The sequence below is a fragment of the Strongylocentrotus purpuratus genome, unplaced genomic scaffold, assembly GCF_000002235.5.
Source record: "Strongylocentrotus purpuratus isolate Spur 01 unplaced genomic scaffold, Spur_5.0 spur5_scaffold_18, whole genome shotgun sequence".
Taxonomy (NCBI): Eukaryota; Metazoa; Echinodermata; class Echinoidea; order Camarodonta; family Strongylocentrotidae; genus Strongylocentrotus; species Strongylocentrotus purpuratus.
In genome coordinates this window covers 20,119,387-20,191,246 of record NW_022145603.1, presented here as the reverse complement: position 1 = coordinate 20,191,246, position 71,860 = coordinate 20,119,387, and the positions used below count along the sequence as shown (strand labels likewise).

General features: G+C 39.4%; 5 protein-coding genes across 6 annotated transcripts in view; 2 read left to right on the top strand and 3 right to left on the bottom strand.

Annotated features, from left to right (window-relative positions):
• LOC576631 (mucin-16) overlaps window positions 1-16,757 on the bottom strand; it is a 17,668-nt gene extending 911 nt beyond the window's left edge. Inside the window, exons 1-2 of the mRNA XM_030988824.1 lie at window positions 16,736-16,757; window positions 1-15,775 (exon numbers count right to left, since the gene is read on the bottom strand). The exon at window positions 1-15,775 is cut by the window's left edge and continues 911 nt beyond it. Coding sequence (XP_030844684.1) covers window positions 1-15,605 — 15,605 coding nt within the window. The 5' untranslated portion in view covers window positions 15,606-15,775; window positions 16,736-16,757. The remainder of the gene's footprint in view (window positions 15,776-16,735) is intronic.
• Window positions 16,758-20,521: 3,764 nt separating this feature from the next.
• Window positions 20,522-24,441, top strand: LOC100890016 (myb-like protein X). The gene is made up of 2 exons (XM_011665679.2): window positions 20,522-20,597; window positions 21,129-24,441. Exon 2 carries the CDS (start codon window positions 21,205-21,207, stop codon window positions 24,439-24,441), a length of 3,237 nt encoding a protein of 1,078 aa, XP_011663981.2. The 5' UTR covers window positions 20,522-20,597; window positions 21,129-21,204.
• Window positions 24,442-25,665: 1,224 nt separating this feature from the next.
• LOC100889254 (protein SPT2 homolog) lies at window positions 25,666-34,787 on the top strand. Its single transcript, XM_003724713.3, has 6 exons — window positions 25,666-25,828; window positions 27,160-27,283; window positions 27,859-29,358; window positions 30,126-30,297; window positions 31,834-31,911; window positions 32,809-34,787. Exons 1-6 carry the CDS (start codon window positions 25,769-25,771, stop codon window positions 32,900-32,902), a joined length of 2,028 nt encoding a protein of 675 aa, XP_003724761.1. The 5' UTR covers window positions 25,666-25,768; the 3' UTR covers window positions 32,903-34,787.
• Window positions 34,788-38,579: 3,792 nt separating this feature from the next.
• Window positions 38,580-46,744, bottom strand: LOC100887925 (collagen alpha-1(X) chain). The gene is made up of 6 exons (XM_030989407.1): window positions 46,663-46,744; window positions 42,700-43,250; window positions 42,058-42,210; window positions 41,168-41,413; window positions 40,190-40,264; window positions 38,580-38,867 (listed from the first exon to the last, which is right to left on the bottom strand). The coding sequence occupies exons 2-6, from the start codon at window positions 43,229-43,231 to the stop codon at window positions 38,689-38,691; spliced, it is 1,185 nt and encodes a 394-aa protein (XP_030845267.1). The 5' UTR covers window positions 43,232-43,250; window positions 46,663-46,744; the 3' UTR covers window positions 38,580-38,688.
• Window positions 46,745-52,141: 5,397 nt separating this feature from the next.
• Window positions 52,142-60,722, bottom strand: LOC756469. 2 transcript variants are annotated; one of them, XM_030989405.1, is made up of 3 exons: window positions 60,313-60,722; window positions 54,879-54,948; window positions 52,142-54,100 (listed from the first exon to the last, which is right to left on the bottom strand). In XM_030989405.1, the coding sequence occupies exons 1-3, from the start codon at window positions 60,346-60,348 to the stop codon at window positions 53,721-53,723; spliced, it is 486 nt and encodes a 161-aa protein (XP_030845265.1). In that variant the 5' UTR covers window positions 60,349-60,722; the 3' UTR covers window positions 52,142-53,720. The 2 variants fall into 2 exon arrangements, with proteins under 2 accessions (XP_030845265.1, XP_030845264.1); XM_030989404.1 differs by lacking the exon at window positions 60,313-60,722 and adding an exon at window positions 57,364-57,637.
• Window positions 60,723-71,860: the final 11,138 nt, after the last annotated feature.

Sequence of the window (71,860 nt, the reverse complement as noted above, 5' to 3'; positions counted from 1 at the left end):
GAAATAGATATAGGTGATGCAAAATTTGTCTGGGTTTTCCCAGTAGAACCTCGGGAAGCGATGTCTGACTTTTGGCTTAACTGTAAATCAGATGGTGTCCTTTTCTGCAATGACGAGCCCTGGTCTTTTACCGGGGTTCTTGCAAAAGATGCTTGCGATTCGGTTTTGGCTTGAGACTTTACAGAACTTCTGGAAGTGACGTTTCGTCTTTTTGATGTTTGACTCAACTGTGAATTAGGATGTGTCTTCTCTGGCGATGGCGAGTCCTGGTCTTTAACTGGGGTCTCTGTAATATATGAGGGTGACTTGGTCTTTGTCCGTGATTTGATAGTGGACGTTCTCGAAGTGACGTCTTCTCTGTTTGATGTTTGACTCGGCTGTGAATTCATTGGTGTCTTTAGCAACGGGGAGACTTGGTCACCCACCGGAGTCTTCATCATAGATGCTGGTGATGCTTTCTTTACCTGAGATTTCACAGAAGACTTTCTGGAAGTAACGTCGTTTCTGTTCGATGTTCGACTTTGCTGTGACCCAGTTGGTGATATGTTTGGTAACGGAGAACCTTGATCTTGAACTGCTGTCTTTGAAATAGATATAGGTGATGCAGTAGGAATGGAATGCTGCTCAACACTTTGAGTAGAACTTCGGAAAGCGATGTCTGACTTTTGGCTTAACTGTAAATCAGGTGGTGTCATTTTCTGCAATGCCAAGTCCTGGTCTTTCGCTGGGGTTCTTGCAAAAGATGCTTGCGATTCGGTTTTGGCCTGAGACTGTACAGAACTTCTGGAAGTGACGTTTCGTCTTTTTGATGTTTGACTCAACTGTGAATTAAGATGTGTCTTCTCTGGCAATGGCGAGTCCTGGTTTTTAACTGGGGTCTCTGTAATATATGAGGGTGACTTGGTCTTTGTCCGTGATTTGATAGTGGACGTTCTCGAAGTGACGTCTTTTCTGTTTGATGTTTGACTCGGCTGTGAATTCATTGGTGTCTTTAGCAACGGGGAGACTTGGTCACCCACCGGAGTCTTCATCATAGATGCTGGTGATTCTTTCTTTACCTGAGATTTCACAGAAGACTTTCTGGAAGTAACGTCGTTTCTGTTTGATGTTCGACTATGTGGTGACCCACTTGGTGACATGTTCGGTAACGGAGAGCCTTGATCTTGAACTGCTGTCTTAGTAATGGATGTAGGTGATTCGTTCTTTGTCTGCGATTTAAAAGAATGAGGTGGAGTCTCCTTAAGCAATGGGGATCCTTGGCCTCCAACGGGTGTCCATGTCAGAACTGAAAGTGTTTCAGGCTTTGCTTTAGATTTCATTGAATTTCTGGAAGTAATGTCTTGTCTTTTTGATGACTGACTCAACTGCGAATCAGATGAAGGGTTGTTCGGCAATGTGAAACTGTGGTCTTCCATTGGAGACGGGATCAAGGTTGCTGGTGATATAACCTTGGTCTGAGATTTTAGTGAAGAACTTCTGGTAGCAACGTCTCGTATGTTTGATGTTTGATTCAGCTGCGACGCACTAAGCGTCTTCTCCCGAAGTGGAGAATCCTCTCCTTCCACTGGAGACCGTATCCCAGATGAAGGTGATTTAACTTTGGATCTCACAGAAGAACTTCTGGAAACGACTTCTAAATCGCTTGGAGCCTTATGTTGCAGTGAATCGTTTTGGTTGTCCAGGGAGGTCTCCTTCACAGATGAAGGTGATTCTGTCTTTGCCTGTGATTTCAAAGATCGTTTGGAAGTGATGTCTTGTCTGTTTGATGATCGACTCGGATGTGAACCACTTGGTGTCTCGTTAGGCGGCAGAGAACCTTGGTCTTGAGCTGTTGTTCTCGAAATAGATACGGGTAATTCAGTCTTTATCTGAGATTTAGCTATAGAATTTCTAGACACTACCTCATGTCTGGTTGATATTTGACTCAACTGTGATTCAGTTGGTGACTTCTTCGGCAATGGAGGATCTTGATCATGTTGTTCTCCCACTGGCGAACTTTGTAATAATGTAGGTGATTCAGGCTTTTCTTGAGACTTCATCGTAGAACTTCTGGTAACATCTTGTATGTTCGCTTTCTGACTCGACTGTGAACCGGATGGTGTATTCTTCAGGAATATAGGATCTTGGTCCCCAAATGGTGTCCTTGTCTTACCTGAAGGTGAATCGGTTGGTGTCTTCTTCGGCATTCGACTTTTGGCTGACGACGTGTGAGAAATAGTGCGTCGATCACTAGCAAGATTAAGACCAAGCGGGGATCTAGTTTGTTCATCAAGTAATGTTTTTGATTCATCGCCTTCATTCTGAGAACCATGTGAGTGATGCATGTCATCATTTTCTTCACCAGGCATACTCATATGGTCCAGCTGGTTAATGTCTTTCAGGTGCTCATAGTTTTTCCACATGTTTTCTAAATCATGGTATATCTGTCCATTTTGTTTGGGAGTTCCTCTTTCGCTTCCACTTCCAATTGTAACACTTTCATGTATGGAACCTACCGACTGCCTCGATCCACTAGTGATGCGTTCATATTGCAATGCACCAGTTGATGAAGATAAAGACTTCTTCCCTGCAGCGGGTATTGTTTTGCTGACCATTTTTGAAGATTCTCCAGCACTCTTTGTTTTACGTGATAAGTTTGATTTATTTGGATTTGTTTCTAATTTTTGTGAAGAACTCTGAAATTTATCAAGCTTCTTGGTCGGAGTAAAAATCTGTTTAGAACTTCCCCGCGGAATGCTATTGTCTTTAAGTGATTGAATAGGTGCTCCGACTATATTTTCTGTCACCTTTGAAGCTCTAGAACCTAAGTTTGACTTCGGGTTTATTATATTTTCCAGTATATCCTTTGAGCTTCCGTCTATTGAAGAGCCTAAAGAACGGGATACAAGGTCATGCCCATCGCTTGACTTGATGACTCTGGACGATCTTCTAACCGAAGAATGTTTTGGTCCAGTTGGTGGTCGAGGCGATTTGATGTCTAGAGCTGATGCCTGGCTGTAGATGGTAGGTACGGAATCTGTAGGAGTGCCCGATTGGTCACCACCTTCAACTTCTGAATGGTCCGGTTTGTTATAAGCTGAGTTTGGTCCTCTGGGACTACAACCATCTGGATCAGAAACAGCCCCTCTAAATGAAGGAGTAGGGCTACGATTGAGAATGTTCTGATAAACACTGGAGAGACTTGGGGAGGTTTGACCAAGGAGCTGTGCTTCTTCATGAACATGAGTACTATCACCATGTGACTCCGACCCCCTTGGTCTGACACCATCCTGATCGGAAACAGACCCTCTAAATGAAGGAGTAGGGCTACGAGCTGTGTTATGCAGTGAGATAGGCGATAAATTGCCTTCCGGTGTTTGCTGATCTGCTTCTGTCAAAGGATTATTGTGCTCCGTCTTGCTGTTAGTGCTACCCACCGGAGAGGTAGTCAAGTTTTGTTTTACATATACCTTAGGTGTTTCCTGGATAGAGCTTCTGTCTCTTTTATCGCCGTAAAAAGATCCTTCAACAGTAGTTGCGACTTCATTTGAAGATTTTACGCTATTCCTATCCTGTCTAATTGGTTGGTCTGGCTCTCGTTCAGATCCGCCCCTTGACGTAGGTTGTTTCCCTTCTGAATGCTTGGCAACATTGATACTTGCTGTAAAATCAGGTAGGCTCTGCGAAATATGTTTTCCTGGACTCGTTTTATTTCCCCCGACACTATTATCAATAGAGTACTCAATGGCAGTTGCAGATCGAACTGAAGACATGGGTACAAGAGTTTCTCTTTGACTGGGTGTAAGATGCTGTTTTGTGATATTGGAGGTCTCTCTAGACATCTTTGAAATAATATTCCCTGGTGTATCCTCTCGAATTTGTGTTGGCGCAACTCGATCACTTGTAACAAATTCTCTTGTGCTTTCACTCTCAACCGATGGTGCTTTCCGTTCAAAAGGAGGGCTAGTTCTTTCCGCTGGGGTTACTTTGGTAAACTCTTCTGCCTGTGGAGCTGCATCTTGTACGCCATGTGTCACACCAGAGTCAGCCGAACTTGTTACGGATCTGCGATCAACATCTCTCGACATCGTCTTACAATGTGAACTTCGTCGGTTAGAATCCTTCGTCGATTTTCGAGATTCTGGTAACTGAAGGGTTATATTCTCTTCTGATGTAGTACTACGAACTATAGGAGTGCGTTTGTCATCAGATAGTGATACGTCTTTACTTGCATTCGAAGTAGCGCTTTGCCGTGTATCCTTCTTTGACCAGCAGGCCACAGCATGATTTGTTGCACCTGTCACAGAACTTTCTTCCTTGCGCTCGCTTCCTGCTTCATTAACGACGGGAGTTTGACTGCTAGATATTTCTCCTGACCCAATCGATCTGATAGATTTATTGTGAGCCCTGGAAATTTTCCTTTCTGTAGATGAAGACTTGTTGGATGCCGCTCTTTCTTTCCTAAATGACGAGGCTAAAGACTCTGGTCGTTCAGTGGAACTTGATAGCTTAGATTCGGGCTCTTTTAAAACAGAAATTTGCTCTTCAAGATCAGACATCTGTTGGGGTGTATCACTTGTGGAAGTGACACTTGATGACTTCTCTCGTGTAACAGGGGCGCTAATAGGTTCCGCTCGACTAGACCCTTTTCTTAATTCTTCTTGGCCGCTTGACCTTGTCTGAACATTACCAGCCCCTTGCTTATTTACAGATCCTCTTGAAGGCGATTTTATCGAAGTTGCACTTCTAGACGATGAAGGTGTTTTAAGCTCAGTCGCAAGAACTGCAGGTTGTCCGGCAATCTGACTTACTTCCGATTTTGCTGATTTGCCTGAAGTTTTTCGAGCCCTGTCACTCGAGACGACACTGCGCTTCGATTCAGCTGTAAGAGGTATTGCATTCCTTGCAGCAGAAGAATGTTGGTCTGGAAAGGTTGATGACTGTTTACTAGCTACTTGCTGTCCAGGTGGAGCACTGGCTCTATCTCCATCGAATGTATCACTTTTATGAGTCCCTATTCTCGAAACAATTTGTGGCGTTTGGGACTTTACGTGAGACTTGTCTACGTCGCTAATTGTTGTTGCTCCGAGATACCCTTCCTCTGGCGTCTTTCTAGAGGATTTCGTGGACATTGATGACTTTCCATGGTTTGAATCTTTTTCGTCATTTTCAGATCTACTGGGAGGTTTCATGGCATCTTCATCTTTATCTTCTAGTCTGACTGATGTTTCTTCCTGGTCTGATCTATCTCGGAGTTCATCAGTGTTGTTTTCATTTCTATGAAAATTTCCCTTATCATCTGGGGATACTGCATCTAACTCTGAACCTCTACTGTCAGGTCTCTGGAGTTTATTTTGATTCTGAAGGTTTCCGTATTTCTTCCACATATTCTCCAAGTCTTTATAGATTCTTCCAGTGTTTTGGGGCGTCTGTGAAGAGCTACCGCTGTGGCTTGATGGGAGGTCATTGTTGTCTTCAGTCGAATCTTTTTCCTTCTGTTTTACAGATTTCTTTGATGATACTTGGCTTGCGGATGGTATAGTTGCTGTAGTGTCAGCTGTACTTGATCGTGCCATCTTTTTATGATCCGGTGGTATTGGTTTCATCCTGCTGTCGCTTATCATAACCCCACTCTTTACTGTTGCTGGTGTATGAGGGCTCGTTCTTTGGCCATGTTTGATTGATGAATTCTTGGAAAATATTGATTTCTGACTGCCAGCACTTTCTTCTCGCTGGGAATCATTCACAGATGCAGCACCACTTCTCTTCTCTAAATTGCTGTGTATGATCCTGTCAGTCGATTGAACAGATTGCTTTTGATTCGAAACAGCGTTATTGTTACTGGCGTCCATGGTTTTTTCTTGCATTCCGTTTTCATCATCATCTACATCAATAATGACGCCTCTCTTTTCTTTTAAAGGCGTAGTTGATGTTTCATGAGACTGTCTGGAATCATTTGTCTGTTTTGAAGGATCCCTTTCAGATATGGGTGTTACCCGACCAAATTCAGTTGACTCCTTTCTTTTACCTTTCTGGGATTCGGTAGACTTGAGCCTGGCTGTGACTGTAGTATTGGTAGCTCGGAGGATGGATGATTTGTGTGATTTAAGTGTTGATTTTTCCATTAGAGTGTCCGTATACGAATACTCTGAATACGTAGAATGGTCTCCAAACCCTGCGGTAGAGCCATCGTTTTCGCTTTCTCCGTCACTGGCGATTTTGATTGAGATATCCACCGTCGATGCAAAATAGGACTTGTTATCAAAAAATGTTCCAGTTAAGGCTTTTTGAGTTATTGTGGAGGCCTTCCCTTCAGTTTTCTTTGTACTTTGTTCACCGTCGTCTTCGCCACTGTCACTGTTGTTACCCTTTGACCAGGGGACAGAACCAGCGTAACTTTTGCCAATTAGCTTCCCTGATTTGTCAAAGCTTGTTGGAGGTTTTCCAGTAGGTGAAGCGGGTTTTACACCTTGTTTTTTCATATCCCGAAGTTGTTTCGATCTTTCTATGATTTTTGCTAGATTTTTCAAAAATTTCTTCGGCTTGGGAGGCAACTCTGAGACATCGTCGTTTTCATGGGTGATACTATCGTCCGGTATGTCTTCAATTTGACTTTCCGTATCCTTAAAAGAAGAGCTTGACTCACTTATCGGACCGAGCGATTCTGCTCCGGGGGAATCTCCTTTGGGACCGAAGCCAAGGTAACTGTTCACCTTTTCAAATGCAGTCGGCGTGACTCCAGGGCTAAACCAAGTCCAAGGTTTAAGAATCTTTGATTCATTTGACTCTGCCGACTCGATTGGGCTTTCAAACATAATTTCCTTGTGGTATACGGAAGACTCGGAAGATTCCGGCACAGATGACTCCATGTCAATATCTGTCGTGACTGTAAGATCTTGTTTCTCTAAGTTCTGGAGATGTTTGGACCTTTCTTTGATTTTGTCAAGATTCATCAACATCCCTAAGTTTTGAGGCACTGATTCGGTGCTGTCCGTTCTATCAGAAGTAGCCTCCGGTTGAAGGATTGATGCCTGTTCTTCCTCTTTCTTTTGTATTTTGATGCGAAAACTAGTAGACAAGCTGTCGGTTGCAGTTTCTTTCTTCTTTCTAAGTACAGCAATGCGGGATGGCTTTTCCTTTTTCTTCGGAGCTTCATCTTTTTGGGAAGGGATTTCCTCCTTTTCTTCCTCTTCCTTTGTTTTGCGATGATCATTTTCGAGTTTCTGCAGCTGTTTGGACCTTTGCATGATTTTCAATAAGTTCTTCTTGATACTTGTTATTTCTTTTGGCGTTTGTCCACTGCTGTCGCTTTGCCTGGATTGTTTCAGTTTTGACGAAGTCAGTGATTCGAGGGGTGTGTCTCCTACATCTTTTGAAGGATGGCTCAGCTGTAAGGAAGATTCTTTTGTGCCAGACTTATCACTTCTATCAGTTCTTTTCTTCTTACGGGCCTCTTTTCTACGTTTCTTCTTTTTAAGGACACTCTCACCAAGTACCTCCTTCTTTTGTATTTTTTCATCTTTGGTCACTTGTGAGGATGAATCTTTCGGCTGTTTTTCGTCATCGAATTTTGAACGAGTTGTGCTATTCTCTTTCTCCTTTTCGCTCAGTTTATCTTGTAGATGTACCTCCGTATCGGCCTTGTCGGAAACATTTAACTCTGAGCCATCTTCTTTTGACGGTGTAGTGTCCTTCTTAGAGGAAACCTCTGGCTGTATCAAGTCATCAGAACGCAATGGAGTTTGAACGTCCTTTTCCAGAGAAACGCCTTTACTTTCGGGGAGTTCCGTGGATATTCCTTTGTCCTTATCAACCACCTTTCCATCCGATTTTACTGAACTAGGTTTTTGCTCTGAAGAACGCAGTGACTTCGAATCTTCAATCTCACTTGTACGTCCTTGTCGCAAAGAGACTATGCTTCCTTTGTCAGAAGCAACCTTGACGGTGGAAGGTGGGAGATCATCTTTCATGCTTGTGCTCAATCGTTCGTCCGGGTGTACATCGGCATCAGGTTTTTTTGTCGATACTTTCTCTCCATTAGAACTTATTGATGTGGTTTTGCCGTCGTCCACCTGGCTTGAAATTTTCGTTTGCTCTGGATCTCGGGAACGTGCCGACGAACCTTTATGTGAAGACGAGACCCTAGTCTTTGCAGATGCGTCTTCAGGTTTGGGACTCACTGATTCTGATGAATGAACACGATGAACACTAGCATCAGCTTCAGGCATTCGATCACTTCCACTTTCCTTTGAGTCGGCTCTTCCTTTGATTTCTTTGCCATGTGTTTCGACATCCTTCTTCGACGCCTTGATTTCTTCACTTATTTCAGCACTTCCAATTTTCTGCGATTCTTTTCCTCCTTTGATTTCTTTCTCACCTGCTTCAATATTGCCTTCTGACGGCTTACTTTCCTCTCTCGTTTTAACACTTCGACTTTCCTGAGATTCTGTTCTTTCTTTGATGTCTTTGTCATCTGTTCCGATATCTCCCTTTGTAGTTTTGCCCTTTTCTGTTTCTGATACATTCTCTCTATCCGTCACCTTCTCTTCCACAACAGACACATCAGCTGAATGAGTGATTTTCTGACCTTCCTCTCCTTTAGGTTGTTTCTTTAATTCGCTTTCGTCCACTATTGCAGGAATGTCGCCTTCTCGAGGATGGTCGTCAACATTATCTGGCACTTGACCCCTCCCTCTTCCACGACCACGCCCTCTGCCACGCCCACGTGCTCTTCGTCCACGCCCCCTACCTCGCTGCTCAACCTGATCTCCTTCTTGCGGCTGAACTTCTTCCCCATCCTGTACCACGCCTCTACCTCGTCCTCTTCCTCGACCACGCCCTCTTCCACGCCCTCTTCCTCTTCCTCTTCCGCGCCCCCTTTCAGCTGTTAGCTGCTCCTTGCCTATAAGTGGGTTTTCTAGCAGGGCAATTTTGTCTCCACCTTTCTCTCTAGATTTTGCATCCGTATCGTCAGTGGGATTAATTTTCTGACTCACAAGAACCAAATCTGCAACCATCAAACCAGCATCAACGCCACCTTCTTCAGATTTAGAACGATCAGTTGCTGGTTCCCCTGGTTTTACTCTTGGGATCTTACCAATAGCCGCTGAACCTTCTGAAATGACATCCGTGGGCACTTTGGTGTCTCTTTGAGCCTCATCCAGTTTTGCACTTTGCGGAAGAGTTTTCTCACCCGGCAGGATTTTCACAGAATCCGCCTCTTTAGGATCAGGCAATCGGGTGTCAGTTGGTAATGTAACTTCATCGGCATCTGCAATTGTATTGGCTGATTTATCCCTAGAGCTAGGAATTTCTGACGAGACTTTGACTTCACTTTTCTCAGAAAGTTGACTTGTCGACCGCTTCTTGTCAGTATGATCCCCGGACGTTGTTCTTATCCCTGAATGTATCCTTTCTGATGATGTTCTTGATTTCGTTTTACGAGAGAGTTGACTTTGAGAAACAACGGTTTCTACGGTGTCAATTGGAGTCTTTCTGATTTTCGGAGAAGATGCTTCTGCTGCCTCTTTTGCAGGGGACCCAGTGGGGAGGACATTCACTACTGCAAGCTCATCACCTTTCGTGTCATCTTTTGCCTGACTCGGCAACGATTGTTTATCTTCGTTATCTTCCGTCTCAGGTTTGGGTGGTGACGTGTGCTCCTGTGGTTCTTTTGAATCGCGTGACTGGCCATCTACCTCTTCTTTTGGTTTAGTCGCCCTTGCAAACTCTGCTACAGATCTTGGCGTTTGTTCTCGGGATTTGGTTTCTGCACTTTTACTTGGAGATGCATCTTCTCTATCTTCCAGTACTATGGTATCCTTTTCAATTGGATACAGCCAAGGATAGTAAAAATCTTCAGTCATATTAATTAAAGTAGCTTCGGTCTCATCTTTTACACTACTCGGAGGTCTAGACGTTTCAATTTCTTCTTTTCCATCACTTAACTTAGTCAGTGATCTCGAGGTCTCTTTTATGCTCTGTGTATCTTCGACATCCTTCTGTTTTTCTTCTTTTCCATCATTTGATATACTTGAAGGCCTCGAATCCGACTTACTACTGACCAAATCCTTTTCATGTTCTACATCTCCATCACTTAACTTAGTCGGCAGTTTCGATGTTTCTCTTGTGCTGTCTCTATCTTTAATACCCTCTACTTCTTCTTTTCCCTCACTTGCCTTATTCGGTGGTACAGAAGACTCTTTTAAGCTGTCAGTATCTTTGGCATCCTTTAATTTCTCCTTTGCCCCATCACTCGATTTAGTTGGTGGCCTTAAGGTTTCTTTTCTGTTATCTCTATATCTTATATCCTTTTCTTTTTCTTCCTCGCCATCACTTAACTGAGTAGGCGCTGTCGAGGCTTCTGTTCTACTTTCTCTATCTTGGACGCTCTGTTTCTCTTCTTTGCCATCACTTAACTTAGTCGGTGGTCTGGGAGTTTCTTTTATGTTCTCTGTATCTTTGACGTCCTTTGCATTGTCTTTTTCTTCTCTCCCCTCACTTAACTTACTTGATGCCCTCGAGGCTTCTTGTTTGCTCTCTCTATCTTGGATGTCCTCTTTCTCTTCTTTGCCATCACTTAAATTAGTCGGCGGTCTGGGAGTCTCTTTACCGCTATGAGTATCTTTGACATCCTTTTCCTTTTCTTCTTCACCATCACTTAACTTAGTCGGTGGTCTGGATGTCTCTTTACTGCTGTCTCTATCTTGGATGTTCTCTTTCTCTTCTTTGCCATCACTTAACTTAGTTGGTGCTCTCGAAATCGTTTTACCGCTATCAGTATCTTTGTCATTCTTTTCCTTTTCTGCTCCGTCAACAGTAAACTTAGTCGGTGGTCTGGAATCATCCTTACTGCTGTCTATATCTTTCACGTCCCTTTCTTGCTCTAATTTTCCATCACTTAACTTACATGATGCCCTCGAGACCTCCTTTCTGCTCTCTCTATCTTGGATGTCCTCTTTCTCTTCTTTGCCATCACTTAACTTAGATGATGACCTAGAAATCTCCTTTACAGTCTCTGTATCTTTGACATCTTTTTTCTTTTCTTCTTCGCCATCATTTAACTTAGTCGGTGGTCTGGACGTCTCCTTACTGCTCTCTTTATCTTTCACGTCCCTTTCTTGTTCTAATTTTCCATCACTTAACTTACTTGATGCCCTCGAGACCTCCTTTCTGCTCTCTCTATCGTGGATGTCCTCTTTCTCTTCTTTGCCAACACTTAACTTAGTTGGTGTCATCGAAATCTCTTTACCGCTATCAGCATCTTTGACATCCTTTTCATTTCCTTCTTTGCCATTACTTAACTTAGTCGGTGGTCTGGAATTCTCCTTACTGCTGTCTTTATCTTTCACGTCCCTTGCTTGCTCTAATTTTCCATCACCTATCTTACTTGAGGCCCTTGAGGCTTCTTTTCTACTTTCTCTTTCTTGGAGGTCCTCTTTCTCTTCTTTGCCATCACTTAACCTAGTTGGTGCCCTCGAAATCTGTCTACCGCTTTCATTATCTTTGACATCTTTGACATTTTCTTCTTTGCCATCACTTAACTTAGATGATGACCTAGAAATCTCCTTAACAGTCTCCATGTCTTTGGCTTCCTTGTCTTTTTCTTCCTCGTCACTTAACTTAGTTGGAGGTCTGGAGGTCTCCTTATTTGGTGGCCTCAATGTTTCCTTAGTGGTGTCCTTATCTTTATCTTTTTGTTCGTCTCCTTCACTTAACTTACTCGGCGGTCTCGAAGTCTCTTTTATGCTCTTAGCATCGTTTACATCCGTTACTTTTTCTTCTTCTTCACCTTTTGAAATTTCGTCTTCAATAACATCGTTGTCAATTTCTATTGGTTGTTCCTTGGGTAAATCTCTTTCTGCGTTCGGTGTTGACTTTCCAGAAAATGGTTTTAGTTTCTCTGGAGATTCGCAATCTGATTTACCAGGAGTTGTTTTCCGGTCATGGTCCTCTGGATCGGAGGTACACTCTTCCTTGATTACTAGATCATCATCACTGAGAGTTGTTCCCCCATCTCCTACCAAAGCATTTCCCTCCGCTCCATCAGATGGTTTGGATTCTGCGTCCAACTCCAACACACCCATCATATCGATCTGTACAGACTCGAGAAGTGACAGGGCATGTTTTCGTTGAATATTTGAAGGTAATACTGCTATCTGAGTTATATTTATCTCTATATCTGTCATGGCGCTTTTAGGAGATTTCTTTTCTGATGACTTTGCTCCATCTTCTCCTGAGAGTTGGCTTGGGTCTTTGGCTGTTGGAGATGATGTATCTTCTGGCGTTTCGGTTTCCTCTTGCCCTGTCTCTATGTTTTCGGTGGAGTTTGTTTCTGGTGACTTCCCTCCGTCTTTTCCCGAAGGTTGTCTTTCTTCACTTCCTGACGGAGACGATATGTCCTTTTCAGTTTTAGAATCCTCTTTAACCGCCTCAACACCTTCGGAAGATTTCGTTTTTGGTGACTTCGATCCATCTTTTTCTGAAAGTTTAGTAACTTCACTGGCTGTTGGAGACGATGTATCTGTTTTAGGTTGAGTTTTCTCGTCCTCTTCCACGACGTTTTCAGGAGATTTCGTTTCTGATGACATCGTTCCATCCTTTTCTGAAAGTTGGCTTGCTTTGATGGCTGTCGGAGACGATATATCCTTTTCACTTTTAGATTCTTCTATGCCTGTCCCATTCCTTTGGGGAGATTCAAGTTTTGGTGACTTCGTTCCATCTTTGCCTGAAAGCTGACTTGCTTTGCCAGATGGTGGAGACGATGCATCTGTTGAAACTTCCTCAACTGGTGTTCCTGGTCTTGATTCGTCCTTCGTAGGTAAGTGATCCTCAGTAGGTGCTCCAAAATCTTCATCAATATTATCTGTTTCCTGCGGCTCTCTACCTATGGTATAGTCTATGTTTTCAGGGGTGGAGGAACTTTCTATCTGTTTTGCACCAGGTTCTTTCTTTTTAGGTGGAGTTTGGAGTTTCCTTTCCTCGTTTACCAAAGAAGTTAATATCTTTTCGAAACCCCTGTGGTGTCTTTCAGTCTCGAACACCTCAAGAGGAAGTACCTTGGATCCTTCTAGTACCAGATCAAGAAGAGAACCCATTTCTGTTTTTCGGAACTTCTCAAGTTTTCGCTGCTCAGCAATCCTGTCTTTCCTTGCAAACAGCTGCAATTCTAAGTAGTCTGAATTATCTTCGAATTTCCAAGTTCTTTTAGGTAGCCTCCCTGCTAAATAGTATTCATCATCAATTTCAATATCAATCAATTTCGGATGTATTTCAGTGGGGATCGGATTATCGGGTCTCGGGTCTAATTTTGGCACGGTTACCTTCTTCATATCGGGTATTGGGTTAGCCGGTCGATCCAAGTCTGCAACAATGTTATCAAAGATATCGACCATTTGACTGTCATCTGTTGTTAGGTCTTCTTTGAGTACACTTTCTTTATATTCGTCATTTTGCTCACTTGAAGCTTTCGAAGGACTACGATCCATACCCGACCCAGGTTTCGGTGTTGAGTCGCTTCGTCTTTCCTCGTCTTCTTCTTTCGTAATCTGCTCACTTGATGCCCTTGAAGGAGAGGGCTCTAAGCTCGACTCAGGTTTTGGGGAGGCGTCAGAATCTTTCTCATTTATTTTGTCGTTTACTTCATCTTCTACTTTTTCCTCACCTGACTTTCGCGAAAGAGAGGGTTCTTGGCCTGACTCAGGTCTTGGTGTGGTGTCGACTTTCTTTTCACTCATGTCCTCTCTGTCTTTTTCCTCATGCGGAAATGTAGGTGTAACAAAGTCATGGGGTGTCCACTGGGTTGATCGAGAGTCAACCATTATCTTCACTTGCACAGTCACAATCTCTTTCCCCTCAACGGAAGGCACAATCAGGCCTGCACTTACGTCGGTGTCGGGTTTTAAATCACCCTCAGCCTGTTCAATAGGCACTCCTGGGCTCTTGTCCGAGGTTGACTTCACTTCTGAGGAGACTCTTTCCTTTTCTTCAGCACCGTCACTTTCTGATGGAGATACCTTGTCTATTGCTACCTCCTTTCTTTGATCATTCTCTGATGAATCCTTTTCACTATCTCCAGAACCGGCACTTCTGTCACCTTCAGCTGGGGACTTCCCCTCTTTAGCCTCACTTCCAACAGATTTCGTTTCTTCAACTATTGATCCCTTTCTCTCTTTTTCGGGTTCCTCCACTGGAGTGAGCCGGTGCTCATCAGACAGACCATCGTGGAAAGTGGTTTGGCGTTTTAATTTTGATTTGGCACGATCTGGTTCCTCTACCTCATCTTCGGTTTTAGGTCTTGGAGATAAATCGTCAACTATCTTGTTGTCATCAGCCTCTTTTTGGATGTCTTTCGTTCCTTCAGATCCAGTTGGTGGGACTGCTGCTTTATTTTTTGCCTTTATCATTCTGGCAACAAAACCAGCCACTTTGGAGAACTTGATATTCTTACGAGGAGGTGGTTGGGTTTCATCTACGTCTTTTGCACTCCCTTCTTTCTCGTCGTCGTCTTTCGCCCCTTCAATATCTTGCAATTCTCCTTCATCATCCGTTTTAGAAAAACGTCTCTTCTTGACCAAAGCTTCAGGAATATCTGAAGGTTGCGCTTTATGACCAGGTTCAGTCCAGGCCTGACGTGGAACGCTATCCTTTTCACCTTCATCACCTTCCTCGTCAACAGTTTTCCCTTCTGGGACTTCTTTCTGTTTTGCTTTAAGCATTCTAGCAACAAAACCGGCTACCTTCGAGAACTTTTTACTCTTTCTTGGAGGTGGTTCTACCTGGTCTCCATCTGTTTTAACTTCCTCTTGCTTTTCATCTTTCGTTTCATCTGCGGTATCATCGACTCGAGACAGACTTCTTTTCTGGGTTGAGACTTCAGGAGCATCTGGATGATGTGAGTCCTTAGAAGCTTCGGTCCACGCCTGACGTGAGAGTTTATCTCCTTCTTGCTCTTCGATGATGGCTTCCATTGTTGGTTGCTTCCCAAGGGTGCCCGGCCTACGACCCCCGCGCCCCAGCGGAGGGGGTTGTTTCCTGCCTGGGGGTGGTAATCCTCTCCCCCTTCCTCTCCCTCGACCACGACCTCTGCCACGCCCTCTAAATTGGCCACGCCCTCTTCCTGGAGGAGGTGGGCGTGGCGCTGCTTGAGCATCACCAGTGCCATCACCGACCAGGCCTCTTGCTTTACGAATCTCTGCCAGACGGGCTTTCCTCTTCAGCCATTCCTTCTCCTCCGCCTCATTCTCCTTCTTTCGTTTGATAGCTTCTTCCCTTTGTCTTATTACCTCCTCCTTCTTCCTCTTCTTGTCCAATTTCCTTTGGTTCTTCCTCTGAGTGAGAAGCTCAAATTGCTTCAGCGATTCCTCTCGTCTTTTCTTCTGTGCTAACCATTCCTCATCCTCTTCCTCTTCCTCCTGAACTTTTTCTTTCTCCACCTCAGCATCATCCTGTTCTCCCTTTTTCTTCTTCTTTTTCTTTTGTACACTGTAGCTGAGCGATTTGACTTCAACGGGGCCTTGGATCTGGCGCGCGAACACTTGTGGAGGAGACTTCGACCCTGATACATTGGATTGAGCTTGTACATTTTGGCCCCCTACGGGACGCTTTCTTCGCATAGGACGAGGCATAGTGGCAGTTAGACCGGACCTTCTTGATTGCCAAAGGAACAAACTTCACGTAAAGATTCTGGGCTCACTGTTTTATTATTTCTCTCAGGATAAGCCCATGGAATGTATTCCTTCCCCAACCATTTGAGATCCGGAATCGGACGACTAGCTCGGTCGAGTTTTGGGGGGACCTGTATTAAACACACATAAAAGAAAAGAAAAACACTAGTTAGGATTGGAAATATAAGGTCATGAACATGGATAAAGGAATTATTTCCAAATTCATCATTGTTATCATTTCATAATATTAATTCAGGGTCATGTTCCATACTTTAACACGATTATTACTTTCATTGTGTGTTGAACTTTGCCATATTAGAGGTTCGTTAAAATTCTATAGCAAAATGAGAAATTTATTTCACAATGGATTGATTTCCACGTACTAATTTCGTTTTTTTTTTACAGGGCATACTAACTCACAATTGGCGCTTATTTGGGATTAAATCTGTATTAAATTATGGTTTGTTCAATTTCTGAAAAAGTAACATTTATATATTTCCGAGTTACAGTGTCAAGAACAATCGATATAGGATATCAATAATTTTGCAAAGGGTGGCACAATTATACCAACAATCCCTTTAAAAAATAACATGAGAGAAAAGCAAAGCAAAGAACACAATAAAAAGAAGAGCATATATTCCTCAAGTGCCTTTAGGTATCATATTTGAACGTGGGGTTACAAAATTTCAATATGTTATGTGGATGATTTCCCCTCGGATACTTAGCTATGCACAATTTGGATTGAAAAGTACCCACCGGTTGGTTCCCCGCCCCCCCCCCCCCAAAAAAAAAAAGTGGTATCTGCTGATATAGGCTATCCAATATACTCCAGTGTTACCGCTTTAAAAAATATTTAAAAAATATAAAAGATATTTGTCGAATGAGTTTTTACATTTAGAAAGATCAGTCGTATGGATATTTGTTAATGTCTACGGACTTCTGTGCTCCTTAGGCATCTATTATCAGTTTTGGCAGCTTATCTGTTCATAGTGATAATCCTAACCCGCTGACTTTTAGATTCTCTCATTCCCATAGAATGAATACAGGAGCCAACTGGTTACAGTAGGCAATGGGTTAAGGTAATTATTTACCTCTGGATTATGTTTCCTAGCCGTTAGACGTAATTTAGGAGCACCATTCTGAGACCAGCTTGCTTCTGAGGTGGCTTCATTTCCGATAATGATGATGCTATAAATGAAAATGAAACAAGAAACATTATTACGTCATAATATATACATAATTCGGGCTTGGGGATTTTGATTTTTAGATAGAGGTCTACAGATAATTTTGAATAATGTAACGTTAATTTGTTACAGGAATAAAGTTTTGAATCCGATGAGTATTAGACAAGAGTGCTTGGGGCATAGGCATTATGTCATACGGTCAATACAACTGATAACTACGATAATAATTACAGTAAAATCAATGATAACGATTAAATTATTCATAGTAATGATAACAATAACAACAATAATACTAATGAGAAGAAGATAATAACAAGAATGATATATCTGATAACATTAACACTAATATCATAATTTGTATTATTATCAATATTATTAGTATGATTATTATTGTAATATAATCATCATCATGATCATATCATCAATTGAATGTTCGTTGTTATTAATGTTATCATTATCAATAATAATGACAATGATGATAATAATTATAATAATCATCATGATAATAATAAATATGATGATGGAAATAGTAATTATCAAAATAACTGTATTAAGAAATAAGAAGCAATCGATTTAATAGTAGAATAGCATTTCATGAAATATAATTCGTATTCCCCTTCAATTGTAAAAGCTCATGATTTAGGGATAATAAACACAGCCATAGCTAAGTAGTGGATATGTATTCAAACAAACACGTGATAGAAAATACTGAGTAAACTACATGTAGTTCGTTAACTTATTACCTTCTTTCACTTTTAACTTACAATGCAGCTAAATTATAACGAAAACAAAATTGGTTTTATTTGCTTACCTTTCATATGTGATTCATTCTCTCTAAACCATTTTGAAATCTATCCAGGATTTAAGTCTTGTCATGCTCTGTGGAATAGAAAAGCTGTACGACCTTGGAATGCTTAATATCTTCGATTTCGGTTCCTCATTAAAAGTCCAAATTGCCTCCTACAACATGAGTTTCTTCATAAATGAGCTTATTCTGAAATAAACATCATCTTCACATTCTCCTATTGCAGTCCTGGTATGCAGTAATGATCTGAATACATTTCCAAATGGGCCACTTCACCTTGCATACATTTGATGGCGATAATAACAATCTTCCACTTTTAGAGTGTGTTTTCTTGAATCCTCCCCCAGCCCCGCGCGAAGAAAAGAAAACGATCCAATCGATAACAATCCTTTGTACTATCAGTTATCTGTTTTAAGAAAAGGCGTGTATTGATTAAGCCCCCGATGGAACACGATAGTGGATGGTTCTTGTATTGTTGTAGCGACGAACGTTCACTTTATGATAGAATAGTCAGCTTCTAAATTATTCTTGGCCAACATGTGTGACTAGTCTAAATTCCAGCGAAATAATATTTATTAGTTACACTTACACTGAATTATCAATTTAAACAAAAAATGGCAAGAAATGTAATGTGTGACTTTAAAGATGGAAGCTATAGATTGTAATGTAAAATTGAAACTGAAATCACAAAAAGATTCCCATTTCCAGACAAGTTATGTCAAAGACTATAATTTTTTGTCCTAGTTTGATTTAATTCATGGAAAGAGATGCAAATAAAAAAAAAGTAAAGAGAGGGAGAAAAGGGGAGAAAGAAATACAAAAAAAGATATGGAAGAGAGGGAGAAAAAGGAGAGGGGAGAGAGGGGGAAGAGAAGGAAAGAAAGAGAGAGAGATAACAAAAGGGGGATTCTGGAGAGGGGGAGAGGGGAGATAGGGAGAGTGGGAGGGGAAGGGTATGTGACTATATAGAGACAGAGGAAGGCACGAAGAACAAACATAATCATGTATGGATGGTACAATAAAATAAAATTAAAATAGAAACACACAATCATTTTAAAATTCACCAAATATGAATAAATTTCGTGTTCATTCTCTTCTTTCATGTATTGTTTTGCATTTCTTCATGTTCATCACTTTACAATGATCGATACTTTTTTAGAAAAGAAAATATAGCGCCCGCAGGCGTTTAACTGAGTCATAATGGCAAAGATGTTTATTGATTAGTAGTACCTTATATTACAATAGTAAGCACTACAAGACACCCCCTATATGTGATACCAATGAGGAACAGAACCGCCTCTCGTGTAACCCATTGAGTCAGCAGACGATAATACAGAAATATAGCTATATTGAGGAACCAAAGGTAAGCGCTATATGTCTTATTCTCATGGTATGAACATATCCCCCCCCCCCTATTGGATATATGATTTTGCCCTTGAATCACAATGATAGTTGGTTACTTTTCTTAAACAAAACTATTCACAGCAATCTTTGCATTTGTAACTACAGTGAGTAAATATGCCCTCTATAATAATAGCATATCTCTCGAATACTACAAGTAGGTTTTTCAATGTAATTTATACTACATGCTAATGAGTATGTGCTTCCAATGACCATGGTGTCAACAGAACTTATAAATTATGTAGGTTTGTTTATATTAGGACTATCTCTCTTAATACAGATTGTATAATTTTCTTTTAGTCTCGTTAAACTATCCATTGTGTGCTTACACTGTCTTTCGTTTGACACATTGTGTTTGTTCTGTTGATGTATTATGTATATGTTTTTATTTGTTGTTGTTGTTGTTGTTGTAATTTTTTACCATGTAATTTGTCACTCGCCTACAGGGCTCCTTTGTAAAGCAGGCCTTGTGGCTCTGAAAGGACTACCCTGTATTTTAAAGAAGACCGAATAAATAAATAAATAAATAAATACGGTTGCAACAGCAAAAACATCAATAACTGCAACAACCACAACAACCACTACTTCTACCCCTCCTCCTTCCCCTCCTGCTACTAGTGCTAGGCCTACTACGAATACTACTATATTACTACTTCAAAAACAACAACTACTACTACTTATATTACTTTTACTTCTACTACTACTTCTACTGATACTACTACTACTACTACTACTACTCTCTTTAAAAAAAAGAGTGAATTTTCAAAATCACGGACGTCACTCCTCTGGAGAGTGAAAATGTAGTGAAAATAGAGTGAACATTCACTCTTTTCTTCTTAGAGAGACCATAAAATCAATCGATTTTCACTCCTAAACAAGTGATCACGGACGTCACTCCCAAAAAAGTGAAAATAGAGTGAAAATTCACTCTCTTTTTTTTAAGAGAGTACTACTACTACTACTACTACTTCTACTACTACTACTACTACTACTACTATTACTATTACTACTACTACTATTACTACTGCTACTACTGCCACCACTACTACTACTACTACCACCACTACTTCTACTACTTCTACTAACACTACTATTGATACTACTACTACTACTTCTAATACTAATACCACTACAACTGCCACCACCACTATTATTGCTACTACTACCACCAGCACCACCAGCACCACCAGCACCACCACCATCACCACCTCCATATATACGATTACTACTACTACTGCTTACATTCGTCTTCTACAAATACCATTACAAAAATTGAGTACAGAAATGAATTAAATTAGATTATGACTGAAGCAACTATCACCTTTCGTCACGATAATTACATTGTATTGATGAACATGATGCTATAACAGCTTGCCACTATGAGAACCAATTGGGATTACGATAATTAGAATCTAAAGAAATAAGTATAAAGTGCATCTTCGACTTAAATTCTCATATCTTTTTGTCTTTCTCTCTCATTTTAATTCAGGTGTATCTTCAGGATAAATATGGCAGTCACCAGAGATGCAAATAGGATAGCTATTACTTCACCAATTTTATGAGGTAAGTCGCAATGGATATGGCAATAACGTTATGCTACTTAACAAGGATAAATGAATACATGCCTTTTTTGTCATGTGTTATTATTTCTCTTTTAAGACTCAAGTTATGGTATAAGGATAGATTATTTAACTTATGATGAGAATATCATAAAAACACGAAGATAATATTTATCCTTTTAATTTTTGTGTGGCCAACCTTTATAAGATCAGCCCTCTTTAACTACACTTTGTCAGAAGTGGGGCTGTTGTCACCCTTGAAATAACAGTATGATGTTTTTGTTTAAATGTCAATAATACATCCACAAGATGCAATTCATAATTTAATTCACATAATAAAACTTATTTTGTTATAATCAATAACAGTATACCCCCTAGCTCCCCGCCCCATCATGACAAAATATGAATGCATGTACTAAATAATGTTTATCGTGATTATGGTAAAGAGCAAAGATTTCTTTTTTCTTCAATGCTTCAAAGTCATAGGGAGTATTGATCGATAATATATGTTATCATCACTCTTTTTGTATTGCAGTGACTTGAAGCGGGGAAGGAATGATATAGCTCTACGAAATTACAGACTCAGATAATTCGCCGAGACATCTAGCGCAATGGCTACAGACTACGAGACTTTCGCTTACAAGGGAAAGACTAAGAAAAAGAAGAAGAAAATAGATGAAAAGCCGGAAGAAGAAGAAGAGGAAGAGGAAGATGATGAGTTGGCAGCAGAGCGAAGGAGGAGGGAGGAATCGTTAAGGAGAGTAGACCAGATGAACGAACTCAAGAAGCAGAAGAAGCTGGAAAAGAAAAGACAGAAGGAAGAAGCCGCAAGGCGAAAGGAAGAGGAGGCGAGGCAGAGGGAGAAATATTTAAGAGAGAGGGAAGCTGCGGAAAAGGCGATTGAAAGACAGAAACGGGAGGCTGAATCGAAAAGGATTGAGGAAGAAAAATTAGCATCTCAACCCGAAAGACAGCCAGACTCAAGCGGACGAGGAACGGGAAGGGGTGGTGTTCGAGGAAGAGGGCGTGGTAGGGGTAGGGGGAGAGGAAGAGGTCGACCTCCTCCATCATCGAAGAAATCGTCAGCTCCAGCAGGAAGAGGCAGTCGAAAGGTTGGTGTCGTTGCTAAGCAACCGAAGATGGAGGCTATACAAGAGGAACTGGAGAGCGCTAGGAATTCCCGCCAAGCTTGGAGCAGGGAATCGAACACCAAACCAATAGCCAAAGGTCAGATAACCGAGGAGAACAAAAATGAGATTACTAAAGATGAAGGAGTCAAGCCGGAAAAGATATCTGAAGAAAAGGATGGAAATAAAGATAAAGAACGCAAGTCAATCACACCAGACAGGAAAACACCCCCTACGCAGAAGAGCACAAAGTTTACCAAAGTTGGTGGTTTTATGTCGAAAATGTTCAAAGGAAAAAATAAAACCACAGAGGATCCCAAATTAGATCTGCAAGAAAGCCCTGCAAGTGACGCCATCAAGAATCAAAGCGAAGAAGAGAAAAACGAAATTCCCGAAGAACCACCATCAAAGGGTTCGGTTGAGGAGGTGAACAGTGGAGTAGAGGACGAACCAAATGAGGACAAGGCTGATGGAGAAGAGAACGTTGATAAAACTGATGGTTCGAAAGCAGATGTTACAGATGGAACTAAAGAAAGTGATGTCCCAAAAGATAAAGGCCTAAGCCCTGACAATGAAAAGACTCAAACGAAAGACGACGAACGTGAAGTGCCGGTTGATCAAGAAAAGGATATCGACGAAGAGGCACGTCAAAAGAAAGAGGACGAAGCCGAAGTGTTAGAAGATGAGGGCAAAAGTCCAAACGAAGGAAGTCCCCACAAGGATGAAGATGGGAAGCCACCGAAGGATGAAAACACCGAGTCACATGATACCGTCGAAGATCCAGTAGTACAGACATCCAAGACAATGGAGATTGGCATTCAAACTGAGAATGAGACGGAAATTAGGGAGACAACGGAAGAGTCTGAGAGAGGACCACCTAATGATGAAAACAAAGATGAGATCGAAACTAAGGAAACTGAATCAGAAGAACCATCAAAACTGTATGCGACCCATTCCAGATTATCGAAGCCAAGCCCGTATGACGACCAAGTAGATGAGAATCGGGTTGGTTTGAGATATGAAGAAGCTTACGATTCCTCAAGTGAAGTCGAAAGACCATCTAATCCTGAACCAGGGGGTAAGAAAGTACCCAAACTCGATCCGAGACCGGTGAATCCTTCACCGCCTGCGAAGGATCCTGAACTACCCGACATCGGAATCGATGACGAGTTCCATGTTGCAAAGAGTAAACGCCGCGCAGGTCCGGACTATCTAGAACTACAACTCCTTGCAAACAGAGACATAATCCTGGAGGCAAGAAGGTTAAGGAAACTGAGAAAATCGGGTACGACTGCTTTGTTGGAAATGGTTTATGAAGGTACGAAGGCAGATCCGGTGGATTTGTTCAAGCAGCCGAAACGCCATGACGATTTCGAAAGGCTCCTGAAGTATTTGAAAAAAGAAGATGGTGATCACGGCGATCCTTCAAAGGACGGGCAGTCATCGGAAGTTGGTGATATAGGATCAGGTGATGGTGCTTTAACGCCTGCTCCAGAGGAGAGAACAAAGTCAGAAGGAGATGCGTCACCAGGAGGAGAACAACACCTATCTAGAGCTTCAAAACTATCTGCGGCTCATTCCAGATTGGCTCAAGCAAGCTCAGGTGACAACAAAGGAAGTGAAAGTCCAGGAGAGGGCGCTGTACTTCACGTCACAACGCCTGTAGGAGAGACTGAACAACTCAATGATGCAAGCCAGGAAGAATCATTGAATGAACCTAGCGACGACATGACTGGAAGGGGAGGGACTGCATCGGCAGAAAATGATAATCCTGAAACTCAACACCCCGAACATTCCCAGGCAACCCCAAGCGTCAATCTTCAAGAATCATCTACTGGAGAAGCTGCGATCAAAAACAACTCAGAACATGTCCCGATGGTAAAAGAGGAGGGCTCTGAAAGTCCATCCAAACCACCTGGACTGGCCGCTTATCCTGTCAATGGCTCAACGTCAAGGACAGACCTCAGAGACTCATCGTTATCTGATGTGGCAAAGACCACTTCTCGAAATGGCAGCATATCTCGCGGCCGGGGACCATCGCGAAACGGGTCATCTCGACTGACACCTCCATCTCGTTCCAGCGGCCAAGAGCGGGCATCACCGGTTAATACACCAACAAATGCGGGTCATATTAGGCCTGAGACGGGGCAAGAGACGAGGGAAGGTGGGATTGCAAGTCGGACATCTGGTCGGTTGTCCATCAAATCGAACAGAGGATCCCCTACGGGTCGGGTCTCCGTCACTTCTCATAAAAGAGCATCACCAAACAGATTGGTTCCTACTCCGAACAATGGAGGGCGCTCGTCTGTTGCCTCCCAAAAGAGAAATAAGTCGGGAAGGCTCTCGGTTGCATCTCGAAGGAGTAACAAATCAGGAAGGGTTTCCGTAGCATCGAATAAGAGGAAACCTAACTCTAAAAACAACTCTCCGCTCCCCGGACAAACTGTCGCCGACGACGAACATCAGTCGGAATCAAATACGGAAGCTGGTGTACGAGACACAATTAACCATCACAGTATACAGGATAATGATCTTGAAGGCGCAGATGAAGCGCCGGTTAGTGACAATGGACAAGTTATTGCTGATAAACAATCAACGACTAGTAATAATTCCCAACCGGGGAGTACATCTCAAAATGAAACTTTGGCTGATGAAAATTCAAAGAGTAAAGAGGATTCAAAAGCAAAAACCAAAAAGAAGTCCAAACACTGGTTGTTTTGAGCATCTGACATTAGTCTTTATCCTCATCCGTTAGTACACATTAAAAAATTTAAAAAATATGGTAAGGGCCATAGTACTGTAGTTCATCATGCAAACTTAATGATAGGCCTAAATTACTTTTTTGAAATCAAAGATTTTTTTTCGGGAAGGTTTCGTCGCATTATCACTGTTAATACCTCGGTCATGCCAACGAGACCGGCCCCAGAACGAACAAAATATTTCATTACCTCCAAAGGCCAAGAATCGGTCGGTTTGGGGTCGGTGTGGAGTCGGATCGACGGTGTGACTGAGGTAATAGTCACAAATCGACCACTACAACTGTGTGCAGAACATCAGCACCGTAGATTCTCCGCTATAAAAACGTTAATATTACTTATATGATATACTTATAATCAATGAATAAACACAAATAACTCGGATAATAATAGCGATCTTTTGTTTCATTCTACCTATCTATGAAATTAGCTGTCAAGTCAATCAAGTAACATGAAATGAAGATAATTGTTTAAAGGATAACCTTTTTGTTAACGGGGTGATAATAATGACTGCATGAGCGTACGCAGGGGGGGGGGGGGGGGGGGTCGGGACGAATCCCCCCTCATTTTTTGTAGTTGTATTTTTTAATATAAAAAAATAATAATACAAAAAATATGCTAATGGGTGACGATTACCCCCCCCCCCCCCTAACAGAACGAAAAGTCGATCGGTCAAATTTCGGGACAACAAAAAACAAAAACAAAAATGTGCCCTTCACTCCCCCCCCCCCCCCCCTCAAGGGAATACAGAAAGGGGGATGAAGACATGATGAAGAGAGAGAGAGAGAGAGAGCGTAGAGAGAGAAAGAGAGAGAGAGAGAGGGAGAGGAAGGAAGCGAGAGCGGGTAGAGAGGTATATGGGAGAGAAGGGCGTGGGGTTTTGAGGGAGCAAGGGGAGAGGGCCAGAAAAGGGTGTGGTGCTTTCTTTTTCTTTTTCTTTTATACCTGTGCCATCCACTGAGCGGTTTAGCGTAAACCGGAAGATTCAGTCTCTAATATCTTCCACTACTACGTCTGGCTTCACTGACCGCCTATACTCACAAGTCACAAGTGTCATTTTAATTAAAGAATTCCCCATATCAGACGGTTATTTCCAAGTAAGTCCGTACGTATGGTGCCAACGCGTCGATGACGTCATCCTCGAGTTTATTGATCCGGAAATCCACGATCGTGGTTCCGAAAATTCCCGAAAGTAATTTTGTTCCGTCTCCTCAATGAAAAGTCACGAACAAGCTGTGCAATTTCTCGTATAGCACTCCGTAAGTCGCTCATATCCTTGACTAACGTCTAACATGGACTTTCAGAAGATACTTGAGCTTGCATCCACTAATCAGAAAAGTGCAGAGAAAAGGGTAAGTATTATTAAATCAAATAATTGTCGTATGTTCACTTGTTATGCGTTCCCATCTGCTCATTTTGGTGTTGTGTTTTTGGTAAGGATTGAATGGGAGCTTTACTTTGCCAGCCAGCCGGCTAAGATTTCATTTTAAATTGATTCTGTAACAAGAAATATTGCTGTATTCATGCCGTGATGAGGCTTAAAGCGTAATTGATATTCTGAAAAGGCTTTTTGCCGAAAATCTCTTCAAAATTTGAAGGAGAAACAATTTGTCATCAACAAACGGATCAAATGAATTGAACAATATTTATTTGGGACTTTGGGGTCTCACATTTCAAACACCACTGTACAAAACTCAACTGAGTTCACTAAAAATGGGAGAATTGATGACACCTAAATAGTAGTAAAATGCAATCTTTTCAACTTACAGTAGGGGTGCTGGTCCCAGAATGAGGAATGTCTGCATAAACAAGAATAGGGTCTATCTTCATAAATGCAGACAAATTGCGTCCTAAACAACAGAGGCTCGTGTGTATTTTTGCGCACTGGCGATGCGAAAAATGGATTCTGATTAAGAAAATAAACCCAGTCACCGTCTACTTTTATGGGTTGTCCGTCTTCCCAAGGATTTATCGCTCATAACGTGAAAGTCTCTGTTCAAAGTCCATGTAAAAATAAAATGCATCAAGAAAATAATTGTGGAATCCGTTTTTCACATCACCAATGCATGGATCGGCAAACGATCCTTATTTTTGCGGATGTGTCTGTCCGAGTTTACATAGACGATACTCGTTTATGCGGACGATCCTTATTCTCGGACCAGCGCCCCTACTTACTTACCAATTCTTAGAAAATTAAAATCGTGAGTCTGTCAAACTTGCCGATCAGCCACTTCGTATTCATTGTGTGCATTAGTGTGCAATTGTGTGCAAGTGACCCCTCTCAGCGTGTATACAGCGCTAGAGGTCTATACGCATTAGCATTGACTACTATGCTTTGCTGGAATGACTCTCAGTGAGTGATTGACCGAGTTGCTCGTAATATTACAGCGTTACTATAGTTTTTGTGTAATACAAAAATTAAGACGCTGTGTATTGATTCTCCAAACTCCAAAATACACCACTAGACTCTAGACAAAACTCGGAAGAATTTAATTTAAAAATTGGCACTGTAGTGACAATTGATGTCGCCTATAGTACAAGCAGCAGCCAAATACAATCAATTCAACTCGCTGAAAAAGTACTTTGCCCATCATCTCTGTGAGTTGTTATATTCATCATTCATGTCAGACGTGCCATGTGAGTACACTAACAATATTGTTCTTTCAACAATCTTTCTCTATAGCTCGGAGAGACCAAGAGGTACAGCTCCAAGGTCCCGCCTCCCAAGAAAGAGCCAAGACCCAACGTTGATCCTGATGCAATAAGGGCCAGGATCGATCAGAAAGAGAAAGAAAGACAACAAAAATGTAAGTGGTGCACAGACAGGAATATTTTTGATAATGTCCACCCCCTCTGTTCATTTAGAATGTCAATGCTTAAAATTTATTTATTTGGGAATTCATGTTCATTTCCCAGAAACAAACTTAATTTGTAACTATAATTTTGAAAAGGAAAGCTTGTGTTCTAAAAATGTCAGTTCTTAGTATAATCTGTTCCTCTCTTCATTTGTTGATTATTTTTGCAATCACACAACTGCTGTAAAGCCTTACCTTGAGTTCAGATACATGTAAATACCAACTGTGTGAATACCATATAACATTCCTTATCAACAAGTTATGATTATTAAACATGTTTTTGAAAACTGAAGCTGATTCTGTAACTCTAGGAAATCCTGCAAAATTGGTTTCTTGCAGGCTTACTTGAGAATGTCATTTCCTATCCCTTGTGAACCAAAACTAACAACTGTTTATATTCTCTCACCTGTGTTCTTTCTGTCTTCCTGTCTCCCTCTCTCTTCTTGTCCCTCCGTTCTGCTCCCCCTCTCTATCACTTTCCCTTTCTTTCTTTCTCTCTCTCTCTCTCTCCATTTTGGACCTTCTAGTGATAGATGATGAACGTGCAAAGAGGGAAGGAGCCGTAAGACAGGTACAGCTTGATCGAAAACTAGCTGAAGAGAAGCGGAACAATCGGAGGTCATCTAAAAGAGCTAGAACTTCCACGGATCCTAAGACCAAAAGGAATTCTTCTGCGTCTTCCGGAGAATCCTCGAGAAGAGCAGAGCCATCAGGATACCGGGATAAGGAGCATGAGGTCGTCCATAAAAATTTCATGCATAAAGTGGAGAAAAATTCTGAGAGACATAGAGAGAAAGTAGCAAAGAAAGAGAAGAAAGAAACGGAAGTGAGGCCTTTGAAACGTAAGCCCACCAAGAAGCCTCGGCCTGCTGCGAAGAAGCCAATGAGCTACGAGGAGCTTATGAAGTTTGCGGAACAGCAGAAGGCAGGCATTTCTTCAAAGAGAGATGGAAGGATGGAAGAAGAGGAGGAGGATTCGGAAGAAGAGGAATATTCAGAAGAGGAGCAGGATTCAGAGGAGGAAGAATATGAAAGCAGACCTAGGGGAAGAGATAACAGACCTCTAGACAGGAACAGGGAACAGAGTAGGGATCAACAAATAAAGGAGAGATTAAAAGAGGAGAGGATTAAGAAAATGGCAAATGGAAATAGTCGACATAATATACCAGAGAAACATGGTAGACCCCCACAAAACTACAACAATGATAGGAAAAGACAATCACAGGGTGTTGGTAAAGACAGCAAAGGCCACAGACATTCTAGCGAAACTGAGAGAAGCGTTGTGAAAAAAGCGAATGGGCAAATGAATACAGGCGGAGTGAGGAAAGAAGGGAGAGGCGATAGTTCTAGGAAACCTGCAGGGGATAGATTTGGTGGTGGGGATGACAGGAGGAAAATGAGTAGCGGTAGTAATGTGCCTTCGAGATCGGGTGAGAAACAATTGAACAGGACAGGGGAGCGTCCAGTATCTAAGATTAGAGGAAGTGGTGACAAACGACCGGTGAGACCGAGTGAAACACACGCAGGGAGATCAAGCGATAAACTACCTCAAAGGCCAAATGGAAAATTACCCTCCAGGCCAGGAGAGAGACCAAGAGAGAGACCAATGGGAAAAACTGAGTCCAGACCTGAATCTAGACCTGATTCCAGAGCAGTTTCTGGCAATTCTTCTAGACCCGATTCCAGAGCGGTTCCTGGCAAGTCATCTAGACCCGATTCCAGAGTGGTTCCTGGTAAGTCATCTAGACCTGACTCCAGAGCGGCTCCTGGCAAGTCATCCAGACCCGATTCCAGAGCGGATCCTGGCAAGTCATCCAGACCTGATTCCAGAGCAGTTCCTAGCAAGTCATCTAGACCTGTTCCTGGTAAACAATCTGGACCTGCTCCCAGCAAGCCATCCAGACCAGTCCAGCGCCAAGATGAAAGAGCTAGAGACCGTCCCAGACCGGCGAATCATGACAGGGAGAGACCAAGGCCGTCAGGCATGGGACCACCGAGGGGGCAAGAAGTCACAAGAAAAAGACCAGGTAATACTTTGTGCTCCACATTACATATTACTCCAATAACAATTGCTTCAGGATATATTTCATCAAGAATATAGGGCTAGGGTTAAAATTGCATTGGGAATTGGGTTAGGTTAAGGTATTGAAAGGTTAAGGTTATATATATACATTTACGTTATTATTGTTGTTGTTATTAGTATTCATTATAATTACTATGTAGTACAGTAGTCGTAGTAGTAGTAGTAGTAGTAGTAGTATAGTTTTCTTTTGTCAGCACATATAGGGTTAAGTTTGGGATTGCAAGTAGGTTTTGTGCTAGGTCTAGGTTTGGGTTTAGGGTAAGGGTTAGGTAAATAGTGTTTGATCTAAGATTGAAGTTAGATGGTAGAGTTGCTGCCAGGTTCAAATCCTACTGGTTCCAAAATTTGTTGTGACTTGTATTCAATTACAAGATTGAGCATGCGATCTTTGTTTGCTGGGTGCAAGCCAAATATTTCTTTACAATAATTCAAATTACTCCCAGCGGGGTATTTCACAAAGATTCTAAGTCAAACTTAACTCTAAGTTGGACTTACAAATTTTGCAGAGCCATTTGATAATTGACAATCTGAATGATTTGAATCAACAGTTTATGCCTTTTAAAATATCTTGTACAAAATATTTTCAAAGGTGCTAACGGCTTTCCATAATTGTTAAGTTCAACTTAGAGATAAGTTCAACTTATGATCTTTGTGAAACACCCCCCAGGAAGCCTAACATTCAATAACAATTTTGCTTGTTTTCACCGACAGCTAAACCACCCATTATGCATGTCAAGCGAGGGCGTATCATGGTGAGCGATAGCGAGGAGGAGAGCGACTATGATGACGGGGACGGCTTTATTGATGATACTCCGATGGAGCAGAGCGGGGGATCTGATGTCTCGAGTTATATCAAGGAAATCTTTGGATATGATAAATCAAAGTAAGTCTTCCATTTTTCGGTATAGTGCTCATTTCCATGGCGATTAAGGCTTGTATACATACTTGTCAGAACCATCTACATGTATACACAGAGGTTGGCCAACCCGGTTCGAGTCGGACCCAACATGGCGAATACTGCTTTGTTGGGCAAGCACAAAACAAAAGAATATACGCCATGTTGTGACCCAGTGAAACCAAGTTGGCCAAACTCTGTGTATAGATGGCTCTGATACATGTATACTGCAGCTGTTTAACTGCCAGGCTATTTAATGCAAATGCAAGTATACTGCACTTCACATTTTTTGATCGACACGCAGATACGGTACAGATAACAACTAAATTATTTGTAGCCCTTGTAAATGTTTTTTTTTTTTTTGTTGTTGTTGTAAAGATGAAAGGCGGACTTAATGAATACTTTGAGATGTAAGCATTGATATGTTATATTCTCATGAAAGATAAATAGTGACAAATTAATTTTTCACTTACTTCAAAATTCACAAAGCTTTGGTAAGGGTATGAATAATTTAGTTGTTCACTGTAATTGAGTATGTAAAGGACCATTGTTGCGCACAGTCACCATGTCATCCCCCACTTGCCATATATTTACTACACGTAATATTGGGTGCAAAATAAAACCTGAATCTCGCCCATCGTGTACATGGAAAATATAAGGGTCCGTCCAGAAAGTTGAGGCACTTTTTGTGACATACATGTACCAGAAGTGAGAAACTATGTCTCCTATCAACTGTAACAATGTTTGCTCGAATTGAAATTTGCATAAAAAGCATTGCCAACTATCTTTAGAAGTACCAACTACCAAGTATCATGGTTAAAGGTAAAGACCAGTATTGGAAACGCCCCAATTTCAAAAAATGAAATGGAAGCTCTCATTACCAATCATGTGAAAGAATATGTTTTGACTAATACATGATGATAAAAAATTTGCCGGGAAACCGCTTACTAATTCATATATTTGGTAAATTTGTTTCTCTCATGGTCTGTGAGAGATATAGGGTAGTCCCATATACATCTTTCTGTGTATAGTGCTTGTAACTTTACGAAGAAAGGGCAAAATTTCTTATCATTTTGATGATTCCAGAACCTTGCAGATGCTAGATGCTACATGTAGATGATCAACCTTTTCTGATCGATTCCACAACGTTTCTTTCACAATGCAATCGCATGACCATAACTGGTCTTTACCTTTAATCGATATTATGGACCCAAAGTTTATCTTATGTTGGATGAATATGGTGTCCATGTAACATTGGTAATAAGAAAAATGTGTTTTAAGCAAAGATTTTGAAGAAAAGCAACTGAATCAGGAACAACTCTGGCAGGGCACTACTATATTCATTGCATAAAAATGTTCCACAGATAATTTCATATTCCATGCATAGTAGAAGATCTCATACTTACGTTACATGGACACCATCATATTTTTTGCCGTCATAATTTTATGGAATGACCCATAAATATAATCTGTCTTTCTCTGCAGATTTGACTTTATTTCTATTCTTGTATTGATTTCTAACAGGTATGGTTATGAGAGCGATTTTGCTTTACGTGCTATGGATACCAGCTACAGAGATATTCAGAGGGAAGAAGCAAGAAGGTAATTATTATGATATCATCATTATCTTTTCAAAACATATTTTACGATGTGTGCATGGGTAGATCCTTCCATATAAAGGAGGTATCTCGCTGAGCGACAAATGCTTACGAACGTAGCGAATTTGGGGTTTCGCCATGGTTTGTAAAAGGTTGCACGAAAGTTAGCAAAGAAGTTTCATCGTTGCAAACAGTTGCAAGCATTTGCAAAACAGTCGGTTGTAAGACGGTGTCGCTGAAGTTTGCAAATCCAAAATTCGTAACGTTCGTAAGCATGCGGCGCTCAGTGAGATACCCCCTTTAACATCATAAGGAAAAGACAACTTCAGTTTGTTAGGTATATTATGAGGAGAGAAGGCACAGGAAACAGGAAACTGACAGGAAGAATTGAGGGAAAGCTGAGAAGCAGAGGGAGACAGCCATATTAAATACATAGATTAGCTCATTTGGCTGACTGGTAACAGAAGTAACGTCACATTACAAAGAAAATAGAGATCTAAGTAGATGGAAAGCCTTGATCGCAAATAAGAGTTGTGGTTTATATTGAAGACGATTTCTAGCAAGTTGTTTTTATTTTACTGGTTCAAACGATCAATCTACTGCAGGATAAACAACCCAGAATGAATTATAGCCATGTTCTCTTGACATACAATGTCCATACCAGAGCTCAATATAAGCTTCAAGTAAGGACTATTGAGTGATGGCCAACTTTAACTAATATCATCTTTTTTTTAACCATTTATAATTCAATGTAAGCAAAATTGTATGTAAGAATATTATGTAGCTCATTGTAAACGCCTTGAGCACCCTCTGGGTGGATATGTTGCGCGCTATAAATGTCTGTATTATTATTATTATTATTTTATTATTTCTTTCCCATTTTGCATCTTTCTTTCTTTAGTTCCCGTCTCGGTATGATGGAGGACTTGGAGGACATCAGGAGAGAGAAAGAAGAATTGAAGAGGAAAGCCGGGAAGAAGGCAAAGAGGAGGTAATGGAGGGAAGAAAAGACGATCAAACATTCAAATGAAAAAAACAGGTGGTAGAACGAGTTGTGAGACTGATTATTCACAAATAGATCATGCATAATGTGTGTGTTAAATATCCATTCAGTAGAATTGTAGCCTGGTCAGATCTCACTGATAATAGTACTTAACAATAACCATATTGATATTAAGTCATTATCAAATCACTCCCCTGTTGTTTAGTTGGAATGAACTGGAGGTTGTTGTCGTTCAGACCTCATCATCTTAAGCAAATGAACTTTCCTCAACGGCCACCAATTTTTATTGTAGGACAGACTTTAATGATAGTGTCTGTGAGCGAATAAATGCACTCCTTCGAGGTGACGCCACTGGTTAATGAAATAATATGGCCTGTTGGGCATAAACTGAAGGCTAACACTATAATAATATATTTGCAAAATCGCTTTAAAAGAGACATCGTTGATGTATTAAGCGCTATATAAAAGCGAAACATTATTATCACTACATGTATGTATATGATATTATCATTAAAAACATAAATTATCAGGTAAACACCCAAATGGTGTCCAATTCCCCATGAGAGCCCGCTATTAATTATGTATCTTTAAAAGCTGGCTACTCGGGTAAAGGGGATTGTGTTTGCAGGGCCAACATTCCATAGTCCGATGGCATCAAGAAAGAAGGTTTTCCAATTAGTGTACGTATTAGCACGTAGAGGTGTTGTGGTCGAGTGGATACGTCGCTGGACTGTAGATCACAAGGTCCGCGGTTCAAGTCCCGCCGCGGCACTAATGTCCTTTGGCAAGACATTGATCTACATTTGCCACTCTCCACCCAGGTGTTAAATGGGTACCCGGTAGGATGCGAAAGCCAATGTGGTATGGTTAGCAATTTGAGCCTAGTAGCTCTTGTTGGAATGCTCCCCAGGGAGTGGAGAAAGTGCATACATTGTGTGCCGGCAGCCAGAATCCAATGACCGGGGTGTTAATGTAAAGCGCTTAGAAACTTGGGACATTCCTGACGTATTTAAGCGCTATATAGGCAAAAATATTATTATTTATGATTAGCATATGAGACGTCTATCTTCTGCTGATAGCCACGGAGGGAAGTTGAGACTTGATTGAAATTATTATGCATATTGCCTCTCGGACTTGCTTTAAGATTACCATGCCAACAGTTCGGCTCTAAATCTAGCTTTTATGGAAAAAGAAAGTCGATACTCTACATGGTCTTTGCAATTTTATTATTAAATTATTTCATTCTTGACATTGTGATATAATGTGTTGATTATCTTGAACATATTCTGCAGAGTAATATATTTATCTTGCCAAAAAAAGAACTCTATTTTTCGTTTTGAATCGAACACAAGGTACATGTCACATTTCCATTAATTTGGACAAAAGTGTTTCTTCTTGCAATTGTAAGCATCCTTTATTTGAACAGAGGATGAGTGTTCTAGATTTTCTGTTGTTCTTTTTTGTTATTAATTCTGTTATTATTTCTTTAATTTAAAAAAAAAGTTTGACTATATGGCTGTCGACAGGAGTTCTACTTAACCTCGGGTCTTAGAGTAGGTATTGGAAGTAAATAAATGCAACTTTAGATTTTGCATGTTTATGAAAATATTCCATAATACTTTTCTATTTTTCACTTAGAACATTTAGGAAAAGATCAAATTGATTCATTTTGGTGCTATGTTCAATGAATTTTCTTAAACTTGTCAACTTTGACCTTTGAACAAACAGTGCCTTCTGCTCTGTGCTATTTTGTTCATGTGAGCATATTACAAACGTATACGCTACCTTTCAAATGAAAGGAAAGTGACTTGAGCATAATTCTTTTAGAAGAAGATTTCAACTTCTTTATCTTTATTGTGTCTGTACAACAACAACAACAAAAAAAAGTAAAAATATAGTTGCCTCTTGATTTTTAATCATACAGACTTTTTGGTGTATTTTCAATTATGGTGTCCACTTTGGATTGGTTTTGCATCAAAGCTATTGTGTTATATATATATATATATATATAAAGAAGGAAGGAAAGAAAGACTGACAGATAAAAAGAAGAAAGAAGGATGAAAAATTAAAAACTCGGAACCCCATTTTCTCTGTTCATGTGCCTATACAGATGCCTATATTTGGTTATTCTCTTTGTACAACAGTATATAACCTTTCATTTACCCATTTGTATTCATTTTTTTAAGTCGATTCATTTCACCCATAAGCAGCATTTTTACTTAATAACATTGAGTTAATAGTAATTACTTAAGATTTTTTTATTTCACTTGGGTCATGTTATATATTCCCTTTGGTGTTCCTTTTTCTTCTTTTCCATGTGAAATTGATTTTGGAAAATGTTTTTAAGGAAGCAGGTTTTTGGACTTTTTCTTTTCCAAAATAGATGCGTACAATCAAACTTTAAAAAAAAAAGAAAAAAAGTCATTATTAGTTTTTATCATTGTGAAGTACTCTAGCAGTTATTGTACATGGCTGTTATTAAAGTGTTGGGCTGAAGGATTTAATGCTTTTGGGGGGGATTTAGTCCCAGCCAGAGGTGTACATGTGTGTATTCAAGGTCAGTTTACCTAGTTCATTATGATTTAAATTAAGACTTTGGATTATAGAGTTGCATGTGTCAGCTCTCCTCTTTTTTAATTTCTATGCAGTTAAGTGCAAACGTGTAAAAAAAAAAATGAATGAGGACAAACAAAATCATTCTCCTTTAGCTCTGTATCCGTTGTGAGAGGGTTTCTTGTTTGAATAGTTGCACCCATAGTGTATTAATGGAGATAGGTGTGACAACCGCAGCTTCGTGTACGCGTGATGGGTCATAGGTTAGACCATGTTTATCCAAATAGTTCCATCCCATAGGGATTTTACATGGAAGGGAACTATTTTGGAGCATCATAAAATAACGCAACTTCCGGTGACGTAACTATATCTCTAAAGTAGTTATGGTTGTACCCATTCAGGGCTTAAACCTCGGCCTGTAAAATGATAATTCCCTGTTCTACATAATGAGCTCAGTGTGTGCTACTAAATTTGATTCCATTAAACAATTAAACAATGTGTGTCTATAAGTATAAAGCTGCCATTCCATTCTGAAATGATTTCTATAATTCTCCTAATTCTTCTAAATCACTTTACTTCCCACTTTACTTTGGACCTATTTTTATTAATTGATATTGTGACAGGGTCCCATTTTATATATTTCCCTCTATTATAGTTGCTAAACAAGTATAATAGCTACTGGTGGAGGATAATGATTTTAAATTGCAAATGTTTGAAAACTGATGGTACAGTTATCATTGTGTTATTTATATTGAAATTATTAAATAAATAAATATTATATTATTGCATATCTTATATCTCACTCTATGAACCAAATGAATGCCATAAATTCTTTACCATCTTGTGTCTCCACATAATTAATTTTACCCTTCCTTTTTTTTCTTCAAATAATTAGAATGAGATTTTCTGAAGATGTTTTTCATTTTTACTGATACCTTTTTGTGTGTGCAAAAGCAATGCATTGAGTAAAAAATAATAGTTGTCGTAAACAATGCAGTGTGTCGCATAATGATAATGTTTTTTTTTCTCTCTTCATGATTTTCTTTTTACTGTAATTTCGTCATTTAAAAGGCAATATCGGTGAGAGTACAAACATTTTCTTCGCCAATTTTTCTTCTGTTGTCTGTTTGCCTTAGCTTTAGCCAATTATTATTTGTTGCTTTTGCCAACTATCATTTGTGCAATTAAATTGATTTAACAAATATCTAATTGGTGAATTATGGATATAGTTTTATTTCTCTCTCTCTCTTTCTCTCTTTCTCTCTCTCGCTTTCTCTCTCTCGCTTGGTTTGTTGTGAATGTATGTACCTGCTTTAGCGACCACCTGTGTATAAAGACCATATTTTTCAATTCCCTTAAATATTGTTTCTCATTGAAACCTGTACTAGAAAAGGAACCTGTACGCAAAAAACACCTGCCTATAAAGATCACTTTTCATGTTTCCCTTGAGCGGTCTCTATATACAGATTTCACTGTACGTGTGTGTGAATTGTTTTTCCCTTACATAACAATTAGAGAGTGGAGAGAGAGAGAGAGAGAGAGTGGAGATCATGGGTACAGTGGAAACGAGGAAGGGATAGAAAGAAGGGAGGGAAGGAGGAAGATTAAAAGAAGGAAAGGAGGATGATGGAGGGAAGGAGGAGGATCACGAGAAGGAAGCGAAGGAGAATGGAAAGAATGGTAGGGAAGGAGGAAGAGGATGGAGAGAAGAAAGGGACAGAAGGCAATATGGAACGAGAGAAGGAAGGAAGGTGAGAGAGAGAGAGAGAGAGAAAGAGGGGGGGGGGAATAGGGGAAAGACGGAGAGAAAAGTAGTAGAAAGGAATACAAGATGAATGGTGGGAAGAGAGAAGTAAAGAGTGAGAGAAGGAATAAGATGAAGAAGCTAGGGAGGTGGGGGGGGGGGGGGGGGGGGGGGTTAGAAAATAACCCAACCAAACTTAGTGATATATTGGATGTAAAAATGATTTATTGCCTCTTAGTCATTAATTGATTATCTCAAGGAGAGATTGTAATTACAACAATGCATGAATAAATGAAATAAAGAACACTGTACAAAGTTGTTCTCACTAATAACAATTGATTTATTTGAAATATTTCCCCATTTATTGTATGTTGCATAGAAATTAATACAGTTACGTGATACACGACAAAAAGGACAATATTTTGGGAGCACAATATATTTGTGAGTATGTCCACAAATTCCAGCCCACATCAGAATCGATTAAGACGATTTTGCTTGCCTACACGACTCATTTTTATCAGATGATGAAACCAAATAACGAAGCATGAAAGACAAAACTTCGATAATGATATTGTAAAGGTTGGTTGCAATTGTCCATTTTTGTAAGCTTTTTCTGTAGATGTCAACCCAAAGCATTACCACAAAAAAAGGGAAAGATTGGTCACTCTTTGCCTATCTTGAAAATCGTTAATAGACACAATGAAACCTTATTACAATACTTATTGTACGTTATCAATCTTTTTAAGCTAGTCCTGTAGATTTTAACCCATAACAGTCGCTGATCTTCATGATAACAGTATGCAGACAGAGTTTGCTTGCCAAGATAACCTCTTTTAATCGACTCTGAACCCAGAGAAGAGCATGACAGATACAATATTCGATCTCTACCAGTGGCGGATCCAGGGGGGGGGGGGGGCCCGGGCCCCCCCCCCCTTGAGAAAAAAAATCATGCAAAATCACGCGATTTTTACCTTTTTGGGGGGTTGGCCCCCCCCCCCTGGCGCTCAAGGGGGGGGGGTGCAAATTTTAAAATTTTCGAGGACCCCCCCCCCCCCCCAAAAAAAAAAAAAAAAAAAAATGTGCTCACTACCCCAAAAAAAAAAAAAAAAGTGTCCGCTTACGAAATTGCCAGAAATGTACTGGGATTATTAAGTGTATATTATTTTTCGGATAAATGAATTGTTTTCCCCAAAATTAATCACCCTCCTTTTCACCGGATTGGCTCCTGCAGTGACGTCATATGCTATTGCGCAATACAGCTCCGAAACTGGGCTTTTTTCCGAGCGTTCTGAATAGTCATTTTTATAGCTAGATTCCAGAATTATTGATGATTTCTAAGAAAAATCATTGTCATGTTCGGAATCTCCCTCAAAAATTATTCTACATGTCCTTTTTTCCATTTTTTTTTTAGCCCGTTTTGGTTAAAGTGGCCCTTTAGGCAGCATTAATATAAACAGATTGCTTGCTAAGATGACACACTTTTAACCGATTCTGAATCCCGAGAACGTGGTGAATCTGTAGTGGCTGCTGTACAGCTCGCGTCCATCGTAGAGCTGAAGCCAAACCTCGTCTCCGTAGTTGAGACTGAGGATGATGCTGTTCGTCGCCGAGTCCTCCGTGTCGGTGCTTCCGTAGTCAATCACCGCTGCCTGGTGATCACCTATCAAAATAAACAATAGTAATAATATTCAGCTCTTGTATAGCGCATATCATATTAGTTAACGTACCTATATATGCGCTTCCAAAGAGCTTTAGAAATTATTACCCTAGCGTTAGCCCCGGCACTCGTTGATTGATTTATATCACACGATCGCAAAGACTTTCGAAAAAATCAGCCTCAGGAAGTTTCAAAAAGCCTTAATTGCCCGTTACCTTTTGGAAATTGCCTACATAATGCTACTTTCACAAAGGTTTGTACGAACGATAATTTCGTACGAATCTCCCTATTTTGCCATAGTCTTTCCGAATTTCCATTGTCTAAAAATCGTTCGTACGGCGTTCGTAGCAGTTCGTAATGGCATTTGTGACCGAGGCTTAACAAAAATATATTTGACATAATCAGGGCATAATTTCTGCTTGCAGTAAAAATGGGCTCTTAAATTGCCCATTGTCTAAATATCGTTCGTACGGCGTTCGTAGCAGTTCGTAATGGCATTTGTGACCGAGGCTTAACACAAATATATTTTACATAATCAGGGCATAATTTCTGCTTGCATAAGAAATGGGCTCTTAAATTGCCCTTGAATTGATTTCATGAAAGGGTTTGCGATCATGTTGACTGGTTGATTGATATATTTATTGATCAATTGATTGATATTTTGGCAGACGGTTCGATAGATTGGTACTTTGATTGACCAAGCGTTGGTTGATTGTTCACTGTCTAAGAAAGCAAGTACACGCTTGTAGATACCCAGTACGTAAAGCCTCGGTCACAAATGCCTTTACGAACAGCTACGAACGCCGTACGAACGATTTTCAGACAATGGCAATTCGGGAAGACAATGGAAAACAGGGAGATTCGTACACAATTATCGTTCGTACGAACCATTGTGACCGTAGAATAACCAGTGTCCCTACGGCAATAAATCACATTCCAGTAAATGCATTTACTGAGGACAACGTACGTCTTACCAAAGAGCCTTTATTCAGTTTTGAATCTAGGACCTTATTCCAAGACCGCCAGACCACTTCTCTATTTACCACTATTTACAATCGCGAATTTATTTGAAGTGATTGATCCGAACTGGAATTATCTTCTTGCGATTTAAATTGTACCGTAAACAACGCCGGACTTTATAAAGTGTCGTCACGATAATCACAAGCCTGTAACAATGAGGTTTTGAAAAAGTAGCTTAAAACTTTTCTTTTAATGATAAACAGGGAATCGTATCTTAGAAAAACTACAGAATCGAAGCAAAATTGAGAAAGATTGTACAAAATAAAAAAATTCTCACAGTCATGATAGAAACATTTGTGACTCACCATTAAGCAGTATTTGTACCAGAGGGAAGTTTGTTGTCGATGACTTGTAGACGTTAATAGTGAAGAAGTAGAGACCTGTAAGTATTACAACACAAAGACAAACGGCAGCTCGTTATCTACCATTTCGAAAATGCTGTCACTCCTTAGCCCTGTTATAAATGCTGACATTAATATTTAGAGTGTAGGCTGTTTCTCTGAAGTTACTCGATTCCTTCCAAGCCAACCGTATACACTATATAGGTTAAATGTTCTATAGTCTTGTAAGTCTAAATCATAGCTAGTTGATCATATAGAAAGTTACGTCAGCGGAAGCAGTTGTTGATTGGTCAATCATTGCATGCAGCCTCAAAAAGTTCCCTTATATATAAAGAGAGAGATAATTCATACTGCTCCTCATGAAGTTGGAGTAATTTTTCCCTTACCTCTTTTCATGAAATGATTGTGACAATGTGATTTCATTCTTGATCATATTGGTAAATGAAGATATACCTTCTCAGAGCTATATTGGTGAATCTACTTGACTCTTTAGATTGATCAATAGCGTTCTGACAAGATATACAATTATATCCAGAATAAATCACACTATCTCAATCATTAAATGAAAAAGCGGCAAGGAAAAATTATCCAACTGTATGGGCAACAGTGTAGTCCCATCATGCAGACACTAGGTCGCTTTCGCAAACACGACGGTAACGCGAGCGAAAAAACAATCTGCGCATGCGCGAACTAGAATTTTGCTCCGTCTTGTTAATTTCCCCGCCCATACGCGGCCATGATAGCTTCCTAAACACGACGGAAGAGCCGTATCGCCATAATTCCCCCGTCGTCTTTGCTTCTGTCGTGTTTCCGAAAGCGCCCTAATGTTCGTTGGAGAGAACAATTTGGAGCTCATTATGTCCACGATTTAACCTATGACCGCGCTCGCTTACGCGTGTCACAACTATATCTGTCAATAATATCAATACGCTATGGTCTAACCTGGTAAGGAACAGTTGAATTTCCCGGTGTTGATATCAAAATCATCATGGACGTTGACGAAGACATGCTGGAATGTGACGGTTACCGGCCCGTCTGTCGCGGTCAGACCCGACGTCCGAGCGACGGAGAATGCCGACGTTCCCGACGCGGGTGTGTTCCGTTGCTGCGGTTGAGGGTCGCAGTTGCAAACCCCATCAACACCTGGTTCTCCGTCGTCACCTTTGTATCCACGGGACCCTTTCTGACCTGCGGTAGAACAATAATTTAGTCATTATGCATGTAGTAGCGATTCTTCAAGCCCCCGCCTCTGTATTTTTGCGAGGCACATGTAAAAATTATAAATGCAAGAACTCGAAGCCCACACCGTATACAAACCACTGAGGGCCTGAGGAGAATTGGAATGACGATCTTTTAAAACACATTTCATTATTGGGGGTGGGGGGGGGGGGGCTTAGCAAATTAGGAAAATTAAATGCAAGTTTACATGGCTACCGACTAAAAGGTGGATGCGGCATAGTTTGCATTCACAAACCTTGTCAGTGATCGATGTGCGTAGCAGTGTCTGCACTCTGAGACAAGACATAAAGCAACAAGCATATAATTATAGGCTCTTTTTTAACTTCTGACTTAGCTGTTCCGGATACAGCCGGAGACTGAAAGAGCTAGGCTCTGCTCAAGGCTTTAGGAATTGTGGTTAAATTGTCAAATTAGAGTCAGTGCCTGCATACTAGGTACGAGAGGTCGTCCATGCATTTTCTTCCATCGCCATTTTCCATTCTTTCCCATTTTGTCGCCTTTTTCTTTATTTTTTCGCTGCTTGATGGGGGGGGGGGGTAATTTTTGTGTGTGTGTGTGTGTGGGGAGGGGGGGGGGGCTTCGCCTTTACTCACCTTCAACCCCAGGGAAGCCTTGATCTCCTTGGGGCCCAATTCTGCCTGGTGTGCCATTTTTTCCTACCGCTCCGGCCCTGCCATTGCTCCCGTCACTTCCTTGGGGCCCTCGAGGGCCCTCGTCTCCCCGCAGCCCGGGCATCCCCGGGGTACCTGTAGGAAAATGCATCGAGATGATATTGATAATGAGAATGACCCGACACGGTTGGTGTTCTACTGACGCTACTTCAGCTTTGTGGATACCGCTACCTGCTGCTCACAATATCCCGATGTGTCGACAGCGATTACCCACAATTCATCACCAACTGTTGCGATGTTGGTAACATTCCCTGCCTTTAAGAAAAAAGATTGAGATTGATTTTGAATTTGAATATTTTTAATATGAATAGTTTGCATACTGACAATTACTGTCATATTTATTTTTCCTCGCTGAAACTTAAGACTGTAAAAAGTATTATGAAAAATGGTAATTCATCATCATCTCGGTATTATATACTCCTGAAAAGGTATGTATTTTTTGTGTTATTTCTGTTTATTGTAATTTTGACATTTGCACTGAATTATTATCTTTGATTTTTGTTATCCTTTGTTAAAAAAAAACATACATCATACAACATATAATTAACATACAACTAAACTCACCGGAAAGACCAGGATATCCTTGCTCGCCCTTGGCTCCCCTTTCACCGGGTAACCCATCGCGCCCACTGAGTCCATTAATCCCGTTGTTCCCGTAACTACCGGGCATTCCCGCGGGACCACTGACACCTGTCGGGCCCGGATACCCTGGCGGGCCCGGCGGTCCCGGAATATGCGTCGGCTCCGAGGCTTTCTGGCAGTTGTCACGGAGATAGTTCTGCAGATAGTCCCTGTAGACCTGCTGAGGATCCGGTTGGGCGTCCGGAGTGACATTGTCGGGAACTGGTTGCACTTCGGGAACCGACGGATTGACGATGCTCGGGTTCGGATTTACCTCGGGGATCGGGTTGCTTCCGGTGGTCGTGTTAACGTCGGGGATCGGGTTGACTTCGGGTTTAATGACCGGGCGTTCGGATTCGGGCTGTTCGTTATAGTTCGGAGAAGAAACCGATGGCACATCTTGTTCGGCTATGATATGCTGCGATGCCAAAATCAAGAAAGCTGCTAGCAGTCGAAACTCCTTTGAAGTTCCCATGGTTAAACCTCTTTTCGAGCTATAATAAGGCAGTTAGATAAAAAATAAATAACTTTAAAAACATGCTGCATGCGTATGCAAGGTATGTAAACATATCATATTCTGTCAAGATTCAAGATTCAAGATTTGTTTATTTCTTTCCACTTGCATAAAAAAAACATTTTTATTCAGTAACAGTAGTAACAAGTTCATCGTAAACTAGCATAAAAACATTAACAATGAAACAGTTATAAAGACTTTAACAAATGTGGAAAAAGAGGTGGTCTGTTAAAAAAGCACAGCTTGTTAAAACACAGATCACCTTTACAGAAACAACATATTTTTTAAAAGAAGTAGGTTATATTACAGGGGGAGGGGGACTAATACTAATCTAGTTACCTATACAGACTATAAATAAATATCAGATATACCACTAATTTACAAAATATGGTAGACTAAAAAAGAAAACAGAATAAAGATAATGGAAAAGTAAAGAAATAGGGGAAGGAGGATAATGTACAACACGGGGGGGGGGGGGGGACAATGCTATTCCAGTTACCTATATTGAATACTAATAAAAATCAGATCTATTCACTGTAGGTGTACAGTAGATGAAATTTCAGCTTACGTTTGAAAACAGAAGAGCTTACAGACTGCCTAATAGAACAGTCTAAAGAGTTCCAATACTTTGGTCCAGTATGTGCAAGTGTATTAATCCTAAGCTGAGTTCTAGCTGATGATACATGGTATAAGGCAGCCTGCCTAGTAGAGTATTTGTGTATTTGGTTATTCTTTACAAAAATAGATGCTATTGACATGGGAGCTTCACCCTTCTCCAACTGATACATAAGATATCCCAGATATAGAAAATATATATCTTTTACCTTCAGCATTTTATTTTCGTAAAATAGCTTGTCAGTGTGAGCACGCCAATCAGCTGCCGAAATAATTCTCACTGCTCTCTTTTGAATGAGCAGAATTTTATTTAAGTAGGATTTGGCTGAGGCACCCCAGGCTAGCACACCATAATTTAAGTATGGCAAAATTAAGGAACAGTACAACATGCTTAGTACTTTTCTTGGGAATACAAACTTCAATTTGTTGATCATACCAACATTTCTAGAGAGCACTTTACTTAAATGAGTAGTATGCATCTTCCAAGTCAATTTATCATCAATGTGGAGACCTAAAAATTTAATAAATGAGACCTTTTCAATATTTACCTGATCAAAGACTACATTACCAGGCATTACTGTTTCACTATTACTGAATAACATATGTTTAGTTTTTAATAAGTTTAGTGACAGTTTATTTGCATGAATCCATTTAGTCAATACACAAAGCTCTCTATTTACAGTTTCTAAAAGAGTATTTAAGAGAACAGAATACACTTGTATCGTCTGCAAATAGCAAAAAAGAAAACGTCTCTGAGGATTTTGGAAAATCATTTACATATAAAATAAAAAGCAGGGGACCCAAAAGGGAACCTTGAGGTACTCCACACGTGACGGGTAACATATCTGAACAAATTTCGCCGAACTGCACAAATTGCTGTCTGTTACTAAGATAACTTCTAAACCATTCGAGTGCAGGTCCTCTTACCCCATAATAAGAGAGCTTGTGCAACAAAATATTATGGTTCACCGTATCAAAAGCTTTGGAATAATCCAAAAATATACCAACCGTATGGAGGTGTTTATCAAGTGCCGAAGATATTTTGTCTAAAAGACATAAAACAGCATGAGAAGTTGTGTGTTTCTCGCAAAAACCAAACTGAGAATTTGAGAAAACTTGACACGACTTCAAAAACTTTATCAATCTAATATATACAAGCTTTTCCAAAATCTTGGAGAAGACAGTAAGTAGAGAAATTGGTCTATAATTACCAGTTTCTACAGGGTTCCCTTTTTTATATATAGGCACAACTTTAGCTATTTTCATTTTTTTAGGAACAATTCCATGCATTAAAGACAAGTTATAAATGTGAGTGAGAGGTACGACTACAAATGAAATTACTTCTTTTATCAAATCATTAGTTATACCATCGTATCCAGGGCTCTTCTTCCTTTTCAAGCCACTTACAACATCTATAACCTCAGAATTCACTACAGGAACAAAAAATAAAGACTTTTCATTTGGACTGGTTAAATAATTTCCATAGGTTTCCTGTATATCAGGTATGGAGCTAGACAGAGTAGCACCAATGTTAGAAAAATATTCATTAAATGCTTCACACATAAGTTTCTTGTCTTCAATAAGACCATCCTTCCAGGTGAGTTTTGTAATACTCTGTAGTTTAGGATTGGTTTTCAAGACATTTCGAATAACTTTCCATGTACCTTTAACATTATTACACGTAGACTGGAATTGAAATTGATAATAGTCTTTCTTTGCTTGGCGCAGAGCAGAAGTCAATATATTTCTATAGTTAGTATACTTAAGCTTGGCTACACCAGTCTGCTTTGCTTTGTATCTACAAAACAAACGATTCTTTTATTTATTGACCTGAGTAAAGACTTACTGACCCATGGCATACGAGGTACTCTTTTATATTCTTGCTTACTTCTTTGCACCAAGGGAAAGCATCTGTCATAAGATAACACCATTATATCCATGAATTTATCAAAAGACTTATCAACTTCTGTTTCACATAAAACTTCGTTCCATTCAACAGTTTCCAATTCTCTCTTAAATTTTGTTATATTTCCCTGAGTGAATTTCCGTGTTAACTTATCACAGGATTCAGTACAAGAACTCCTTAATGCTAAAGATGTTCTAGCAAATATAGGGAAATGATCGCATGTCACTAACATGCGATCATGTTCTTTACAGGTTCAAATAAAAGAGGGCACCAGAATGGCAGAAGATTGAAATGGAGAGATGTTGCAATCAACCTCCGAACCGGGAGAAGATACTCAAAAAGATAGAACATGTGGTTCAGTACCACAGTTATTTTTGTTTGAACTTTTTGCCAAGCAGGTTGCACAAAGCGGGTAGTTAGGTAAGGTTTGGCATATCTATTAATAATTTAGCGAAAACATCTTGAAAACGATCGCGACTACTTTCGAAGAATCTACCTATAAATAAGGCAATTCCAATAGTCTCGTATTTTACCCGCTAAAATCATGAATCCAATCATGAATTCTATATGAGATAAACAATATGATGTTTAACTTGACCTTGAGTTGATTTCACGAAAATAGATGCGATCGTGTTTTTTATAACTATGTTCAAATGGAAATGACGGATGTGAAGTTAATGAAAATATGAAAACCTATAATGAATAACTTTCTATAATAACATCTTGAAACATTCAATGCACTGAAAAAGATAGCATCATATAGACTTCAAATAGACCATACCAATATGAACATATTCATCATGTGTATGCCTATCGTAATTTAAACTCTCTCATAAACAAAATTAAATAGGCGAAATGTTATCTTTCTTACCTGATAGCTGACTCAGCGACCAGCAATCAAAGAGCTTCTGCTTGGTAAAACAATGTCTTGCTATACGTCTACGAAAACAATTGGATATCACATCAAGATAGGCGTCGCTCGGGAGAGAGAGAGGGGGGGGGGGCGGTTTATTGCCCCTTTGCAAACTATGATCGGCACACTTACAATATCGGAGTATGTTTTGCAGGCAAGTTTTGTACGTTAAAAGACTATTTCATCATTGTCGACACATTTAGTATTACAGGCCTGTTATTCGGTTTAAAGATAAACTTGAGTTCTGGTAATGCGATTGCATTGTGAAAGAAAAGGTGTGGAATGGATCAGAAAAGTTGATCATATAGCATGTAAGTAATGGTGTGTAATGCAAGGTCCTGGAGTCATCAAAATCATCATAAATTTGGCAGAGTCTTGGTAAAGTAACAATCACTTACACAGAAAGATGTATATGGGACAACACACATGGTGTCGGGGCTAGTACTACCCTGATTTCCTTATCTTTCTATGCTCATTACTCAGCCAGTATACATTTTCTTCCAAAATTGTTTGGCACATGACATTTATTTGTAATCTTGAACATTCAGTGTAAGTTTCGTTAGATTCTGTGAGAATTCTTTTTCTTTTTTTTTTACCATAACTCAAGTTTATCTTTAACTTTATTGAAATTGTTCATAAGGAGGATAGCTTGTGAATAGGCCTCGGATTATGCAGTTGATAATACCGGACGGGTATAAAGATAGGTGTAGAGAGAAAAAAGGAATAAGAAAGAATTGAATTAGGAACAAAGAAAGAAAATATGTTATCAAATGAAGGAGAGAAATCAGATATAAGAAAATAATAAAATACCATTAAAAGAGATTTCACGAGAATGGGAAGCTCATCAACAAAATGTTTCCACCAGTCCTCAAAATTTCCTTCTAACGCCTCTTTCGTTTCGAAAGGAATGTTTACAGGAACCCCATCTTATCCACCCCCACCATCAGAAATTCTAGAGACGCCCATTTAGACTATTCTTGGTTTCTACCGGATATGATCCCATCTCGAGGAAGTCTCCCCCATCGAACCCACATCCTGCCAGACGCCGTCCTTCACCGGGTGAAATTAGGTCTATGATCTTAGATCAACTCAATGACAACCTAGTTTCAAGGCAAAGTTGAAGTTTATACAATTCTCTGTTAGGGATGTAAAGAGTTCTGGGTCTTAAAATATATACGTTTGTTGTGTATGTACATGTATGCGCGTGGTTGGGTAGTGTGCGAGAGAATGATATGGAGGAGGAGGGGGCAGACAGACAGATATTGAGAGAGAGAGAGAGAGAGAGAGAGAGAGAGAGAGAGAGAGAGAAAGGGGAATACAATAGGAGGATAGTGCAGTAAAAGCATAAGGGACAGGAGAAAAAAACTAATTAGTGAAAATGGTTTGAAAGTAAAATGCATAAGCATCTTATGACCAACAATTTCTTATTGAATTCGTTTGCCCGTTTGATGAACAAAGAGGGCGTTACTCTCAATCTGCCGTTCTGTGTAATTGGGGGTGTCGATTTGTATCCGTGGTTGGGGGGGATGATAGGTGCCAAAATATTTTCGGCAATGGATCAAAGCAATCAAGAGGTAGAAGCGTGTGGCAAGTTGCACCCCCCCCCCCCCAAGCGCGTAGCCAGGATTTCATTCTAGGAGTCCCCCCCCCCCCCGCAAAGCGCGGAAGCTCTGATGTTTCATTAGATGATTAAAGAAAGAAGACGATCACCATTCTCGACTCTTAATCCTTGTTTGAATCAAGTTCCCCTTCCTCCGCGCGTAGCGCGGAAGCTCTGACGTTACATCAGATTATTATAGAAAGAAGACGATTCGATGTACCATTTTCGACTCTTAATTCTTAATGTTTGAATCAAGTTCCCCTTCCCCTTCTGACGTTTCATTAGATTATTAAAGAAAGAAGACGATCCTATGTACCATTCTCGTTTCTTAATCCTTGTCTGAATTCATTTTCGCCCATTCCTGCGCGAAGCGCGGAAGTTTTCACATTAGAGAAAGAAGACGATTTGTTGTATCGTGTCCTTCATGAATTCAGTTTCTCCCCTACCGCGCGAAGCGCGGAAGCTTTGACGTTTCACTAAATTATAAGAGAAAGAAGACGATTCGTTGGACCGTTCTCGACTCTTAATCCTTGTTTGAATCGAGTTCTCCTTCCTCCGCGCGTAGCGCGGAAGCTCTGACGTTTCATCAGATTATTAAAGAAAGAAGACGATTCGATGTACCATTCTCGACTCTTAATCCTTAATGTTTGAATCAAATTTCCCCTTCCCCGCGCGTAGCGCGGAAGCTCTGATGTTTCATTAGATGATTAAAGAAAGAAGACGATCCTATGTATCATTCTCGACTCTTAATCCGTGTCTGAATTCATTTTCGCCCATTCTTGCGCGAAGCGCGGAAGCTTTAACGTTTCAATAAATTATTACTCTTAATCCTTGTCTGTATTCATTTTCGCTCATTCCGCGCTTAGCGCGGAAGCTTTCACGTTTCATTAAATTATTCGTAAAAGAAGACGCTTCGTTGTATCGTGTACCCTGACGTTACATTTGATTATTACGCTTAATCCACGTCTGAATTCAGTTTCCCCACTGAAAATAATTTGTGTGACAAATAAGTTGTGACATAATAATATTTCTCCAAAAATGAAAAATCTTTTAGGAAATATCAGGAAATGAAATGAGTGAAAAAAACAAAAATAAAGATACAATGACGTGAATTTTAAAAAGGGTGAACGGAAACAACATAACAACTAGAGAACTATTTTATAAGTCATACTAATGTCCGAAAATCTTTCTCCTTGTCTCTGATCTCATCACGAAATCGTCACAGAGTTCATCTATGTTTACACTGTCCAGGATTGTGTGATGTGCATTGCAGATTGCTTTTTTTGCGCTTTGCGCTTAACATTTAGCTCGTTGCTTTTTGACGCTGCGTCTTTGCATTTGGCGCACTGCATTTCTATGATGGTGTTGATTGAACAAATTGAATTAATTCATCAATTCCTGATGAAACCGTAATAACTATGAGCGAAAATTCAATTTATTCTTGTCTCATATACGGTTGTCTTATTTACTTCGTATACAAAGAGATAGCATAATGTGCATATTGATGGTCATCTTGCGAGTAATAACCATTAACTACTCTCATCGGGCTCTTATCCTTAATTTTTCTCTTCATTTTTTTTTTTTTTTTTTTTTTTTTGATGGTGAATTATTGGGGGGGATAATTGTACAGGCCATCCCCCCACCTGAAATATTGGGGGGGGGGGATATATCCCTCCCATCCCCCCCCCCCCGGGATCGACACCCATGGTCTTAAGCAAATTTGTATTGAATCCAATGAATTCGAAACATTGGTGTTTAATGTCTTTAGTATATATACGAAACGGAAAAGTTGTGCTATTAAGATTTGGTAATGGCAACATAAACACAGAGGATGGCGGGATGGGGGAAGAGAGAGAGAGAGAGTCTTTATCCCTAGAGACACAGTATTAGTCCGAATAAAGAAAGTGTGACAACAACAATCTCAGATCTATGATTTTATTATTTTTAGTCACTAAATTCCTCAAGTCAGATATAATTGTTCTCTTATCTATATCAGAAGCAACGACAGAAAACAAAATGCGTGAAATATTCAATTTTGACTAATTATTAGCCATATACATGTAGGTTTAAAGGCAGGGTTTACTACTGACGCTACTTCAAATTGACATATATTGCCATCTGCTCCTCACAATGTCCCGATGTGTCGACAGCCATGTCCCACAATGCATCACCAACTGCATGACGCGCGTGTGATGATGCTTGGATAATGCAGGAACCGGAAATCGCTCCATGTATACATTCACCAAAAGTTTACGCAATTCGAAAAAGACATTACTGCAGTGGTATATAGAGATGTTGGTAAAACACCCTTCCTTTAAAAATTCCCATCATACATTATTTACGACGGTGGATGAACGACCGTTTTAAAAAGAAAAAAAAGAAGAAAACCCTGGCCAATTTTGTCCAAGAATCAATCTAACTAAAAAAAATTGTAATATAAGAAAGATAATTTGCATCAAGCACAATTCACTTTCAGCCAATCAATGACATTGACAGTACCGTTCCTATGCAAACAAACGGTATGGGAAAGGAAACAAAAATCAAGATTCGCCTAAAATCTACAAAGGTAGGTCCTCCCAAGTCTAAAGGCTTGTATAGATATGGCGAGGTAAACCGCCGCAGAAAAAGAAAAAAGAAAGGAAGAAAAAAGAGCAGCGTTTTTTTTTTACGCGAAAATTAAAGGCAATTTCGCGCAATAAATTATTTGCTCGTATTCTCTGAGCTCTGTGTTAAAAAATACATAAATGTGAACTTGTGAAGAGTAGTACACTTCACGTCATCTTTAAAAATTAAAAAATCTCGCCGCGGTTTTGGCGCGTCATATCTGACCGAGCATTAACACGTTATTTACTGAAACAACAGCACACCAATCAGTACATAATATCATCATATCTATAATACAGTAGCGTAATACAAAATTTAATTAGAAAATGGAAGACTCTGATAATTGTTTGATATAAGCGGAGATCACTTTCACCTACCAAACGTACACCTGCCCCCAATCAAAAAAGTTACTCGGATTTCCCATGACTGAACATAATTTTGATTTATCAATCATGTTTGTGGTATAGGTTAACATGATCCATCAATATGTCTTTGTAGTACCAAATAAATTAACTACACAATCGGCCCGACATTGCCGACCAATGTCTTTGTACTAAATAATACATATAATAAGATGGATACAGTTTCAAACGTTCATCATATATATCGCTACGCGATTCCTTTCCAGCGATTAATAATAATAATAATAACGTTTTATTTACCCAGAGTAGCCACTTCAGTTATGAAACTGCTCTTTCAGCGGGCCCTGCAAAAACATTACCTTAGATAATTAAGAGGGGGTAAGAGGGCATTTTAAATTTTTTTTTTTTTTTTTTTGGGGGGGGGGGGGTGGGGGGGGGGGGGGGGTTCGAAATTTGAAAAATTGACATTTTGCTCCGTAGGGGGGGGGGGGTAAGGTCACTTTTTTAAGGTCAGCCATTGGCATAATCTTGCTTGTTTGTTTTTGTTTTTTTGTTATTTAAAAAAAAAATCAACAAAAGGGGTTGGGGGGGGGGGGGGTCGTCAAAAATACACACATAATACACACATAAACAAACTTAAGGGGGGAGGGTTAACCCCAACCTTTCTGATCGATTCCACATCGTTTCTTCTACAATGCAATCACATGACCAGAACTGGCCTTTACCTTTAATAGATGCGCTGTGAACTGCATAACGATAATTTTACCCTACACCTTGTTCAAGAGATATAGAGAAATGCCTCAAGTTACACAATCGAAATAGATCATTTTAAAAGAAGGGGAGGCTGTACAAGGCTTCTACAATTTTGTAAAATAAATTTTCTATTCGCTAATCGCTATCAAACATTATCATATTTAATACATATGTTTTCTAGGAAGGCGGAACGCGAAAGAATGGAAATAACTTACGAGCAATTAAGCTCTATGCGAATAGGTTATTCTAATCCGTGAAATATGCGGGCGGCATCATGTTTCGTAGTCAGTGTCTAGGCACGTAACTACATTAGTGCACACTTATCCAACTTCATGTTATGTAAACTGTAAAGGCAGACACAAGAGCGTATGATACTTATAACGTACATGTAAGCTACACATAATGACTCTTTTAGGGAAGTTAACAGTCAATTTTCCCTATTCGAAAGAGTGACGGTGTTAATAAATAAAACCACGAACGTGGATGAGATAGCAAGGTGAATAAATTGCACTTTTCTATATATTTCATTCTTAAAAACAGCTAGTTGTGTCACTATTTTCCAGATAACCATAGTATTACCCAACATGAAGAACGTTAGCTTACATTGGAACTACAATAATTTGACTGTTGCTGCGGCGACAAACATTTAGTTCCATGCTTTATATAAACTCATCGATTGGGATAGGAAATTGATAAACATGAGTAAAATATCAAGATGGATCCTGAGGTGAAAATAGATTTTCGGAAGAATTAAATTTGGTATTGTAGTATTTTCTCAAGAGCACCAAAATAACTTACCCAGGGGATATTAAACATGTAACCATCGACAGTAACATCAGTGACAATATGACACCTATCAGGATATCATATAAGTATAATAACGTAGGAGAAAGGTAAAATAAACGTAAACGTTTCTGAGCTAAAAGTATGTACTATACTGGCCATATTCACAGTAGAATAAATAAAACGTGATGAAGAGAACAATTGAATAAGCGTTCTAAATTAATTAGGCATGGCCCATTAGTTAGTGATAGCGACGGTTTATCATGTTTTCTGCATCCGGGTCACATTACAGATACCGACGACGGTTTTCGGTGGCGGTAACCAACCGCTAATGGGACAGTCATGGTCATATTGACGATGTATTTTGGCATGAAAAAACTTCACGTCTTTCACGTGCATTGTCCAAGTTATCTTGAGCACAGTCCCCATTTGGATGAATGCCCGTTGCTCCAGCTCTGTAATTTCGCTTGCGTCAATATTTCGTACTCATCAAGCCTATGAAGATAATCAGCGCATGCGCCATTAATTCGACGCAATGTTTCTACAGTTCATTTGGTATTCACTTTTTTGCACCATGCCACTATCACAAAGAACGCTTCAGTTGGTAACGCAGACGTGCGTCAGTAGAATGGTGCGTTGTGTGCAGGAAGCATGAACAACAGGCGTCAAACACATAAAGTGTATGAACACTTGGGAAAACTTACGTAGTGTATCTCAAAAAGAAAGATATTTACTCCAATCCAGGGGCCGTCTTGTAAAGAGCTGATATCAAGAGCTATGTACATATCTGATAGGAGACTGCAAACTTGCGATTGGTTGTAATATTTGCGATTTATTTGGATCGATCGCGAGGCTTGCGTCAGCGAGTCAAGACGCAACGTCAATAAATTACCGCAACACATTTCTTGAAACCCCTACCATGTCTCCCCAAGCTTGCTCTCTTTCTTCTTAGAATCTAGACGTTTCTTTCTCATCAAGGTTTCCTTCACACTCTTCTTTGGCATCATCAGCTTCTCATCATCGTCAAGATCATCGTCGCTATCGTCGGAGATCATATTCATGCTCATATCATCGACCTCGGCCCGCTTCCTCATCGCTTTCGGAATCTTGGGCGATTTCTGCATCTTATCGGCGACGTTCTGCCCTGCCCGGGTTATGCCGGAGCCGATGCCCGAAGCGGCTCGCTTGACGCTGTCGAGGCCGTAACCGAGGGTCTCCGATGCGGTAAGGTACATGCCGGTTGAGACTCGGCGAACGGTGTCCAGTTTAGTCTGCTCGCCCGGGATCGTCAACTCTGAACAAATAAAGGCAAAGAGGGAGAGAGATTTTTTGTTCAATCCTCGATATCAGTCAGTTTTGTATGTTTATGGTCTCCATATATTTCAATCATTCAATGTATTCTTTTCTAGTTTGTCGTAATAAAAATGTATTCATTACATTTAGGAACATAATTTCCAGCACATACTTGTTAGTAAATGGTACTCAGCCTTGCTTTTCTAAACAGCCCACCTACTTCATGACCAACAATTGAGAAGTACCTTGAGCCCTTTTCTCTACAAATGGAGTTCCATTGTCAGATTAAACAAAACTGTATCAAAGTAATGCCTGTTGCACACAAGCTGTCATATTACATCATTAGCTTTCCCCAGTCAAGCTTATAAAAGCAATGAGCTCATTTACAGGAAATTCACGGTTATGCCAACATTTAATTTTAAAATTATGCATTCACTTTTTTCGATGCCGCCGCAAACATCAACACAGTCCTACGTCAGCCAATAGGGACTTTTAGATTGAGCGGACGAGAACGGCGTGAACGTCCACTGATCATGCGTGTCCATGGCAAGCCGTTATAACATTTATTCCTATTCATTGATATCAAGAAATGATTTTCTGTTGTAAAGCAATGGTAATTCTTGATATCGAAAAATACGAATAAATGTTAAAACGGCTTGCCACAGCCACGCATGATCAGTGGACGTTCACGCCGTTCTCGTCCACTCAATCTAAAAGTCCCTAATAACGCCCCGTGTGCATTGAGCATAGGCCTAAAGATACCGTAAGTCTGTTGTTACCTGGTCCATCTGAACTCTCGAACTGACTACTGATATCTTTGTCTTCTTCCGTGTCTTTGTCCATTTCGTTCTAGAACAATGGGAAATAAAAGCAAACAGACAAATCAAAACTATGAATACATAGTGGGAAAAACATAATCAATATGCTATATATACATAATCAATATGATATCTTCGTCTTTGCCCGTGTATTTGTCCATTTTGTTCTAGAACAACGGGAAATAAAAGCAAACAGACAAATAAAAACTATGAATACATAGTGGAAAAAACATAATCAATATGCTATAAGCACAAAAATGTTCTGTCTACCACTGGCCAGTAGTTTGTTTACTGTAATCGTGGATTTACGTAAAAACTGTGTGCATTGATTCTGTGGATGTAAATACGTATATCACTCAACATAATTATAGGCCTACCAAGAAATATGATTGTAATTTCTAGTACGAAAAAAGAGAAAAATCGAAGAATGACGGCATGTTTAAAACAAGAAAGATTATTAACCCTTTCTTGTATCAATCGGCTATTAGAAGTCTATAGCAAAGAGAACGCGCTATGTTAATTTTCAAAAGGATGAGTATTTTGTTTAGCGTAGAAATCATGCTATTGTTGGTACGATTACCGTAGAATGCACGATTGCATAATCTTTACATGTCTTTTTGGTATACATAAAAGGTTCTCGTTATCTATTTTCATTAAAAAGGTAAATTCCTGGCTATTGGAAATGTCCAATTGTGAGTGAAGGGTGAACATATTAGAATGATGCAACTTCATAATCTGCTTTTGTGGAAAAGAGAGTCTAAATAAGGGATAATCATGAGTATAAGAGGGTAATCTATTATTAAACAGTATGCATTAATGACCTATTAAACCAGCTTTCTTCGTTCCATAATGCATTCAGGGCCATGAAACAATTATTGACGAGCGATGGAGTGCGAGCAAAACCATGGCGCGAATGATAGGCACTTATGTTCAGCCGAGTGTCCCATTTAAGAATTTTCTCATTAAAGGTATTACAAAGTTTTGGGAAATTTTGAAAAATGGGTGGATAGTGATTCTTTACAATTTTGATATATTTGGATGCCCCTGTGGATGTATTAAAAGCACTAGAAATTTTAGCCCCTAAAACACTTCTGCTTTCGAGAAAAATTGAATATAAAGATTTACCGGTGCTCCCGGTAAATTTTGATAAATTTCAATATAGCTCCTACGGCCGTACTATGGTAGCTGCGACCATGAAAATCTCAGAATATGTAGTTTTGGTATATAATTTGCGAACGGGAATAGCAAATCGGTCGATATTAGTCAAGAAACATTGTTTTATAGCTTAATTAAAATCTTGACCTTGAGAGGGAGCTATACAACATAAAGTGATTATTATTTATAATTTCATAACTTAAGACTCGATTTCGACCGTGACGACGATCACTGAATATTGTAGGATCGCATATGCTTCCAATATGTTCATTTGAACCAAATTCATGACCCCATACCAAAACTTTGTATTACCTTTAATATTGTCCCTGAGAAAAAAAGGAAAATAATTGTAACTATCTCTCTCTCTCTCTCTCTCTCTCTCTCTCTCTCTCTCTCTGTTTGTCTCATGCATTATTATTTGGAGTTATATTTGTCGTGTTCATGTGTATTAAATATTTCATATATAATTGCATATGATACACGGCCCTTTGTAAAAAAAAAAGAGAAGAAATAAAGCATAGCAGCTGAATGCGCTTTTTTACCATGTTTTATGAGGAAATGAATTAGTGAATGGATGTCTATCTCCCTCTCTCTCTCTCTCTCTCTCTCTCTCTCTCTCTCTCTCTCTATATATATATATTTCTCTCTTTTTTCCCCTTCAATTTGTGGGACCCTCCGACAGGCCATTTTATTGAAAATAAATCTCTGAATAACATATTTGAATACATGTAGAAATGAATATCATATAAAACTTCATAATAAGATACATAATGAATATTAAAACAAATAAATAAATAAATAAATAAATAACCCCCCCCCCCCCCGAAAAAAAAATATTTCTCTCTTTCACCCATTTTTGTTTCTCTCTCTCTCTCTCTCTCTCTCTCCCTCTCTCTCTCCTCTCTTTCTATTTCACCCTCTCCTTCTCTCTCCTTCCCTCCGGCGTTCTCTTTCATTCTTGGAAACCGAAACAGGGCATACTATTCTAGTACACTCGGTAATGTAGTATGCCAAATATCCCATTACATATACATATATCATACAGAACACAATCACAAAATGTTTTTGAAAATCAATATTTAAATGCAATTGACATAGCCTTCCGCGTTGCTTACACCGTAGTAGGCTAACATGAGCGAAAATTACCATACTACGTAATTCAACCAAGTTTTCTATTGACAATGCTATCATGACATCAGCGTATTGAAATTGTCCTTGAGTCTGATTTTCGAAAGTCTCTGCGATCATGTCATAAACACTTGACATCTCTATGATATATACCAGTACTCACGTATGCATATGATGTTGTGTACCCGGCAGAGAAATGCATATTTGTCAAGAGATTTCCCAACCCCAATCGGTTGTTTGATCAGAAAAATAAACATTGAATCCTTCAGATCCGTTGTCTGTAAATGCCAAGTGTATTTAGTTATGAGTAATGCTAATCACACCGCTGTCGTCCAAAAGGCCCCATGGAGTACCACCAACATGTGTTATAGTGAACACCCATATATAACGACCAGGACCCCGCAACACAGAGGTTCGCCATTGATAATGCACATTTTAGATTACGAATAATTTGATAAGCTCATTAAAGACTAAAATTGAAAGGGTATCCTTGTTCAACATACTGTCTGACCACCTGCAACTTTTGCGCAAGGAGATATTAGAATTGACACAGTTCAATGACTTTTGGTTTTGATGTCAAAACCCCGGCGTTTGGGAAACCAGGACTTAACACGAATGGATTATGGACGAGGAAATTTTGCGAGATATATCCTAAAACAAATATTAATTATAAATTTTGTTCAGTTTGCAATATGAAAACAACTGTTCACTAATGATATAAACAAACTTGTCTGTATAATTATTGTCCTAAAGAAGATGTGTACTTAATGACTCACTTTTTGCACTCTAAATGTCCGTCTAAAGACGCCTTACGTAAAATTGTATATATAGAGAGAGATATATATAGAAATAGGCCTTCAATGAGAAATAACTCGTACAAACGTTAAGAGGACAAAGCACTGTCCTCCAAATGACCATGTCTACCTAATGACTCATTTTCACTATCATGTCCGCCTAATGACGCTGTAAGATGTATAAACATGTATATTTACATATATATTATGGTGCTCGTTGGTATGGGATTGGCTAATGAAAGGCAAGTTTAATATTATGTCCGACAGGTAACATTATCTACAAAATTTACTCATGACTATTTTATGACGTAAATGACGTGACCGTGTATTGAATATATGAAATAATAGTTTTTTTTTTTTTTTTTTTTTTTTAAAGATTAATCAATAAACGGTTAGTACAAGGTGTGTATACCTATTATATTGCGTGATTAATATTCATCGTTGGCTCGGCTATATAGAGTATAAAAGAACAGGTGTACATTTTTTATACTAAATATAGCCTGTCGTGCTACGAATGGAGTCATATGGTGATTTCCCACCCGAATGGTCACGTGACATATGGACCATGTATTCACATCGAAGTGTAATAACAAGGTTAAGGTTTCACGAAACCGTCGGTAGACAACTCCCCCAGACAGCCCATTGAAACAGTGTATCAAAATTAATGTGCCATCAGTGGGATGTCGGTGAACTTATTCTTATTACGGTTCCGTGAAACCACCCCCAGGGTCTGCCAAAACCAATGCATGTCTACCGTAGCAGTTATCCTCATGGTAGCTCTGTAAAAATGTATGTCTACATCCATGTTTTTGAGGAGCCTATTACATCTTACGCTATATAACACGCTTGATTAGATAAGTAGTCGGGCCTCTGGATGACGTCACAATGCAGATTATGGTGTACGATGCATTATTGTCGAGAAATTGAAAAAGATGAAGGATTTCACCGTATTATTGCCTAAAGCATGCCGCTGATTTTGGGATTTTAGAATGAATGTGCTTAAGAGTCGGAAAAATTATCTCTTGATTTAGAATATGGGGAGATGATGAGAAATAGACAAGGAAAAATTGGTATATATGAGAGTTATACAGTATATATATATATATGCGACCTAATCAATATTTCCCTATTGGCATTACAGTTTAATTAGGTTAATGATATATGACTATTTTCGAAACGAGACAGTATTTGTTTGTACCACGTCTAGTATTGCTGTGTAATATCTTTCTGAATATGTTTGATGGAATTTTGAAATTTATGCTTTTAGATGTCAATGTCTTCATAATTATTCAGGGCCCCATGTAGACCACTATAATATGGGCGAATAGGCTACCCTGACAAAAGAATAGAAATACATAAATAAATAAATAAATATCAATGATTTAACGATTCAGCAAAATAATTGCGTACATGTTAACACTAAAGAATAGTAATTGAGAAATGGTAAGGTTGATAAAACAGGAGAGAAGAGAGAGGTAGGGATAGAAAGAGAGAGAAAGGGAGAAGAAAGAGAGAGAGAGAGAGAGAGAGAGAGAGACAGGAAAGAGACAGGGGAGATTAGAAAGATATAATATATATAGAGAGAGAGAGATAGAGAGAGAGAGAGAGAGAGAGAGAGAGAGAGAGAGAGAGAAATATAGAGAAGAGAAGAGTCAGGATGGCAGAATGAGTACAATAAACGAATGGATTAAATTGGACATGGCATTACTGACAATATAAAGACGATCGCAAGGACTTTCGAGAAATCAACCGAAGGGCAACTTCTATACCCTTTTGTGTTAGCTTTAGAAACCATGTTTGGATTACATAATAATTGTCATTGTAATGTTTTTGTGCTTTTTTGTTAGGCGATTCACAAGGTTATTAAAATTGCCTTCAAGTTGTTCTTATGATATAAACATGCATCATATTCCGCTTATTTTTTTTCTCCTTATTTCATTTGTAAGTTCAACATATTTATACTGTAGATCAAGTTATTTGTTTAAAATTTATCATCGCTCCAGTTGACAATAATAGGTCTTACAACATTTGCGCATGCACAAAATATGTACCGCGTCAAATTTATACATCAACCAAATTCTCAACAATCTTTGCCAACATTATACCTAACACTAAACCTAAAGCTAATCTAACAACCAATTCCAACCCTAAAGAACCCTTATACTTTAGACGACATGAATCCTGGAGCAATATACCCGGAGTAAAGTCGGATCACCACCAATAATTTTCTCTATCTCAGTCGAACGTATAACACAATAGCAAAACAATGTGCACCATCTCCACTATTCCTTAGACAAATATCTTATCTGCCAACTCACCAGAACAACGCCGTTTCTTTCCATAGCGGTCGTCATTTTTGCATCCCGTTTCCTACGTCGCCAGTCAGGAATTCCTCTTTCTCAAGTTTCCCTTTCTCATCAATATTTTAGTAAAAAAAAACTTCAAATCACCGGCGACATTTTAGATGGTAGTATCAGCTCCTATCAACTCGTAATGGTTATTGTAAATGGCAAATTGTGTCAAAATCGTCTCCTTATCTCGGTCGGTCGTAGAATTCTACACAAAATAGATCAAAATACTACTATGTAGAACAGAGCATTGTCAAAGCAGCTTACACCTGTTTTACAAGTAGAATTGTCAGTTATGCGTGTGTAATATGCCCGCACGAAATGTCGCAGGCATGATATAATACGAGTACGTATAATATTATTGACTATTTTCCTCACATGGCACGATGGCATAAGTGTATCGCGAGCTGTACGGTCTAATTATTATATATCCAACATCCATGAAATAAGCGTTCAGGTGTAGTCTTATTTAACAGACTTAGGCGCATCTCCCGTTTAAAGAGATTTCGTGTGTGTGGGAGGGTGTAGGTTTGGGAAGGGGAAGGGTAATTTGACTCTTTTGGATTTTGATAGTTGTATATTTATTTATCTATTTTCTTTTATTTTATTTTCAGGCAAGATGATAACATTGCATAGAAAACATCACATGGTTGACAACACGATATAACATTAACAGTATGATATTTAGCCTGGGGATCACCTAAAATAATTTAAACAAATCTGTCTAGAGGCTCTCCACATTGGCTGGTGCATACAATAGACAAAATATAAAATACAAGAAAAAATATGACAGAACAGACTATGTATACGAACAGTGAAATAATTGCGTTTAATGTCTTGGTGTGTTTCATTTTATTTGTTTTTTAATTTTGTTTTGCATGCGTTTTTTTAAATTTCCTCAGTAATCTGCCGTCTTTCTTTTTATTCAGCTCTTCAATGATGAGTAAGTGTATTCAATCATGCTGGTATTTATCGCCGGGTAGATTTTATGGTTGTGCAGCCATAAGCTTTTCCACGCACACCTTCTTAACCTGATATTTACTTTTAATGAGTCAACGTCGAAGCATGAATTGATAGCCATCTCATGAATATTCATCAAGCCTGCCATCTGTTGATGTTAACCATACAAACTAGTACATTGCCTTTATTTTAGTTGGATTCGCTTTTTTTATGCATAGTATGTATCCTACAAGCTCGCAGTTTCAATGTTGAATTCAAAACAATTATTATTCCATAAACGTGTTAATTTCTTGAACAGTTCCGACTATTCAGCACGTCCTATTAAAAAACGATACACATAATACATGTAAAAAAAAATATAGTTAGATTGAATATTGATTTCATATGCAAAACTGTAATGAAATAAGAATTCAAAAAATATATAAAAAAGTTCCAATTGAGGTGGTCGGGTTTTTCTTTTACTCTTTTTTTTCTTCTTCATAAATCAGGTCGCGTATGAAAAGGCATTTTTTTTCCTAAATGGTTGAGATGTACTATTCAAGAAGTATATGACATCAGAAAGGGGGAAGGGGTTCAATCGTGACTGAGCCCGTAACTTGACATAGCGCCACCTCGTGGTTGTATAGCGTTAAACAGGTGGTTTAGACTCGTTCAATGACCAAGAGAGAGTTTAAGCGAACTAACCACTTCGGAAATAGCGCTTATACAAATGCCCCCCCCCCCCCCCCCACTGATTTAAAAAAAATCTTTAACACATGGAGACGCTCCTTAATTTCCTTAATCTATTATGAATATATAAAACTCAGTTAAAATGTTTCTGTCACGCACTAACACTTTTATCTATTCCCCCCCCCCCTTTTTTACTGCAAATGTTTGAAAGATTACCAGTGCCCAGTCTAATTTACGCGCTATACTTCCGATATCGCCCCTACCACCAAAAGCGCGCTGTCAATTTCTTACCTGTTTTAGATGTACGTCTCTCTGATTTTGATTTTGATTTTTTTCTTTTAAGACCAATGGGGTTAATCCGGCATAGGTGAGGGCATAACACGGATTTTCAATGCACGGCCTACATTAAATAATGATAATATAAATAAGCGGTTATATCCATATTCAACGTTGATTAGGTGGCATGCCCTGTGACCTTTAACCCCTCTTCCTTTTCCTCACGTGAACAAAATGTACTTCTGAATTTAATATTTAAATTTATTATTTGCTGAATATGTTGCCATGCAATGTATTCATATCGTAGTATTGGGTAATCAACCTGAATATGTGAAGTGGGTTGAATTTATGTTTTGGGCTGGTAAAAATGTAGGTTATATGAAAGCAAGAATCAGGTGTTAACGCTACGGATTTCGCTTAAACATGGTAACTGCATCATCCTGTCACCTCCCCGGCCTACGTAAGGTGGTTGAATTGAGTGAGCCGCGCCGGGATCGTTGAACTGTCTTGACCGTGGCGCCCGCTAAGAATGAACGTTGGTATGTTAGAACGGTATTGCAATTTCGATTGGGTTTTGATCTTGTTAGAGTCAAGATCCATCTAGATTTTAGGCTTTCGGGGAGAAGTTTCAATTGCTGTAAAGATATTTTTGGCTTGCACCCAGTAAATAAAGATCACGTGCTCGATCTTCTTGAAAAGGTTGTTGTTCAGGAATCGTTACACATCTAATTGTCATGAAAATATTGACTAAATAATGTTGAACTGTTTTTGTAATAGCCATTAATCTCTCTCTCTCTCTCTCTTCTTCTTAATCAGTATTGATATAATGGATCATGGCCGTCTATGAGTGTTGCTATTAAAGGAGAATCAACCAACCACAGGATGTATGAGTTGGTCTAGTGGTAAGTTCACCGTTGTCAGCTCTCTGTCTTCGCCTACAAACTGGCTCTGGCGGGGTCCCGGTTCGAAATGAGCCACGTCTTTCGGATAGTGACATGAAAGGCTCGTCTCCAGACGTAAATAATCATATATGATTGTTACACGTATGTAAAAACCCGAATACACACACATACGCACACACAAACACTCACAAACGCACACACACGTACGCACACGGGCGCCCACACACTCCTTTAGTGGAGTCTAAAGGAAAACATTTGGTGGAGGATGCTAGATACCTGTACAGAATGAACCTGGGAATCGGAACTAAAAACACATGGGAGCTGCAGCCCGCCCCCTTTTCCCTGGTCGAAGAATGCCCCGATCCTGATTGAATAAGGTCTACAACATTCGAAGGTGAATGCTATTTCTCCTGTGTAAATTAAAGGATATTGCCATAAGTTTATCGCTTTATCGCTATATTTGTTGCTCGAAGACGAACGTTTTATTTAGATATTCAAACCTAACTCCCGCAGTAGTTAGAAATATTCAATATTAATATTATTATATTCCATTGGTATAGGACGCTAATTGAGTCTTCTGTATATCGTAGGAGGATCATTCTTATTAGCCTAAATCCCTTATCGTAAGATTGTTGCATTTGGAGTGTACGCAACAAGAAAAGATTAGTTTTACTAGAAAGGACGTTGCCAGGCAAATAGTTAATTTGTTAGTGCTGACGTTACAAATAGTTCACCTTTTCCCTAGGGAAAAAGTGAAACATTCCCCCCCCCCCCCAAAAAAAAAGCAAAATTCAGCGAGCGTACGGGATTTCAAATGCCTCTAGTGGGCAACTCCCGCTGTGACACGGCGCTTACGCCGTGTAATTTACGCTGAGCCGCAGTAACTGCACTACACCACTGTAATACCTATGGCCCTTGGGAGAATAGTATTATTTGATGTTCCTTTGATGCGAATAGTTTTAGCTAGATCCTCGAGTGTCATTGTATATTTGTATATTAACGTCCTCTTTGATATAAAATATTTGGATATCATCATCCCACGTCCACACACCCACACTATAACTCTTTCAGGACAGGATGTATCTCTACGGTTAAATTAATCACACATTTTTATTCAAATTGGCAACAATAATATGTTTCTCTTATTGCTACATTATTAATAAATAAATGTAATGCCTCTGGAAACAATACACATGGGTAAAGGAATGTTGTCGAAAAAATTGATTATTTTCCTTTTCAACATCCCTGGCATCAAACGCGAAATAGCCATGAAACAAAAAATGGACGCAGTGTGTGCAAAAGTTCTGCTCTTTCTATAATTTCCAGGACTCTGAATCAAAATCATGAGCGCAACCACAAAAATGTGTAATATAATGATTTTCGCGAAAGGGCTTGCAGAGAAATGTGTAATGGTTTGGGACGTTCCAACCATCATATACTATTATTTGCATTATGACAACTTCATCATACTCATAACAAGATCAGGTTTCAAACTGTTAAGGCCAAGTCTCTTTAATTCTACTTACTTCATACCTCCTCTCTCTCTCTCTCTCTCTCTCTCTCTCCCTCCCTTTCTCGCTCTCTCTTTCTCTTTCTCTCTCTCTCTCCCTCTTTCCCTCTCTCTCGCTCACTCTCTCTTTTATTCTTTAGTGCACTATTCTTATGCTTGGACACGATAAGATCAAGTATCAAACTGTTCTGGCCACGTCTCTTTTATTATACCCACTTCATATCTCATCTCTATCTCTCTCTCTCCCTTGCTCTCTCTCCTTTTCTCTCTCCCTCCCCTACCCCTCTCTCTGTCTCTCTTTCTCGCTCACTCTCTCTTTCTTTCGTTAGTGCATTATTTTATGTTTGAACACGATACTCTTAAAGCATGTTAAGTGTTTACCCCTTCTGTCACAACTTAGCTATGACTGATAGTCGAGGTTCTTTCCTTCATTAGAGTTCCGTTTTCCGCCAATCGATTCCTTTTTCTTTCTTTCTTTCTTTTTTAGTAATTGGTTTTCCTTTAAAACAGATGTCGTTTCATTTCCCAGAATCTTTACCGTGTCAAGAGCTTTTGCTACTTCTGGATATTTCCTGGGATTGTCTCATTTTTTTAACATGTTTACTAAAACTCCCATTATGGCTATTCTCTTTTCCCCTTTTAATTCCATTCTTATTTGTAATACTTCTGTTTTATTCATTTTCTTTTGGAAGCTTTCTCATTTTATTTCTAGGATTGAATATTTTGTTGCAATGTTTACTAAAACTCCCAATATGGCTATTCTCTCTTTCGCCTTTAATTCCATTCTTATCTGTAATACTTCCGTTTCTTTCATTTTCTTTGGGAGGGTTGCTTAAATTATTTTCAGGATTTAATTATACAATTCAATGTTTATTTAACCATCTCACAATTTGTCATTCAGCTTTGTCGTTTCATCACTTCATATTGAACTATTAATTACTTTGAACTCATGTCCCTTAACTTGCCACTTAAAAAAATTGAATTCATTGTTAGTTTTTACGAGGATTATTATATTAGAAGGAGGTGGTGTGGCGCATTTAAATCACCTGACTGCAAAAAAAGACTGTCACCAGCGTTTTGTGTAAGCGCGCTCCTTCATCTGTTCTCGGTGCAGGCTCATTCCGTTCCTCGGACAGAATGTTAACGGGAGGCCCCGCTTGTAGGAGAGTAGCACCTCATGCACGTTAATACGCTACACTTCTCGCAAAGAGTAGGGTGTAAACCTGGTGTTTAGTGTGCCTGCATAAACAACTTGCAATATTGCTACAAATCGTCGTGATACGCTGCATAGCCCTTTTAATATTAGCTGAAGAAGGCGAAGAAATTCAATTTTATTTCATTCATCTTCATTCATCTGCCAGTGCTAATTGTTCTGCAGTTTATATTAGGTAGTTATGAAGCGTGATAAATGACTGTTCGGAACGATTAAAATGTGTGTGTGCCCCTTTTTGCATAGGATTATTTACACCTCCTTCTATTCCCAATGTTATTTCATCCTTGCTTTACTTATTTTCTGTCTTTCTCTCTTGCTTTCTTTCTTTCGCGCTCTGTTTAACGTCGTTCCATTTTGATTATAATAAATGGATTTGACAGCGTTCAAATCGAATGAGTGCACAATAACGTTAAGGTATTTCTTAAATTGTTTGCAATTCATTAGGCTTGTGCACTCGAAGCCAATGACATTTTTTATTTCATTTAAAAAGACATATGTTGTGTAACACCAAAACATGCAAGTACGCTGATATAATATGGCGTTAATATCTAAGAAATGTTAAAGCGATCATTGCAACTGTATTCTTCGCGATTTATTGAAATGCCGCCCGTCTGATCGATCGCCAGTAGGATCATTTCCGCATTAGAAAGTATCGTTTGCATGCAAGCGTAAGCAGAGAATCAGCGATGCTCGGAGTGTTTAGCGATTATCCTGTTAAGTTGCCGTAACGAATCTAATCGAGGAGGAGTTCCATATACCGCCTTCACAATCGGCTTAGCACGGGACGTTAATTGATTTTCGTATCAGCTTTAGACATTTGATACTACCGACGTGGTAAAATTTGCCGAATCGGATGTACTTGTATTGTGGAATGTCAAACGAAGACTGCGAGGGTATAACCGTTTAGAAATGCATGCTGTGTAAAGTAAATTCCAATGCAACCTCTGCCGTTGTAACTGTAACGGAACAAAATACTGAAAACATCCATATCGGGCTACCTTGCGGGAAAAGGTCGTTGTTTGAAAACGCTGAAAGGTCATGCGTTGTTTAGCATTGATTCATTCGATGAAAGATGGGGTAGGCATTTAACACCGTTTCTCGAATTGTTTATCCAATTGTATTTTCAGCATGGTTTGGCACAGCCACCCCCCCCCCCTTCTTGAATTTCGAGAGAATAATAATCTATATAATTACAAAAGTCAAGACATAAATGATTTTATCAGTAGTCAATATCCAATAAATAGCAAGAGATCAAAATTAAATGACCGTTATTTAATCAATAATATAATTAATTATAGTATTAATAACAAAACGATCTCCGAAATACCTAGTCAGCATGATGTACATATGAGATAGGCCGAGTGCTAAGAACTTGGGAAAGAGTAGGGGTATACCCATCAAATATAAACAGATGAAACCATCCATCTCTCTTAGAAGCAGGCACGTAGCCGGAGTTTGATGTTTGGGGGGGGGGGGGGGGACACATACATGTTATCTTTTGAGATACAAAAAGGGGTCTAAAAAGTTCAACCGATCTTGGAAAACGTGCCCCCCCCCCCCCCCCCCCGTGGCTACGTGCCTGCTTAGAAGCACGGGGTTGGTTGATGTGTGCGTGCGTGTGTGTGTGTTTGTGTGGGTGTGTGTGTGTGTGTGTGTGTGTGTGTAGGCCTATGTGTGTGAGAAAAGAGAGAGAGAGAAAGAGAGAGAGTGTGTGTGTGTGTGTGTGCGTGCGAGGGAGATGGTGATACAGAGAGAGAGAGAGAGAGAGTGTGTGTGTGTGTGTGTGTGTGTGTGTGCGTGCGAGGGAGATGGTGATATAGAGAGAGAGAGAGAGAGAGAGTGTGTGTGTGTGTGTGTGTGTGAGATTGTGTGTGTGTAAGTGTGTTTGAAGGTTTATTAACGATTAAATTTACAAATGGAATACAATTGAATGGAACTTTTGGGATATCTACCCTGATTTCGTTAGGACGTAAGCGTAATAAAACGGCTCGTGCGTTGAAATTTGGAGAAATGTTTAGGTGTACTCCTTCGCCACCCACAAGCAAAACAACATAAAAAGATGACTCATACCTCGCATCTGCTAAATCCTTGGCATATTACTTTTATAATATGCACAACGAGTAAGATGACGTTATCATTATGCCTCATAAACAAAGTCATAATACCATGCTAATAACTTTCCTCGCCTTCATTATGACAGTGCAGCCGCACTTGCATCCACCATAACCATTGTCGACGTCACAGTTTGTCTACGTCACAGGCTCGTCAGAAGCGTGAGATCGAATAAACTGCGTTCGCGATAGCCGCGATCAGCGATTAAACTCTCAATGTGAGTAGGATCGATAATGGGCACCATTAGGAATGCGAGAGAATTTGTCAAATGGCCCGTTTTAATCCGCGTACTACGGTGTTATCTAGTTGTTATAATGTGTGTCATGATATATCTAACCTCGATACCTAGAATGAGGATGCAGAACAGTGACTTTTTGACCTACCTGGTGTGATGTAATTGGTAGAAAAATACCCAGCATGTCGATAGTTCTGTGTCCCATATACTTTTGGGGGTATTACATCTTGGGTGATTAATCTCAATATGTTTTGAACGGTGATGATGATTGAGCAAACGTTAACCAAAGGGAAATCCAGTTGCCAACATTTTTGCCGGAAAGATAAGTACCATGATGTTGGAACAATCGTACCCATTTTGTTCCTTTACAGTTTATCGTACAGTGTAATTATTAGTAATTACACTTGGATTAACGTTTTCTTACCTCTTTTCACGACGTGATTGTGAAAATATGATGTATTCTTGATAGATAAGTTTTATATCTTCGCAATACTTTTTTGATAAATCTAAAGAGGCACAGAGATGTATAACAAAAGTTCTGAGAAGATATAAAGTTTATCTATCAAGAATATTTCATATTATGTCACATGAAATGAGGTAAGAAAAAAAAATCATTCCAACTTTATGGGTAAAAGAGTAGCAGAAAATCTCACGGTAACGTGATGCACATTTACATATTAAACGATTAACGCAAAATAGTTTACATCCTTCATAGTACATAAACATTTCCCAACATCCCTTTTTGGATCACATTCCAACCTATCTCTTTCATCATTCATCTTTTGAGGGTAAAAAAGGCAGACGTCGTCTGCCAGATATTTGGGACAAAAATCGATTTATGACAGCAAAAAAAGATTGATCAATAAACGGCCATTGAGAAAGTCAAAGAGTATTCCAATGCCCCTATTCCATAACTTTTAAGCGATGATGCGGCCGGACAAGGGCGATTCATAGGTTTTTTAAATTTCATTTAGACCTCTTTTTGTTTGGAAGGGGGTTGCGCCAGGCAAACGTTATCGATTTTAAAGTAAAAATGGTAAAAGGTTGATGAATATAAAAGTCATAGAAAAACACAATTCACATCTTTTGAAATTTGCTGACAATGGTGCAAATGCATTTGGGTGTTGTATTTCTGTTAGCTTTTGTGCCCTACCCTCTCCCGATTTTAATGCATACAAGAAGTATGAGACGAGAAATGCAGAGCCTGGTAAGGAAAACAATTCGTTCGTTCGTCCGTTTATTCATTTTATTTTCACAAGAAACACAGCAAATGCAAATAAACATTCAAGTATATATATATATATATACATAGGATGTCCAGTTTATACGATAACTTCACATGAAATAGGAAAACAAAGGAAAAGCCCTTCGTGGCCTTGTTTAAAAAAGTTTCCCAGAATATTATAATTTATATTACTGCGTATACGTTGTGAAAGATATCACTAGACACAGCGATAGACACAATATAAAGACAAAAAACTACAAAAACATGTAAAGAAATAATTTTAAATTGAAGGGGCAAAAAGGTTTGAAAGGTAAATTCAACGGTACTCAGAATACAAGGTCAGGATGCCCCCGCCTCTCCAAGTCTTGCTGTCATTTTGTACACGTATTTTACCAGGTTAAAATAAAAACATAGGGGAACTACGTTTATAAAACACATTGCAGCAGTCCTTTCCTACGATCTACTGCGTGTATCGCGACTTGAATGACAATTATCTACGGAGGCCGCCATCCTAAAACGGTAGGTAACAATAAAAACAATTAATTCAATCAAATCATTTTGACAAAAAAGTGACCTACAAACGGGCACCAAGGGTATATCGTGTTATTAATCAATCTGAACATACGGAGTGAATTCCTAATACATTTTGACAACCGGACATCGTAAAATATTTAATGGTCATCTAATTTCAGCCGAATCACCATTCATAAACTTGGCACCTCACGCCTCCCTATCAACAACGAGAAAATGAACAAACTAATAAACAAGCGATGCCACGTCACAAATTTATTAAACACATGATTTCCCCCTCAATTTATAATTCTTAGTTTATAGCTTTCTAAAGTAGTAATTTATGGAGACCCTGAATTAATATTTGAAAAATAAGAATTGATTAGACTCTGTTTCGCACGGTACGATCTCTAATGTCCAAATTCTGTAATCTTGTTTATCATATAATGCATTGGCAGTGACGTATTGCAATACATCTTATTTCATGGACGTTACTAAAAATAGAGTTTTAGGGTATATGTAGGTCTAGCATGGAAAATAGTTTACGTATGTATCTATTTTTATCTTTACTGTACCTTCAAATCGAAAAATCGGGTACATTTAATGTTATCCTGTAGTCAAAACTGTAGCGATTGTGTTAATAGTGCAATTACAGTGATGAATCAATGTATAGGCCCAACTTCTTTTTATCCTGTTCAGGACCATGATGTAAAACAGATTTTGTATCTAAAATGTATATCTGATTCTTGTTATCCTGAATAAATATATTTCAATAAATAAATAAATAAAAAAAAATAAAAAAGTTATCTTTTGTCTTTCCCTTTTTAAATCCAAGTGAAAAGGAAATTAAACAGGAATCTTCAAAAAAACCGATGAGCATATTTTTTACCTTTCTTAGTTTAAAAAATGTCAATTTGGTGACTACAAGTGTAGATTAACAGTCGTCTACTTTCTTGCCGGATTGAAAGGAAAATATCAACACGTTTGAAACCCTGTGTATTATAAGTGGGTTCATGCTGTCCACAATATTGTACATATATTACTTTATATCATAATATATGGTTATTTATATAGCGCCGGTATCCGTCAGGCTATGACGCTCATGGGCGCTTTACATATAGTACCTTGGTCGTAGCCGAGCTGCCAGAGTAACTAGCGCTCAAACATATCAGGTACCCATTTACACCTGGGTGGAGAGTGGCAAATGTAGATTAAAGTCTTGCCAAAGGACATAAGTGCCACGGCGGGACTGGAACCCCGTACCTTATGACCTGCTGTCGGGCGACTAGTCCACAACACCTCTACAACACCACCTCTACAAAATGAAGTGTTCTATTTCATGTATTATTGTTTGACACACGTGATACTGTTATTCTAGTTTCCATTTATGCCTATTGCATGTTTATGTACAATTGCTTCAAATTTACGGCTTACTTCGAATCATCTGGTCATCGCGTCCCGTCGGTTGGTCGCCGGGTTACACGACCTTAACGAAAGCAGAATATGACGCGACCTTTCGTAGATTTGCCATAGGGTTATCAGAAAGTGTCGGGTAAACTGGACCAGGCCATTTGTAGATGAGAGGGGTTTATTTCACAAACATTACCCCAGATATTTCGTGAATAACTTTGCATGTTTTCACAAAAAGTCAGGTAATGCGACCGCCCGACCCAACGTGATGACCCGATGATTCGAAGTAAGTCGAATTTACTACCACATTTTTAAGTTTGACTGTATCGGCCGTAATATAATTGGGAAAAATGATTTGATAGATTTCTTACGTCTCCCAACCATATTATTACAATGTAATTACATTTTAGGTGAATGTAAATCGTCACAAAGTAATAAATTGGCTCTACACACCATTCCAGACATTTAAGTGTTGACAGATTTTTAATAGCCTGTT

Bases quoted from the DNA above. Each gene is read 5' to 3' on its own strand.
- LOC100890016 (XM_011665679.2), top strand. From the start codon at position 21,205: ATGGCTACAGACTACGAGACTTTCGCTTACAAGGGAAAGACTAAGAAA.
- LOC100889254 (XM_003724713.3), top strand. From the start codon at position 25,769: ATGGACTTTCAGAAGATACTTGAGCTTGCATCCACTAATCAGAAAAGT. The intron at 30,298-31,833 runs GTAAGTCTTCCA...GATTTCTAACAG, and splicing joins TTTGGATATGATAAATCAAA to GTATGGTTATGAGAGCGATT. The intron at 31,912-32,808 runs GTAATTATTATG...TTCTTTCTTTAG, and splicing joins CAGAGGGAAGAAGCAAGAAG to TTCCCGTCTCGGTATGATGG.
- LOC100887925 (XM_030989407.1), bottom strand. From the start codon at position 43,231: ATGGGAACTTCAAAGGAGTTTCGACTGCTAGCAGCTTTCTTGATTTTG. The intron at 41,414-42,057 runs GTGAGTAAAGGC...GTTCTACCGCAG, and splicing joins AGGCTTCCCTGGGGTTGAAG to GTCAGAAAGGGTCCCGTGGA. The intron at 38,868-40,189 runs GTGAGTCACAAA...TTATTTTGATAG, and splicing joins GGTACAAATACTGCTTAATG to GTGATCACCAGGCAGCGGTG.
- LOC756469 (XM_030989404.1), bottom strand. From the start codon at position 57,402: ATGCATTTCTCTGCCGGGTACACAACATCATATGCATAC. The intron at 54,949-57,363 runs GTGAGTACTGGT...CCATTGTTCTAG, and splicing joins ACACAACATCATATGCATAC to AACGAAATGGACAAAGACAC. The intron at 54,101-54,878 runs GTAACAACAGAC...TTATTTGTTCAG, and splicing joins CGAGAGTTCAGATGGACCAG to AGTTGACGATCCCGGGCGAG.